The sequence below is a fragment of the Eschrichtius robustus genome, chromosome 20, assembly GCF_028021215.1.
Source record: "Eschrichtius robustus isolate mEscRob2 chromosome 20, mEscRob2.pri, whole genome shotgun sequence".
Classification (NCBI taxonomy): Eukaryota; Metazoa; Chordata; class Mammalia; order Artiodactyla; family Eschrichtiidae; genus Eschrichtius; species Eschrichtius robustus.
In genome coordinates this window covers 63,883,749-63,949,176 of record NC_090843.1, presented here as the reverse complement: position 1 = coordinate 63,949,176, position 65,428 = coordinate 63,883,749, and the positions used below count along the sequence as shown (strand labels likewise).

The window sequence follows — 65,428 nt, the reverse complement described above, 5'->3', positions numbered from 1 at the left end:
TTGGGTGGTGCTTGGGATCGAAGCCAAGGCAGGAACAGCTGTCCCCGGGTTTGGGTTTTTAATTTCTGACGTTGGAGCCTCAAGGGCTAGTATTCCCTCTCTTGAGCCCTGCCCCCTCCATAGGACAGAAAGCCACGTCTGCCTCAGGCTTCTCCATTTCCAATAAGTTCACGAGTGCCAGGGGCTCACGTTTTCAAACTTTGTACTCGGCTTTGCAAGAAAGGGAGCTCTGTTTCTTATAATCATGATATTAACATTATTAGCATCCTTAGGTTCTCTGTTCTGAGGTTCAATTCCACCTGAGAGTAGGAAACACAGCTTGGCTGATTCAGAGGCCAGTCAGGAACTTTCTGTGTTTTCCGCTTAAATTCAGATCTAGGGTTCTCACACCGCCTTTGTTTTTCCAGAAAGGTGTCTGAGTTCAGACACAGGCGGGGGCAGTGGAGAGGCCTCAGTCCCAGGGAGGCTGTATCAGCACTGCACCCACTGATGTATCCTTATCCTTACCCGGTTTCAAGTCGCTTGGTCCCTACCGCATGTGTGTCCTGGCCCTCGGACATCAGGTGCGCTAGCTCTCAGGTCCCTGTCTGCTCCCGTCCAAGCAGTGGCCGCTCCCCTGACCCCGGGGTGTGCAGGACTCTCTGAGGAGCTTAGCCATCTGGACTGCCCCCCTGGAGGGGTCTCTGTCCCACTCTCCTGGGGCCACCTTCCCCTGGGGGATGGAAACACTCTCGCCTGAGAGCAGCTTAGACACTCCCTTTGGTCTGGAGGAGAGACAGGTGAAGGAGAAGGACAGACTTAAGTTCCCTTAGAAGGTCCCTCCCCCCGCCCCCCTCCCAGTTACCTCCAAAGCGGGGGTGGGGCCGATGGGAGAGCCCCAGGCGGGTTTTGGAAACCCTGCAAGAGGGCCATGAGGGCAGCTCGCTCCATTCCCTCCTGTGCAAAGGCAGTTTTTGCCTTGAAAATTCATCCTCAAGACAGCAGTGAGATACACCTCCCTCGTGAGCTACCTGGAATCCTGAAAATGGCCTTTCCTGACATAATTTTCATCCAGGAAGTTTTAACTCAAGTACTCCTTTCAAAACCTCAAGAATGTACTTCCTCCCTGAGTCCCTGCGTCCTGCAGGGTGGAAAAGGAGGACCTTGAACTTGGGCTCATTTCCTCACAAGATGAGCTGGAAAGGTGAGCTCGCAGTGACCACAAGTTGACCGCATTCACAGTTTTCATGATTTACCTCACCGCTGAGTCGTGGATGGGAGGGCGCCGGTCGGCTCATCAGGCAGAGAGGCTGCACCTGCAGCTGAGCATTGTGGCCCAGAACAGAATGGTCATCTTTTTTTTTTTTTTTTTTTTTTAATTATTAGCACCTTTAATTATTATTTATTTATTTTTTGGCTGTGTTGGGTCTTCGTTTCTGTGCCAGGGCTTCCTCTAGTTGCGGCAAGCGGGGGCCACTCTTCATCGCGGTGCGCGGGCCTCTCGCTATCGCGGCCTCTCTTGTTGCGGAGCACAGGCTCCAGACGCGCAGGCTCAGCAGTTGTGGCTCACGGGCCCAGTTGCTCCGCGGCATGTGGGATCTTCCCAGACCAGGGCTCGAACCCGTGTCCCCTGCATTAGCAGGCAGATTCTCAACCACTGCGCCACCAGGGAAGCCCCAGAATGGTCATCTTAACCAGTCCTCTTCTTCTCGGGCGTGGGTTTCCAAGAAAAGACAGAACCAAGAACCTTTGTGCCCTTCCTCCCCCCATCATCTCCTCTCTCCTCCTCTCTCTCCATCTACCCACATAGCCGGCCCGTATTCTGCACATTAGTGGTTTGGACCAGAGCTTCTCAACTTTGGCACTACTGACCTTTGGGCAGATAGTTCTTTGTTGTGGGGACCGTCTTTGCATTGTAGGATTTTAGCAGCATCCCTGGTTTCTACACACAGACACCGGTAGCACTCCCCCTCCCCCCGCCCCCCAGCTATAACAACCAAAAATATTTCTAGATATTGCCACATGTCTCTTGGGGAGGGGGAGGCATGCAAAACTGACCCCCAGTTGAGAACCACCACTTTAGACAAATTACAGATGAAAGTATCTGCTGTCACACTCAGCAGTAATCGTTCTTACACATAATCACTGACATTATGGTGTCCAGTAGGATCATGTGATAAAGGAATTTATTGATAAAATAAAAGCATTCTTTTATTCTAAGCCCAACATTTGTCATATCTTTTAGTCTTTTTCCCCCCAGCATCTTTGAAATAGTGTGAACTGTCTTTGCTACTCTAGTTTCACTCAGAATAATGTCTTTGTGTTTTGGTCTCTACCATTAGTGACAAAATAAGTTTATTTTCCTTGGGAAACATGATTTTGCATTTTTCTTCTACAAAAAATTAATCGATTTACCTGGAAGTGATTTTTAAAAAAATTAACTAATTAATTTTTGCCTGTGTTGGGTCTCTGTTGCTGCACGCAGGCTTTCTCTAGTTGCAGCGAGCAGGGACTACTCTTCATTGTGATGCGCAGGCTTCTCATTGCGGTGGCTTCTCTTGTTGCGGAGCACGGGCTCTAGGCGTGCGGGCTTCAGTAGTTGTGGCTTGCGGGCCCTAGAGCGCAGTGCCTTCCGGGCCCGGGGAGCAGGGCACAGGGGCCAGAGCCTGCCCTGGGTGCTGGCCAGTGATAATGCCACCCTGCTCTCCCGACAAGTGCGACATGCAGTGAAGGATGCTTTCATCACAGTCTGCCCAGAATAGCACCATCGGCACTGCCGCCTTCAGGTTCCTGTCAGGCCTCCAGGAGGACAGGTGGTGTTCAGCCCCTTTTAGGAAAGGCGGAGCTTGAGTCAGCAGTGTTCCTTCAGAGGAGGACACCAGAGCCGAGAAAGACAGCACTTTGTTCCTGTGACTCCAGACGCCCAGGGGTCCTTCTCCCAGCAGGACAGCAGGACCCTGCGGGCAGGGGCAGGAGTCCGGTTCCGGGAGTGCCCCCGCTGCCCCGGGTCACACAAAGCTCTCAGCAGAAAGGGTGAGGCTGCTGTTTCCGCTCTGGATGTGTTGTGACTGAGGGGTCAGTTTCACCAGAGGGTGAAGCCCGGAACTGAAACGCAGACGGATGGCTCCACAAAGCCGGGCCCCGGGGGTTTGCACCGCACAAATCCCTTCTTTTGACAAAGACTGGCGCCCTGGGGCGCAGGGCAGCTCAGCAGTGGACGCCGGCCCCAGCAGTGGCTCTGGCCGCCACCCAGGGCGGGCTCTGGTCCCCGTGCCCTGCTCCCCGGGCCCGGGAGGCACCGGGCTGTCTTCCCCGCCAGCAGCCCTCAGCCTTCGTGCCAGGACCAGGCTTGGGTTGGGGAGCCCGCTCCCTCCCGTGCAAGGTCTCCGAGAACACAAGCTCGCCTCCGGTTCCCTCAGCCTGGTAGCAGTGTGATTGCACCTCCACGCCCGTTTCTCTCCGGGAGTTTGGGGTCACTGGTGGAGGTGGGAGGTAGGGGGGCCTCCAGCAGCGCCGTGCCTTTGACCCCAGAGTGACCCCCACGGGGGCAAGATGGTGATGGCTGGTTTTGCCTCTTTAACGCAGGGAGGTCTGGGGAAATGGGGATGTGAAAAACTGAAGTTAGGTTCCTTTAAGAACAATTTTGTGTTGCCTCCATTTAAAAAAAGTCTCACCAAAGGGTCAAGAGTGCTGGTTAGGAGGATGGTTAGCTGTGGTTGTCGGGGGAGAACTTGTCGGAGAGCCAGGTGGCTTATCCACTATTATTACTGTTCTTGCTATTATTACCCTTCTAACATTTACCGCCTGCGACCACTGGCCAGATGTAATGGGTAGCGTCTCATTTGTTCCTCATAATCCTGCATCCCCATTTGACAGTTGAGGAAACTGAGACCCGACAGATTGTGTGTTTGCCCAGAGTGGTGAGTTGCTGAGTGGAGGTTCCAGGCACCCTTCCTGGCTTTGGGAACTTTCCTAAGACTGACATAATGGTCTCCCTACTTGGAAAATCCAGGGTGGGTTAGTCGACCTTCAATGACTTCTTTGGTCTCACACGTATTCCCTTGCGTCCTAATTTCTGAAAGTCCCTTCACTTGGGCCACAACCTAAGAAATGCGTGAAGTGGAATCTTCTATCCGTGCTTCCTTCCTTCCCCAATCTTCACCAGGGCTTCCTGCACCCCCGCAGGGAACCAGTGCCTTTGTGGAATTTACCGTTGTTTCTGCTTCCATCAGAAATCATGAATGAGAACAGCTTGAAGTACTTCCTTTCCATCCAACGATGGAATGGCAGGTGTCGGCCAGCAGGTAGCAAATCATACCTGCCGGAGGCACAGGGTGCTAGTATCACCCTACTTCTAAAAGTCTGCTTTCCCCAAATTGTTCCGTCCTGCCTCTCACCCTCGATTAGGTAAGTGAGGAAATTAAGGCTTAGAGGGGGCCTTGACTGTGACTGCCAGTCTCTGTAGACCTGGACCAGAATTCAGCTCTCTGGACCCTCATCGGGAAACCCCAGGAGGAATGAGTGCCTTGAAGCCTCTCCCGCTCTGGAATGTTGAGATTCACGGCACAGGGCGCTACAGGGGGCCTGGAACATTCCAGAGGAAACAAACGCAAGATGAGCAGAGAGACAAAGACCTCGGAGCAGCAAGCTCACAGTGCCTGGGTGAGGGTGGCCGGAAACTTCCCAGGGGTGGTGGCCACCCAGGTCAGGGGACACCAACAGGAAATGCTGCCTCCCAGGGCCCGCAGGCCGGGAGGAAGCCTGGCCTTGCCTCTGGGCTGCACTGCTTGGCCGTCTCCCTGCTTCCAAAGACGGTCGGCCCTCGGTGACTCAGGCTTCCCGAGCAGCCTCTTATCTCAGCCAGCACGGACATGTGTGCCTTCCTCGCCAGAGACGCCACCCACGCGGTATCACCGCGTCCCCCAGGCAGATCAATGGCCCTTCCCCGCTGCGCAGGGAGGGTCCCGGGATCGGCCCCACGGCAAGGCTCGGTGACTGTCCCTCCAGGACTTCTGTTTGTTTCTGCTCCCCTGTCCTCCCCCCTCTGCTCGGAGGCTGCTGGAAGTCCGGGAGGAGCTGACTCATTCTCCCATGAGCTCCTCGCCTGCAGGAGGGCCAGAGCCATCGCTCTAGCAACCATTTGCTTCCAGACTAGATCAGGACAAGAGGCCTGGATGGAGAGAGGGTGCTGATGGCGCGTGAGGAGCACGTGTTGTGAACCGGCCTCATGACGGGTTCTCTGGACATGATTTGCCCAGCGGGAGGCAGCGTAGGGTGAGTGCCAGGCACAGCCAAGCTCTCTCCGACCTGACCACCCATGTTCTACCAGATAGAAGATGACCACACACCTCCTCAAAGACCATCTAGGAAGGGGCTAGCAAGGGGGGCGAAAATCCCATCTGATTTTTCTTGTTGATGGTGGTGGAGACCACGGAGCTTTCCTGCACGAGAGGCTTCTGTACAGTCATCAGACTGTCTCAAGGGAAAGTTCTCAGCAAGTGTGTTCCCTGAGGGCTATTCCTTTTCGGCTGCGCTTTAGTCTTGGAGCCAAGTTAAGAGTTAAGGATCTCTGAGCTCCTTTCATTTTAGAACTGAGGAAATAAGAGTCTCAGAAGAGCTAAGTGACTGACCCGGACCCTTACGATATTAGCGGTGTTGCTCAGACTCGAATGTAAGCTTCCTGACTCCCAGTCCCGCGCGGTTTCTAGCAGATCCGCCCTCCTTCCGCAGAGTGGGCAGTTTTTATTTTCTAAACAGCTCCTTTGCCAACTAATACGTTGGTAGAAGATGTCAGGCTCAGTATGACAGGCTCAGTATGACAGAACCCAGATCCTCTGATTTAAAAACAGCTCTTTTATACCAGTGGCCAACAGGTACATGAAAAAGTATTCAACATCACTAACCATCAGGGAAATGCAGTGCAAAATCACAAGGAGAGATCATCTCGCGCCTGTTAGGATGGCTGTCATCAAAAAAACAAGAGGTATGTGATGGCGAGGATGTAGAGAACAGGGGACCCTTGTCCACTGTGGGCGGGAATGGAAATTGCAACCACCATGGAAAATAGCTTGGAGGCTGCTCAAAAAATTAAAAGTAGAACTATACCATACGAACCAGCAATTCCTCTCCTGGGTATTTATCTGAAGAAAACGAAAACAGTAACAGGAAAAGATATATGCACTCCCATGTTCTCTGTAGCATTATTCACAATAGCCAAGCTATGGAAACAACCTAGGTGCCCATAGATGGATGAATGAATAAAGAAATCGTGGTATATGTGTACAATGGAATATTATTCAGCCATAAAATAGAAGGAAATCCTGCCATTTGTGACAACGTGGCTGGACATTCAGGACATTATGCTAAGTGAAGTAAGTCAGGCAGAGAGACAGATACTGTATGATGTCACTTATACATGGAATCTAGAAGAGCTGAACTCATAAATACAGAAAGCAGTTTGGTGGTTGCCAGAGACGGGGGACAGAGGGTGAGGGAAATGAGTAAAGGTGGACAAAACATACACACTTCCAGTTCTAAGATAAGTCCTGGGGATGTGATGTACGGCGTGGCGATGATAGTTAACAATACTGCATACACTTATATATTTGAAAGTTGCTTAGAGAGTAGATCTTAATCCTCATCACGAGAAAAAAATTATAACTGTGCAAGGTGATGGAGGTTAACTAGACTTATTGTGATCACTAGACTTAATATGGACATAATATCAAATCATTATGTTGCACACCTGCAGTGAGTAGCTTGCTATATTGTCAGTTATATCACAGTAAAACTGGAGAAAATCCCCCAGCCTTTTAGAGAAGTTGCAAAGATGCAGAAAGAGAACAGCTAAGAAAAAGATATCTGGACGCTTGCTCACCCCTAAGGTGCCAGAGACCTGGAGAAGGGCGAGTGGAAAGAATGCGAACGTGGGATTCTCTCCAGCCTGCTTCCGGCTGCCGGCCACATGGGTTGGGGGGCCCACCTGCCCCCAGGGAGTTGGTCCAGGAGCACAAACACTCCTCGCTGGGGCCCTGGTACCCAAGAGCGGAGGCACCACTGCTGCCCTCTGGGGGCTCACGGTCTGGCGCTGGAGACACATTCAAACAGTCGCTTAGCGCTCAAGCAACGATTATGACCCAAGCTCAAATCCTATGAACAGAGTCCTGTAGGAATGCAAGGGAGCGAGGCATTGGCTTGGATTAGGAGGTGGGGGAAGTCTTCCCAGGTGGGGCCCTGTTGGACTGGGTTCTGAAGCAAGAGGAGCGTCTCTGCGGGGAAGAGGGTTGAGGATTCCAGCCGCGTCTCTTGAGAGCCCATGAAGTGCTTCTGGATTGCCGGGAGCCCTGCTTGCCTGGGGTGGTGCTCCTAGGCTTGTTCCGTGGAACTCTCCTCCTTGGACACCAGCCACCTGCCCCGAAGGGGCTCCCGGGTCGAGTAAGTCAGGCAGCGTTGCCTGTATGGAAAGCCCTTAGCAAAACAAACAAAACGAGACACAACCTGTTTAACTTTTTAAGCAAAGGAGCCCCCCTTTCTGTTTCAGAAAACATCTACTTTTAACTCGGGGAACCAGAACCACGTAGGACGCATCCCATCCTTGGGCAGGGAGGGGTTGGGGAGCTTGTCTTTTGTTTTTTATCTATTTATTTTTTATTGGGGTAGAGTTGTTTTACAATGTTGTGTTAGTTTCTACTGCACAGCGAAGTGAAGTAGAGCTCCCTGTGCTATACAGCAGGTTCTTACTAGTTACATACGTACTAGTTATGTACATATTAGTGTGTACATGTCAATCCTAATCTCCCAATTCATCCCAGCACCCCCCCTCCCTTTGGTGTCCATACGTTTGTTCTCTACATCTGTGTCTCCATTTCTGCCTGGCAGGCCGGTTCATCTGTACCACTTTGGGGAGCTTGTCTTTTAGAAAAGCCGGGATCTGCTAAGGAGTTTAAGATTTCATCCTGTGGGCAGTGGTGAGCAGCGTCAGGATTTTTTTTTCCTTATATGACATTTTCCCTCTGACTGTATAAGTAATGCATGTTCATTCTAGAAATCTTACAGGAAAAAAAAAAACTACGTCAGAAAAGAAATCTGAAGGTACGTACGAGGTAGCCCACAGAGATAACCATTTATTCGTGAAGACGTGTTTATTTATTCACTGCCTCTGGGTGCCAAGCTCTGTTCTAAGTCCTGCGGGTTCAACAGTGGACGCAACCCATGCCAACTCCCCGCCTCCCGGGAGCATCCCTTCCATCTGGGACACAGGCAGTAAAGCCCATGGGTGAGTCCGCGGTGGGCTGGGTGGTGAGAAGCGGATGAAGTGAGAAAATGGTAAGGGGAGTCACAGCCACCACAGGCACGTGTGGGATGCCAAGGTGACCAGGTGACATTGGAATGAGGACCCGAGGTGGTGAACTAGGAAGGAAAAGCAAGCGTGCATGTTTGCGGGACAGCAAGCCTGGGGCAGGAGGATGGGGGAGGGGAGAGGAGTAGAGATCAGACCCCAGACAAACAGTGTGAGCTGGTGGGGGCCTGAGTGACTAGGCCCCTGTCTGCACTCGATGGGGGTCCTGCAGGCGTTTTCAGTAGCTGTGCGGAGATGTAATTTACATACCATGCAATTCACCAATTTAAATTGTACCATTCTGGATAAAGAAGATGTGGTACATATATACAATGGAATACTACTCAGCCATAAAAAAGAATGAAATAATGCTATTTGCAGCAACATGGATGGACCTAGAGGTTATCATACTAAGTGAAGTAAGTCTGACAGAGAAAGACAAACACCATATGATATCACTTACCTGTGGAATCTAAAATATGACACAAATGAACCTATCTATGAAACAGAAACAGAATCATGGACATAGAGAACAGATCTGTGGTTGCCAAGGGGAAGGGGATTGGGGGAGGGATGGAGTGGGAGTTTGGGATTAGCAGATGCAAACTAGTCTATATAGAATGGATACACGACAAGGTCCTACTGTAGAGCACAGGGAACTATATTCAATATCCTGTGATAAACCATAGTGGAAAAGAATACTTTAAAATGTATATACATGTATAACTGATGCACTTTGCTGTACAGCAGAAATTAGCACTGCATTTTAGATCAACTATACTTCAATAAAAAAATAAGTTAACAAAATAAATTGTGCCATTCAATGGTTTTTAGCGCATTCCGAGTTATGCACCATCACCACTATGTAAGTTTTGAGCCCCCTTCCCTGTCGGCAGTCACTCCCCTTCCCTCCCTCCCTCCAACCCGTGGCCACCATCAGTCTACTTTCTGTCTCTATGGCTTTGTCTGTTCGGGCCGTATCATGTAGATGGGCCGTGTAATATGGGATCTTTGTGACTGGCTTTCTTCACTAAGCGTAAGGTTATCTAGTTTCGTCCACATTGTAGCGTGTATCCACACTTCAGTCTTTATGTTTCTGATGCTATTCCGTTGTCTGGATGCACCACGTTTGTTTTATCTGTTCATCCGCCGACAGACATCCTGGTTGTCTAACGCGGCAGGGTCTGAGCGTTAACGGGCCCACCCTGGCCGCGGCGTGGAGCGTGGGCTGAAGGTGGGCAGGTGTGGAACCAGGGGGGCCGGCTGGAGGCTGTGAGATGCAGGTGATGCTGGGTTTTGGACCAGGGGGTAGCGGGGAGGTGGTGAGGAGAGCTGCGCTGGAGAACCAGGGCTCCGTGTGGGCTGTCCTCTCCGTCTGTCCTCACTGGGTGACCTCACTTGGTGTCACGGTGTTAAGTGTCTTCTACGCGCCCTCCAACTCCCGTATCCAGCACAGGCTCCCCCCAGCTGCCCACCCGACACCTCTACTCCTTAGCCCTCCTCCAGGCACCTGCCGCCGGGCGCCTCCAGACCGAGCTCCTGGTCACCTGCCCCAGGTCTGCTCCCGCTTCATATTTCAGTTGCTGGCAGGTCCATCCTTCCAGTTGCTCAGGTCAAAGCCCTTGACGTCATCCTGGTTTCCGCTCTCTCGTCATCCCATGTCCAGTCTGTCGGGAAAACCTGTCCTCAGCATTGATCTAGAGTGAAGCCGCTCTCAACCTCCTGCTCCAATCACTGCGGTCATGAGCTGGTTGGCCTCCCACCCTCCTCCACAGACGGGGGGACACTGTATAAATGCAGCCCAGATCACATCACTCCTCTATGCAAAACCCCGCAACAGTGCCCCGTTTCACGCAAAGAAAGCCTGGGTTCACACACAGGACCCTACGGGGCCTGCCTCCTGCCACCCGGGACCTCGGCTCTTACCCCACCCCCTGTGGTGTCCACACAGCTATTCCCTCCCCCTCAAACCTTTGTTTAAAGGTCACGTGTCAGTGAAGCATGCCATGGCCTTCCATTGGATGGCACAAACTGGGCACTTCCTTTATCTTGCTTTACATTTGCTTTTCTCCCAGAGCTTGGTAATCCCTTCCATGTCCGATTTAATTTACTTGCTATGTTTGTATTTTATTCACCATTTCCTCCTGCTAGGATGTAAGCTCCAGGGGTGCAGTGATCTTAGTCTGTTTGGTTCACAGCAACTAGTATAATGCCTGGCATGTGTTAGTCACCCATGAAATATATTTTGAATGAATGAAATAATTTATCATGTGGATATTTATATAAACGCCACCATACAACATAATCAGACATTTAATTCATTTACTCAACAAATATTGATTCAACACATATGCAACCCAAGGCACTGCATTAAACCCTGAGGTGTGATTTCCCACTGCCTTTGAGAAGGGAATTTGGCTATGATGTTAACTCTATCAGAATAACATGAAAGGCTTGGCTTCAGAGGTGACTCATCAGCATTTCGGGAATTAACACTTCAATGGGATGAAGACCAAACTCCTCTCCCAAACCCACAGGGCTTGTTGGCCCTGCTCAGCACACTCCCTTCTTTGGGTTCCTGGAACTCCCCATGCTCTCTCCTGTCCCAGGGCTTTTGCCCTGCTTACTTGGCATTTCCACCTTGACCCCACAAAGGCTCTTCAGGGTTATCAAGTTCAAAGTCGACTCACCAACCTCTGTTCTGCAAGAGACTCTGTTAAGAGAAAGAAAAGACAAACCACAGACAAGTCATGTCTGATAAAGCATTTGTATCCAAAATATACGAAGACCTCTTAAAACTCAACAATAAGAAAACAAGCCAGTTAAAAAGTGGGCAAAAGATTCGAATGGACACTTCACCGAAGATGATATCCAGGTGGCAAATATGCACGTGGAGAGACACTCAACATCGTATGTCATCAGGGAAGGGGAAGTTAAAACAAGGAGTCAGGGCTTCCCTGGTGGCGCAGTGGTTGAGAATCTGCCTGCTAATGCAGGGGACACGGGTTCGAGCCCTGGTCTGGGAAGATCCCACATGCCGCAGAGCAGCTAGGCCCGTGAGCCACAATTACTGAGCCTGCGCGTCTGGAGCCTGTGCTCCGCAACAAGAGAGGCCACAATAGTGAGATGCCCGCGCACCGCGATGAAGAGTGGCCCCGCTTGCCACAACTAGAGAAAGCCCTCGCACAGAAACGAAGACCCAACACAGCCATAAATAAATAAATAAATTTAAAAAAACAAAAAAAAAAACAAGGAGTCACCACTACGCTCCCATTAGGATGGCTAAAATCCAAAACACTGACAACACCAAGTGGTGACAAGGATATGGAGCAACAGGAACTCTCGTTCAGTGCTGGTGGGAATGCAAAACGGTGCAGCCACTTTGGAGGACAGTTTGGCAGTTTCTTACACAACTAATCATACTCTTACCATATGAATCAGGAATTGGGCTTCTTGATATTTATCCAAATGAGTTTAAAACTTATGTCACACAAAATCCTACATCAGAATGTTCATAGCAGCTCCATTCATAATTGCCAAAACTTGGAAGCAACCAACATACCCTTCAGTAGGTGAATGGATAAATAAACTCTGGTACATCCACACATTGGAATATTATTCACTGTGAAAAAGAAATAAGCTATCAAGCCAGGAAAAGACAAGTAGGAAGTTTAAATGCATATTGATAATCTGAAAAGGTTATATTCTGTATGATTCCAATTGTACAATATTCTAGCAAAGACAAAACTATGGAGACAGTAAAAAAAATCATTGGTTGCCAGGAGTTTGGGTGGGAGGAGAGAGGGATGGATGAATAGATGAAGCACAGGGGAATTTTAGGGCAGCGAAGCTATTCTGTGTGGTATTGCCGTGGTGGATACATGACATCACACGTTTGTCAAAACCCACAGAACTATACAACACAAAGAGTGAGCCCGAATGTAAACTACGGACCTTAGTTAATAATCATGTTTCAATACTGATTCATCAGTTGTAACAAATGCGTCATACTAGTGCAGGGTGTTGGTAATGGGAAAGTGGGTGAGGGACTGTATGGGAACTCTGTACTTCTCAATTTTTCTGTAAAACTAAAACTACTGTAAAAAGTAAAGTCTATTAATTAAAACAACAACAACAATAACAACAAACTCGGCAACTAACTTCTTCAACCCCGCTCCTCTTCCAGCCCTATCTCAATGAATGGCTCCACCAACCGTCCAATTATGTGAGCCAGAAATCCAGGAGTTGACCTTGACGCCTTCTCACACTCAATTCTGCATCCAGTCTAATCAGCAAGATCTGCTGCTTTGAGCTCATAAACAATTCCGAATTCGTCCTCTTCCCTTCCTCTCCTCCCACCGCCATCCGAGCTCATCAGCCTCGCCTGGGTGACTCCAGGATCCTCTGCAAGCTCTACCTGCTTCCACCCTGACCCATCCGTTCTTTCCCATGTTGTGTCCACCACAGCTTCAAAACACAAATCTGAGCGTATCACTCGCTCCTGGATGCCTTCCCGTCACTCTCAGGATGAAGACAAAGCTTCTTCGTGTGGCTTCTCTTCAACATCTGCTCCCCCCAGCTTTTCCAGGCTCATTTCCCACCGCACCCCCATGTGTATTTCAGGCAGATTGAGGGTCCCTCATTTTCACTACTAACCTTTGTACGTTTTGTTCCTTTTTCTGGAATGATGGCTCCTCCTTTCTCGTCATCACGTATCTTCTGCTCCATCCTTTAAATTTCAGTTGAGTTATCACTTCCTCAGAGAAGTCTCCTCTGACCCCTTTGATTGGGTCAAATCTCCACATTTGTGCTCCCTGCAACTTGACATTGTATGTTTACTTGTGATGGATCGATGGGAGCCTGTAGGCTCGTACAACGTGTAAGTCAGGAGAGGCCCTAAGCTCCATCGGGGCAGCACTGAGTCCGGATTTGCTGATCGTGCTTGAGTACAGTGCTCAGAAAAATCTCTTGATGAGCAAATACAGAAATGAGTAAAACGCCACCGATGACTTGCAAGGTGGTGAATTTCCACTAAAGCCTTTGCCAGTGGCACCACCTCTGCCCTTGGTTTAAAGCAAACAAAGAGACTGTGTCCTTCGCTCGGAGAGCAGAACCTGTTTGAATGATTCAGAATTTCAGAGGGAGCTGCGTGTGTTGGGGCCGTCATTTTAGAATTCTGCTTTTTCTGAAAGCTCACCGACTGAGCTGCAAGTTCTCGCTCCGTCTGTGACCTCATTCGGGAGGGAGCGTTTTGGATTTAAACATGTTTGGATGTTGAAGAATCCTGATTGCCAAATAGGGTGACTTCATGCTCTTCTTTTTTCCCCTTAGAAGAAGCACAGTTCTCTTCACCCTGGGCCGGCCTGGCAAACGTTCCTCCCTGAAAGAACAGAAAAACAGTGTTACGGTGACATCCGGTTTTCACTCCATAAAAGGACCATTGTAACAGGCTTTTCTGTGTGTGTGTCCACTTTTATCACGTTTCCGTGTGTCTGCCACAGAATGTCACATCACCGGGCATTGGGTTCTCCAGTTTGGGTGAAGTTATTTATTATCACCTCCCTGGGGCTCAGAGGTCCACCCGTCTCTCTCTGTACTGAAGTCCCATCCCACGTGGCATGTGGGAATCCCATAACCCGTCTCTATGGGCTTCAGACGCAGCGGGCATTCACTAGGCAGAGTCACTTGTTCTCACTGCTGTTCATTTATTCGTTCAGTAAACACTCAGAGCCCACAGGATGACCAGCACCGAATCTGCCACAGTGATTTCCTTGGCCTTCAGCGACTTACTCTTCCTCCTACGAGACTGTAAGCTCCAGGAGGGCCGGGGTCTTTGTCCACTTTGCCCACTGATGTAGGACCAGTGACCTACAATAATGCCGTGCACTCAAGAAAGACTTGCTGACTGAATATGGATGCATGAATCCTTTGTGTTCAAATATGTTCCAGAGACCTTCCTATGTTTTACCTGCCTAACATTCAGCATCTTTTTCCCCCACTCTTGGGATGAGAACCCTGGTTTTCCATGAAGAAAAATCCTCCTCCCACTCTCAGACCTTGGGGTGTGAGAGCAGGCTAATCTCACCCTCAAGATTCAAGTCACTAAGACTGGATCCCAGGTCTTCTGTTGCATTTCCTGGGCAGAGAAGCTCTCCCCGCAGAGGACTGGAAGACGGAAGGCTGTATATCTGTTGCTCTTGGGGCCCATCATGTCGTCACAGCTTGCCTGGGAGTGGAGCCCAGACTGAGGAAAGCAGAGCTTAGAGAAACTGAGAAACACCAAGTTCTGATGACATTGCTTTTTCTGCTTCAGCTAGTGTCCATCTTTATAAGTTTCCTAGAGCTGTCTTAACAAAGTACCTCAAACTGGATGGCTTAGAAATCCAGGCATTTTGGATTAGGGCCCACCCTAATGACCTAATTTTAACTTGATTACCTCTATACAGACCTTATTTGCAAATAAAGTCACACATACAGGTCCTAGGGATTAGAACTTCAACATCTTTTTGGGGGGACGCAATTCAGCCCAGAGCGCATCTCCTGCAGCTGAGAGCCTTACACACTTAATGTTTCAGTTTCGTGAAGCAAATCAAGTTCCATAAAGCAAATCGAGAAGTATCACGTTTGTCTTCCTATGGAAAAACTACCGTCTCTGGCTTTGGTCCATCTCAAAGGAAGTTTGCGATAAAGTAGCAATTGATCAGCAGTTATCTCCTGAATACCTTCTGTATGGACTTTGATGTATGCACAGGGTCTCTTGGAGGTCAAGAGAGCCACAGGCCGCTTCAGAGTTCCTGGACTTGTAAAAAGCAGAAATGAGAAAACAAGTTTCCAGATTCACTGTGATATTTTTGATGCTTAATTTGAAAAAGTAATAATTTTATGCTCCACATCGTATGTCATCAGGGAATTGCAAATGAACACAACAATGAGATACCGCGACACACCTATTAGAATGGCCAAAATCCAGAACGCAGATGACATCAAATGCTGGAGAGGACGTGGAGCAACAGGAACTCTCCTTCGCTGCTGGTGGGAACGCAAAACGGTGCAGGCTCTTTGGAAGACATTTTGGCAGTTTCTTACAGAATGAAACATACTTTCACTATATGATCCAGCAACTGTGCTCCTTGGTATTTATCCAGATGAACTGAAACTATGTCCACACAAAAACCTGCACACAGGTGTTTACAACACCTTTATTCATAATTGCTAAAACTTGGAAGCTACCAAGATGTTCTTCAGTAGGTGAACGGATAAACTGTGGTCCATCCAGACAATAGAATACTATTCAGTGCTAAAAAGAAATGAGCTATGAAGTCATGAAAATACATGGAGGAACTTTAAAAGCATATGACTAAGTGAAAGAAGCCAATCTGAGAAAGCTTCATACTGTGTGATTCCAACTACATGACATTCTGGAAAAGGCAAAATTATGGCGACAATAAAAAGATCAATGGTTGCCAGGGGCTTGGAGAGTGAGATGAATATGCAGAGCACAGAGGATTTTTAGGGCAGTGAAAATGCTCTGGATGGTACTATAATGATGGACATAGGTCATTTATACACTTGTCCAAACCCATGGAATGCACATCATCAAGAGTGAGCCTTAAGGTAAACTCTGGACTTTGGGGGATTATGCTGTGTCAGTGTAGATTCATCCTCGGCAGAAAATGTAGCACTCTGGAGAGTGATACTGATAATAGGGGAGCTATGCACGTGTGGAGGCAGGGGGAAATGGGAAATCTGTACCACCCTCTCAGGTTTGTTTAAACTGGAAACTGCTCTAAAAAAATAACGTCTTAAAAAAGATAATGCTTTTCAATAGACTGAAAGCCCAGTGCAGTACAGTTGTAGTATCTTAAATTAATCATGGGATTTCTAAAAAACAGTAGCTCAATAATGTACGGCAGGAGGTGTGCCAGGCACATCGCCAGCCCTTTATGCCTCGGATGGAATGGTAACTAAAAACACGATTGCTACCCTTAAGAAGCCATTGATAATTTCTGCTGGAGAGCAAAGTGAATCAGCTATATGTATACGTATATCCCCTCTTTTTTGGATTTCCTTCCCATTTAGGTCACCACAGAGTATTGAATAGAGATCCCTGTGCAACATTGTAAAGCAGCTATACTCCAATAAAAGTTAATTAAAAAAACCTAAAGACAAAATTAAGCTCTATAATATATATTATTGTGTTGTAAGCACTTTGACACTAATTACAATATTGTTCTCATGCCTTTAGATTTTTTTGTTTTTGTGTAATTTATTTTTATTTACACACTTCTGAAACTATTAGGAGGGAATTGCTAAGACCAAATATACCAATGAATACCTTATGGCCAAAACAAAAACAAAAAAAGAAGCCATTGACCCACCGGGGTAAACACACATGTGAAGAAGCAATGCTGTTACAGTGAGACACATATGAGTGGCGTGTTGGGGGAGCTCCAGGTGGGAGTGAGGGGCTTTGACTGGTGGGATCAGAGGCCTCACAGAGGTGAAGTGAGCCTTGAAGGGTGAACAGAGTTGTGCAAAGTTGAGAAGAAGAGGGCTTTCCAGGTGGAGGGCACAGTGTGAACATGCCTGATGGAGCTGGGAATGTGGAGCATTCCGGAGCTTCACGCTGGCCCCACTGACTTGGCTCAGAGGGAAATAAGTCCCCCAGAGGTTCTCTTTGGTTCCTATGGGGCAAGATTTTGCTTTCGTGGGACTTCCCTGGTGGCGCAGTGGTTAAGAATCCGCCTGCCAATGCAGGGGACACAGGTTCGAGCCCTGGTCCGGGAAGATCCCAGATGCCGCGGAGAAACTAAGCCCGTGCGCCACAACTGCTGAGCCCACGTGCCACAACTACTGAAGCCTGAGCGCCCAGAGCCCATGTTCTGCAACAAGAGAAGCCACCGCAATGAGAAGCCCGTGCACCGTTAATGAAGAGTAGCCCCTGCTTGCCGCAACTAGAGAAAGCCCACGTGCAGCAATGAAGACCCAACGCAGCCAAATAAATAAATAAATAAATAAATAAATAAATAAATAAATTTATTTATTTATTTTAAAAATTAAAAAAAAAGATTTCGGTTTCGTGCCCCCAACCCCTTATGAGGCGTTTGAATCCCTCCTCCTGCTTGGTTCTGGGGGCTGTTGGATGGTAGGTGTCTGTGTTTGATGGGTCAGTCAGGGTCCACAGCTGAGGTCAGGTTGGCCAGAGTCCATTCCTCTCAGGGCTGCCGGGCTCCTGCTGCGGACTCTGCTCTCTCCCCGTCTCTCCTCCCGCCCCCTCCACCAGCACCCCCTGTAGCTCCAGAGTGTCATCTGGGAGCAGCGTGGACTCCTATTAATAGTCGCCAATGAAAGATGGAATTAGGTGTCTGGATGTCTTGAGAAATAAATTACATAAAGTGTCCCAGAGATAAAAGAAATTCCTGCGGGCTTGCCTGGGTCTGGATCACTGTATCGCAGCATTCTTTCTTGAGTTGAAAGGTGAAGGCTGACTGGGTAGAATACGTCTTGTGCTCTGACATGATAACACATTCCAAGCTGGGAGTTGTGATGCACAGAGTAACAGTCAACCCAGATGACGTGGGGCATCAGAAGTGGTCAGAATGTGCTGTGTATACACGGCTAGGTGTCTAAGGCTCTCTCTCTGCTGTTTGCTGTCTTTTTTGTTTTTTTAATTTTTATTGAAGTACAGTTGATTTAAATTTATTTATTTATTTATTTTTGGCTGTGTTGGGTCTTCGTTGCTGCGCTTGGGCTTTCTCTAGTTGTGGCGAGCGGGGGCTACTCTTCGTTGCAGTTCGAGGGCTTCTCATGGCGGTGGCTTCTCATTGCAGAGCATGGGCTCTAGGTGCGCGGGCTTCGGTAGTTGTGGCACACGGGCTCAGTAGTTGTGGCTCGCAGGCTCAGTAGTTGTGGCGCGTGGGCTTAGTTGCTGTGCGGCATGTGGGATCTTCCCGGACCAGGGCTCAAACCCGTGTCCCCTGCATTGGCAGGCGGATTCTTAACCACTGCGCCACCAGGGAAGCCCCGCTGTTGTGTTTTAACGATTTCCAAATTCAACATCTTTAGGCAGGCCGTCATCCCCATCACTCCTTAGTGAACTAAGCTCATTTTTGGGGGGCATTTCTGTTTCCAGCCTGTTCATCAAGGCCCCTAGGTTCTGGTCCCCACCGTGGGAGATGGCCTTTGACCTGGAACTTAAAGGTTGTTTCTGAATTAGCCAGACAGGGAGCAAAAGGGGGCCGGTGGAGAGATGGGGATTTCTTATGTCCTTGCCTCCAGGCCTACAACCCTACCGGTGATTAGTGACGCTCTTCCCCATGCTTCCTTTTACAATGAGTTTGTCTACAGTGACAGAGCTGCGCAGGCGAATGGTGAAACAAACGACAGAATGAAGAGTAAGTTTCCCATCTCCCATCTTCCCCTCCTCAGTTGCAGCTGGAGTTTCGGAGTTTTGTGGCATGCCAGAGACAAATCTTCTGTGCATATTCAAGCATATACTTAAATGTATATTCATCCCCCTTCTCCCCTTTAGTTTTTCACAAGGGCAGCCTTTTGAAAATATTTTTAATCAGTTGTGAAAACAAAAACAAGGCTCAGAACCACATGGTTTTGTTTCTGTTTTCACTTTTATTGCAGGATTTTCTCAAATGTACACTTCAGTTAGAGAGGCAAATGCAGTGACCCCTCACATACCCATCACCCAGCTTCAGCGGTTATCCACTTTTGCCCACCTTTTTCATTTTTAACCTACTTTCTTTGGTTTCCCTTAGGGTGATAGTGTTTGCCATTTTTACTTAAATACTTACTGTGATCATTGTACATATAGATTTACCTCATTCATTTAAATAGAGACATAGAATTTCCATTATGGGGATGTTCCATATTTTAATCCACGCCCCCTCAATCAGTATTTAGGTTGTTTCCAGACTCTTGACATTATAAACAATGTCCCCAGATGCATTGTTGTAGGCCATTTTGTTACTATTTGAGGTACTCGTTCTCCTGCCTGGGCTGTTAGTAGAATTAGTATTTGAGGTACTCGTTCTCCTGCCTGGGCTGTTAGTAGAATTAGTATTTCCCACCAATAGCTGCAAGTTCTGTCTGTGTCTGTTAGAAGCTCATATAATTCATTTCTATGTGTCTTGATATGTTAAAGCGTTGTATGCTTGTCTTTAATTTAGAAAATGTTTATCAAGCACCTACTATACACCCATGTGGGCTCTGGAGACGTGAGCGCGACAGGGACACAAACCCTGAATTCAAGGAGCACGTAGTTCAGTGAAGAAGGCATCACATGACATTTTTGCCTTTTTCCCCCACTTGAGATGTGTCATATCAGCTAGGATCAGGTTCAACTGTGAGTGGCAGAAAATCCCAATAGTGGCTTAAACCAGATAGTAGTTCATTTCAGTCTCATGTAAAAACCTGGGTGTAGGAAGTCCAGCGTGGGAGTGGCCCTCCACAGTGTCAAGAACTTGAGCTCTTTATCTTGTTCTGTTGTATGTGACTTCTGTTCCCAAAGTCATCATATGGTATAAAATGGTTGCTGTAGCTCCAGCCATCAGGACTGCATTCCAGGCGGCAGGAAGACGGAAAAGAAAGGATAAAGGTACAGTCCCTCTCTTTAGGGACCTCTCTGGAAAGCTGCACATACCACTTCCACTTACATTTTTCGGGCCAGAACGTAGTCTTATGGCCATCTAGTTGCAGAAGTGGTTGGGAAATGTGGTCTTTATTTGTGGTGGATGTGAACTCAGATACAGATCAGCTATAAGCATTGCACTGGTTTGTGAACAGGGTGCTTGAGGGCTAACAGTATGCCTGAAGGGAGATCAAGGAAGGCTTCCTAGAGGAGGTGACAGTGGAGCTGGCCCAAGATAGGCAAGGTTTTCTTTTTATGAGATTTAAGAGAAAAAAGCTGGGACTTAACGGGGAAAGTCAATTTAAAAAATTGAAATTGTTTCCGAACCTTTTTCATTTTCTCAGAAATTCTGTATAAAGTCCTTAGCAAGAGTTATTGGCCTCACTCAGAGATTATTTCTTGGGTGGATGCGTGAATGAGTCAAGGGAACGTGTGCGTGATCCCCAGGGTTGTGAAGTAGTTACTCTGGCAGACTTTATTTTCTGAAGATGGTCACCCCTACCTCACATGCTCTTCTGCAACTTGTTCTTGTCACTCCATCGGAAGATGTGGTTTGTTTTGGCCCCCCCGCTGAGTCTGGCTAAGTGCTGTGACCCCCTTGACCAATAGAATATGCAAGAAATGATGCCTTGCTGGTTCCAGTAGCAGCCCTTAACTGGCCTTGAGGTTTCCACTTCTTTCCTCCACGTGAGAGGTGTGGCCACCCTGCGGCCACCCTGCTGCTGAGGGGCCCAGACCACATGGAGAGGCCTGGAGGATGGGGCACCATGGGGCGGGGAGAGAGAGAGACCAAGGAGCATCAGATGCCAGCGTGTGATAAAGAAGTCGTCTTGGAAATGGACTCTCCAGTCCAGCTGCCCTGGCTGATGCCACGTGGATCAGAGATGGACTGCCCAGCCAAGTCCTTCCTGAATTCCAGACCCATAAGAGCTTAAAGTGAAATAAGCATGGTTTTTAGCACAGCACTGGATCTCTGGAAATCTACCTTGGGGTGCTATGTTATGGGGTCTGCAGGTCTCGGGGCTTTGCGGGAAGGTCCTGCATAGAACATCTGGAGGGGTGAGGAGTGGGAGTGATTCTCCATGCAGCCTCTGACAACCAATCCCCATCAGAGGAAGAGGGCTCCTTAGGGAAATTGCTTATCTCATGTTGTAGGTGAGCCTGGAGCAGCTTGTTGTAAAAATAGCAAGGAAGCTATCAAAGACCTCGAGGGTCACGTCAAAAGGACTCAGGAACCAGCGTGAAAAGGTTCTGACTGGCTAGAGGAGGGATACTTGAACATCCCTAAGAATAAGAGCTGTAATGGATTGCAACAATTCGAATATATTTAAACCCATGAATTCATTACAAAACCCAGTAACTCTAGTCACTTTGGGGGCATGCAAAGCACCCAGGTTATTATTTTGAAAACTGATAGGGACTTCCCTGGCAGGCCCAGTGGTTAGGACTCGGTGCTTTCATTGCAGGGGGCATGGGTTCGATCCCTGGTCAGGGAACTAAGGTCCCACAAGCCTCGTGGCATGGCCAAAAAAGAAAAGAGAACTGATAAGGGGAAACAATCCAGGATTTGTCCTGCTTTTCCCCTGCGCCTCAGTGTAGCCAAGGAGTTGGCGAGAAGTGTCTCCTTATAGTAGAGTCCTGGATGAAAAATGAAGAAGGAATGATGGAATTAGAACATTACCCATTGAAACTGCCCATGAAGGAACTTCGCTAGTCATGGATAATCCACAGCTGCTAACATCACAAAAGGAGACACAACCGAGCAGACCGCTGATATTTACAACACCGATTCTGGAAAAGCAACACTGGACCCGGTCAAGGCTCTCGATCTTACAGCCAGTTCATAGGGGACAGAGGAACATATAGTCCAAGGACACCACGGGGATGGAATCAGCACAATCCAGACCGAGGGAAACTCAGTTCCTTCTACACACAAGGAACCAAAGTTTTTATTGTACAAACCTGTACAGTAGAAGAGACTTAAGGGGTGGATGGCCCGATCGCAGCCCACAGGCCTTGTTTGGCTTTGCCGTGACCCCTCATGGCCTCGTGCTCCTCAGGGCGTCCTTTCAGCTGGGCTCCAGCTGTTAGTGCCAGGCCTTTCTTTCCCTCCTCTTGGCGTTCCCGAGACAACTGGGTTGGCCCAGGTCCTCTCTTTGTTCCAGGCCAGGCCACAGGTCAGAGGCCAGGCAGTGGACCACCTGCTGGGATCGTATGTCCATCTTTGACTTGAACTCAAGTGGAGGTGCAGGGCCATGGGGGACCCTCGTAGGGAGGGGTGACGTGTGCCGGTGTTCAGCACCTGGAAGGCAACTTGAGGACCCAGAGAGAGGTTTGATCAACTTCTGACCCAAAGCACTGATTTTCTTCTCATTTTTCATAGAAAGTCAAGTGTCAAAGAGACACGCCTGAGTCTGTTTAGCCAGTGATTTGGGAAGGGGGAGGGGAAAGAGGCGGGCCTGCAGGAGAGGTGGGAGCTAGGGGTCCGGGCAGTCCCCCCATGGATTTCGAGTGGGGCCTCGCGATGAATTGATGCAGGTAGTTGCCTGGGCTTCCCCTTCTCGGTGGCGTGTGTTCTGGAATCTGTTCTCATACTTACAGAGTGTGTGTCCACGGAAAACTCACTCACTGTCTCTGTGGCTCAGTGTCTTCACTTGTCAAGTTAAGGTAGTGGAACCTACCTGTGAGGCCGTGGAGGAGATTTTGAATGTCAGATCGGTGAGTGTGTGGGAAGTTGAGGACAGTCCCTGGCACGGGGGGCGTGCACGGGTGACCCGAAGCCAGCTCCTGACCCCCGGGTGCCCTAACTCATTGTGCCCTCAGTGAAGGGAAGGGCTGGGCTCAGCGCCTGCTGAGGCCGGTCGGGTTCACCAGGGACCCTGGAAGCCCTGGGGCTTCTGGGCTGGTTGGCACCGGGAGGCCCAGGGCTCGCCCAGCACGCTGCCTCGGCTGGTCCCTCTGCGGTGACTGCAGTGGGGGGATAAGCCCAGAGGCACAGCGTGCTGACTCTCGGGGAATTTGCTGCCCACAGAGGAGGGAAAAATGCACCTCTCCAAAGCCGACAATCAAAGGGCCGGCAGGCCCTGTAGGAGGAAAATAACTCGGGCCGTGGATTTTCTTTGTGAGGCTTGGAGCCTCGCCATGAACGACATAGACGCGGGTGTGGTTAGCCTCATGGCCTCCCCTGTGTGCTGGCAGGTGGCGGGGCTGATGTCACTCCCCAAAGGCTCTTCAACTGGTCGGTCCAGGGGCCTGGCTCCCAGCTGGGCCCTGGTCCCTGTCACCTGCAGCGCTAGGCCTGTGAGGAGCTCAGAGAGCCACTTCAAGCTGTGGAAGCCTTTATGGGTTGCATCTTTGGAGGTTCTCGTGAAACGGTGGTCACCTGCCACCCCCAACACTGCAAACCTACCGCTGCCCCTGGCCTTTGCACACGAAGGTGTCCACAGTCTCCCTAGACCTGCCGGGAGAGAGGGTGGAGCTTCTCAGAGCTCATCTCCTTCCTCGCCCGTGCAGACCCTGCAGTGTGCCGGCACAGCCGGGCCCTGCAGGCTCCATCTCTTATTAATGCCCTTCATGGTGCCCGAGGAGAGGTGACAGGCAGGCCCCACTGACTCGGGGTCCTCGCGGGGGGAAGGATGCCCAGGGAGAGGGACGGGACGTGACGAACTAGAATCTGGAGAGAGGACGGATAGAGGAAGGCTTTTGGAGAAGGAGAGCAACCAGGCTTTGGCTCGTGGGCAGGAGGAAACGTGGGTCTGTGCCCCAGAACACTTGGCTGTGCGTTTTCCTGCCACTAAGCGATGATGCGGTGACACAGAGGGACACGTCTGCCGCCTGGTCCTGGGCCTTCCCCAGCACGCGCCAGAGAACCCTGGAGACAACGGGACATTGCTGACCATCGTGAGGGGGATGAAGCGCTTGCTTGGGTGCAGAGAGGCCAGAGGACGCTGGATTCCTGGCTGGGCAGGTTGCAGGCAGGGACAGAGCCGTGGGGGGATGGAGAAGAGTGGACACTGGGAGAGGCATTTGGGAGGGACTACCTGGGGCGTGGTGACTCTGCAGCAGAGAAATCCAGCCCGGCTCTCGGATGGGTCCCAAGCTGACACCCACAGTTACACTGCTCTGTGCCGGGTCCTCCTGGAATCGTGGGGAATTTTCCAGAGTTGGGGTCTCAGGTGAGGTTGGAATTTACAAGTTGAACATTGCTTACAGAAACATGGACATGTCACTGGAGTGGAGGAGACGGGCTGATTCCCATCAGCTTCTGGTGGCAGCAATTCTCTGCTGTTCATCCAAAGAGCATCTTATTTCCAAAGAAATAGGCTTATTTCCACTGAAAGGAGCTTGTTGGAGAGGCGAATTCTTGGGCCTCACCCCAGATCTACTGAATCAGAAACTCTGGGGTGGGACCCGGCAAGCCGAGTCTCAGTAGACCTTCCAGGTGACCACACGGAGGCAGGCGACCACTGCTCTCCATCTGGCTGGGCCTGGCGCAGAGTAAGGGTTTGTATTTGCTCCTCTGGGGGCAGAGACCCAAGTGAGGTCGTGCACACGGTACCTGGGCTAACCCTGGAGCCGGCTGAGCTCCCTGGGGAAGAAGAGAAGAGGGCAGAAGACTTCAGGGCGGGGAGCATGGCAAGTGCTGATGTCACAATGCCCCATTTACTCTGATTCCAGGCCCCTGGACCACCTGGGGGCAGCAGAGAGACGATGGCTGGCGGCAGCAAATAGAGGACCGAGGCGGGAAGTGGGATCCAGGACTGGGGGACGCTTGCGGGGGAGAAATAAGCCCTGGGCAGGAGAACCACCAGGATCCTGAAGGAAGTATGGGGAACCACAGAAGCCTCTCAGGTAACAGTCGGGTGTGTGGGGGGGTCCTATCTCACACCTTGGAACACCAGTTGTCCCGGAGAGGAGAGTCAGGGATGAACATGAAAAAAGCACAGACCCAACCTGCCCGAGGCCGAGCCCTTCACAGCAGGAGCCTTCCTGGAGCCTCCGCGTTCCTTCCCGGTTGTCTGGTCGCACTCTGCCCACCACCCCCGGACTCTGTAACCCTACTGAGGTCCAGGAGAGTCTGATTAACTTTGCAGAGGACTCGGGCATGCTTTTAAAAATGGTCAGGTGACTCCACAGTGCAGTTAAGGCGACAAGTCTACTCGAACAGCAAAACAAACCAAAACAAACACACAAAACATACCCACGTTTCCTCGCTGGCGGTGTGGGGCGGGGCTCCTATCACGTTCCCTCCAGAGCTCAGGACCCAGGAGATGCTCGGCCAGGACTGGGAAAGCATCTCCTTAACTCTCTCAGTTAAGAACCTGTAGGAACCCATAGGGAAGGAGTTGTTACAGCCACACGGACAGTAGGTTTTTAAAAAATGATGATGAATATTCCAGTTGCTTATTTAAAAATAATTAAGAACCTGAGGAAGAAGCGTCAGTAAATAAGCACAACAATCTGTAAACCTTGTGATCAGTGAGGCCACAGTGTAGACGGGCGAGGGGAAGGGGAGAGAGGACTCCTTTCCACTGGAGAGGGGGGGCTGGGCCACTGTCTCTATGCCGGCAGCTCTGGTTCTGCTCTTCTTGAGCTGCGTGGAGTTGGTGAGAGAGAAGCAGGAAGGTGAGGGGCAAGAACGCAGGGAGCCAGAGCCCGGGGTTCAGTTCAGATTCTGCCCCGTGTCTGGGAGATGGTCACTGACCAGCCTGGGGTCAGGGAGCTGGTCCTGCACGCTTGACCCTCTGGGTCCCAAGGTCACGGTCTTCCTCCAGGCCTCCACCAGCACTTCGCTCCCTCCTTTTCAGCTGACATTATTTCAGGGGTGTCTTCTGAGTGCTCACAGCTGGGACTTGTGCAAGGTATAAAGATGCTTCCTCCCCAGTTGTGGACAGTCAGGCCCATATGGCCTGGGTCTGCCCGCAGGGCAGTGATTCCAGCGGCCTCTCTTTGCCCTCTTGGTGCTTCCATGAGGGGTCTGGAGCCTTCAGGCTGAGCGAGAGACGGCCCCGGGGGTCCCTCCTCCTCTCTCTGGCCAGAGTGCGGGCCCTCGGCTGTCGTACTGGAATGGGTTAGTGTGTGTGTGACTGTGAGTATATGTGTCTGTGTATGTGCCTGTGTGTTTATGTGTTTGTGTGTGTGTTTCTTTGTGTTTGTGTATGTGTGTGTCTTTGTGCCTGTGTATATGTATTTGTGTCTGTGTGTGTATTTCTGTGTGCCTCTATGCGCTTGTGTGTGTATGTGTATGTCTCTGTGTGTATATGTGTGTCTCTGTGTATGTGTATGCGTGTGTGTGTACGTCTGTATTTCTGTGTGCGTGCCTGTGTGTGCATTTGTGTCTGTGTGTGCATGTGTATGTGTGTGTGCCTGTGTGTGCATCCCTGTATGGGTGTGTGCCCACCCTCCCACTTTCGAGCCCCTCTGAGGCTGTGACTTCTGTCCTTCCCGCCCGGAGGCTGTCAGTGGGCGCCAGGCTGCTGGGCCTTGGGGAGTGAGGGAGGCGTGGCAGCTGGTACAGCCTGCTCCCTGGGGAGTTTTGGCAGAGAAAAGGAGGAAAATAGAAGTCAGGGAAGCTTGGGGTCAAGAGAAGAATTTTCTAGGGGAGGGGAGACTTGGGGATGTTTGAAAGCAGAAAGGGAGGGACATTTGGAAAATGCTGGTGATGAGAGCAAGGAGTGGGGCCAATGGGCGGGGCGTGCGGAGGGGACGGAACGTGGAAAGTGGACGTCAGCACAGCTGCTCTCCGTCCCGGGCTGGTCACCAAGCACCCAGATTGCTCACACACCCAGCAGCTATGCTGGTGCTGTCGGGAATGAGCTCTGACCAGCAAAAGGGGCAGGTAGAAGGTGCCAGACACCAAGCCCAGGCCAGGAGCTGCTCCCTGCCTTTAACACGCTCAGCATCCATGCGACAAAGATGTATCAGCCTCTCACACCTGAAGGCTTGCCTGGCATGTGGATCTTCACCCCTCCCCCCACCTCCCCACCCCTCCCCCTCCCCCACCTCCATCCCCACCCCTCCCCCTCCCCACCTCCATCCCCACCCCATCCTCACCTCTGCCCCCCTCCTCCACACCCACCCCATCCTCACCTCTGTCCCCCTCCCCCACGCCACCCCATCCCCGCCTCCATCCCCACCCCCATGCCCATCCCTGTCTCCATCCCCATCCACATCCCCATCCCCATGTCCATCCACATCCTCACTTCACTAGAGAAAAATGAGGCCAAGAGAGGTCGGTAAATTGCCCAAAGTTACACAGCTGGTAAATGACAGAACCAGGACTGGAGCCCAGCGCCATCTGACTCCAGTGTTCAAGCTCTGGACACCTCTGTAGCATTGGGTTCCTGGTCCCTGGTCCCCCTCTGACCTCTGGCTCTGTTGCCTGCTTGATCTTCTAATATCGCTTTGCCTGCTCCTGAGTTGGTCCTTCGCTGTTCAAACCTCAGCCAGCCTGTGTGCCAGTTCAGATTTTCCCACCAGCTACTGGCCCCTGTTTCTTCCCCAGGACCTCAGGCGACGTCCCCAGTCCCTGTTTTCCTCAGGACACCACATTTCTGGTGACAGGGCAGACAGACGTGCGGGGAGACAGGAGGGTGCTGATGACACGGCATTTCCAGTTGGATCGGGCCACTGTCGTGCCTCGTGGCCCCTGGTAAAGGCGTGGTGGGGAGTGGGCTGCAGAGAGAGAAAATGGGGAGCCGAACCCAGAGCTCACAGGGCTTGGCGCTGTGGGGAGTGTGCCGGGAAATCAAGGAGAAAGAAAGGACGGGTTGCCAAGTTGCGGGGAGCACGTGGTAGAAACCAGACATCAGGAATGTGTAGCAGGTCAGGCCGGCTGCCTGGCAAATACTTGGCCCACTTTGATTTTCAGTTTTCATTGTTTATTTCTAGCATAAATGTTTATTTCACCTTTGTAATTCTCAAGGTTTTTAGGAGCATGGGAAAGAATGACTTTGTTCTGGTTTTGGACAGTTAGTTTTGGCTGTGGAGAGACAAGACCCAATTAGCTAATTGCAGCCTAAAAGTCACTGGCTGGTGGCCAGGGCTTCTCTGAGGGGGAGGCTCCCTACAGGACGTCTCCAGGCTCTGTGTTTTCTTCTCCAGCCACCCCGGCTCACCGAGACGCTGACCCTCCCCGACCCCATGGCCCTCTGGCTTTTCCACCACACCTGATCCTTTTTTTCTTCTTCCCACGTCTCCTCTCTGATGCTAAAGAGACTCCCTCCCCCACATCCAGACCCACCCCAGACTGGTGGCGCTACCACCAGTGGCGGGGTTGTGGGTGACACCCACTTAGTCTCCACAATCCTCCGCTTCCCCTTTCCCTTCCAACTTTTGCTCCAGTCCTGCCCCCACTCCCTACTCCCATTTTCTAGCCCTGCCATCCTTATATCTTTAAAGCATTTTTAAAAAATTGAGATATATCAATACATCAAGTGCACTGAGGCATACATTTTATATCTTTGTGATTTTTCAAAAGTGGACGCCTGGCAACAGCCATCCACGTCAGGAAGTAGGACAGTGCTACCCCCAGGAGCTCCCCTCCAGCCCCCTCCCATCACTTCCCTCTTCTTTAATCCTTAGAGGTAACTGCTCTCTTGAATTTATGCTAATCAATTATACACGTGCTTTACGCTGAGGAAATGTATTCCTAAACATTATTTTGCCTGCTTTTTTTTTTTAATTGAAGTATAGTTCATTTACAATGTTGTGTTAATTCTGCTGTACAGCAAAGTGATTCAGTTATACACATGTAGACATTCTTTTTCATATTCTTCTCTTTTTTCTTTTTTTTTTTTTTTTTGCATGTACAAAGCTGTTGGTTTATTCAGCTGGGAAGCTGGGGAAAGGCTTCCTTTGGGAATGAACAGCAAAAATGTGTTCATGAAGAAGGCACTTTGACACACACACACACACACACACACACACACAAAGGAACATATTATGGTTACATAACCATCAACATATTTTAATTTTTAGACCCCTCTACCTCTTCCCACCTTCCCATAAAAAAAAGAAAGAAAGAAAGAAAAGAAAGAAAGAAAGAAAGAAAGAAACAGCTTTTTGTAACATTTAAAAATTTCCTCAAGAGGAGACCACTAAGGTTCAGCAGAAACTACTCATTAGGTTATAAACATTCTTCTTTCTCCTTAAAGTTGCTATACATTTATAGAATTTGTGATTCCATTAATGCTTCAATTTTTTGATGCCACAGTGTATACAGCACTTAATTATGGAGAATAGGAAAAAGCAAAACTAAAATAAGGAAGGATATATGATATATCTTTAACAATCTGTTTTCTGATTCCCTTTAGATGCCCAGTTAACCAGGATCACACAAAGGTTTCACTCTTTATTGTAGGTGTGTGAAAAGACTTACTGGTCTCATGCATTTTATGTATGTTGATCTCTTATGTTTTGACTCATCCAAATAAACACAGCAAGACTCATTTACAAGGATACATATGCTTTCTGTTCAGCCAGAAAAAAAAAATCTACAGCTAGATGTAGAAAAACAATGATGCTAAAAAAAACTCTTCAACTTCAGACTGTATTAGGCTGAGATTTTCTGTAGTAAGTTTCTTTAAAGTTAGAAGTGTTCCTGAAAAGTTTGCAATGGACGTGGAAAGTGCATGAAGTACTGCTCCAGGAAACATCATACAGATGAAATACTTTAATCCACTAGCATAAATGCTCTCTTAGTTTTTTCCCATTGGTCTTTGGAATGGGTTTTATTTGCTCTTGACTATGGTCTGGATGCTGAGATGCAGGAAATATATTCCCTACAGAACAGGTGTCTGTTTAATCCCTAGGTATGATCTTATAAGCCAGGTTAGCTAGAGACAGCCCGGTGGGAGCCTATAAAATGTTTATGCTATAACTGCAGGTCCCATAATAGGTCTGGGGTAGTGTAGGCTACTACTGCACTACTGCACTCCCTCCCTCCAACATAGGAACTCCTAAAAGGTGCCTGCCATATGTAGGTCTACCAATATAAAAACTGAGAGATAAATCCATACTCCCACCATTTTTTTAATCTAGTTATTCAATTTAATTCAACTACCTCCCTAGAAATGAATATCAGAGAAAAGTATGCTCAGAAAGGTGTTACTGGGAGTAGCTAACTTATCACTTTCCACAATGGCTGTTCTGAAGGTTGGGTAACAAATAGGGTAGTGGCCTCCTTTTCCTTCCCATTAATAATTAGGTATCTAGTTAAGTCCATTAGATAGGCAGAGTAAATTGGGGGGAGAACTGAGTGTGGAGAATAGTCAACTTATCTCTTGTAATAAGGTCCCTTTTGACTAATTCTCTACTGAAGTTCTCATTTTAGGTCTTTCAAAGGGAATGCTCACAGTGAACAGCTCCTGTAGTTGAGTTGCAGGACTCTTGGGTATTATATTCAGTACTTGATCGTATTTTGGCGTATCAGGACAGGGCATAGTTTGGTTGAGAAGACGTTAGTTTCTCAACTGTGGGCTGTGGAACCGTATTCCTTTCTCAACTGGCAACACGAGAGCTATGGGAAGGAACGGTGGATCTTTATAGTGATGCAGTTAGGAGTTTGTTAACTGCCTTTTGGAAGTCAGTGTAGGAGGAAGTAGTGTTGATGGGTTCAGTGCGGGTTGTTTCCTTAACTGTTTTAGTTAACCAGCCACAGCAACAACCAGAAACACGTGAATTAGGAATTTGTTTTAGGTACTGAGGTATGGGAGTGGCTCTCTCTACTCAATGTTCGGCTTAACTGTTTGGTGGCAAAGTGCAGTGCTCCATTTAGAGTGGCATGACCTCTAGAAAGCCGGCTGGGACTCATAAGGGGCTTTTGAAAAGGTGGCACTCCACAAGAGCCTAGAGGAGGCCATTCAGGAATTGGTTCCAGTTTGGGTACACGATGGGAGCAATGGGAGAGTCTTAGTCCTGTCTCTCGAAGTATATGGACGGGTGCGCTAGAATCCAAGAGTTTAGCATGATACAACCAGGAACTAGGATTTAAAGGTTTCCAAGTTGTAGAATATTTTAAAAGGCACTTAACCTGCCAGGCAAGACTCTCAAGAGGTGTTAGGTTGGGCACCACAGGGTCCTCTTCTTCAGAGGAATCCCACTCTTCCCCAGAACTCTCATTTAGGTAGTTAGCGTTTTCTTCTTCCTCACTTTCTGATTCTGTTAAGGGGTCAGGAGAGGGATTTCTAGGACCCATTAGAATGGAACAATGGTATAGAAAAAAAGGTACCAGAAAAAGGTAACCATATAAGCCAGTAAAACACTAACACTGGCAAACAGAAGCAGAAGATGAGAAATCCTTTCAATAGGATTCATTTGTCTGTTTCTCAGTCTGTTACACACACACACAGTATGCCTCTGGCTCTCACCACTGTGCAGTTCTTCAAGATTATGTTGTATATTCTTCACTCACAAAGAAGACAGCTCAGTTCTCAGGACCAGTTCAGTGTGTAAAAGTTAGTCTCTTACCAGTGGCACAGGTCAGAGTCTCTCCTTCAAATCCTGGCTACCCAAGAAGAGAAGGGGTCCTCATCTAGGCAAGCTGATTTTCTTAGCATGGTCTCAATTGGTTGTGAAATTATGAAGAGACACTGTGTACTCTTTTTTGTTGGCAGGGATATTATATCTATTTGGTAATGAAAAGAAACTCAGTGGTCGCCTTCTTTGTCTGCTGGTGCAGCAAATTTTGTGCAAGGGGATGGTGGGACGAGTTGTCAAGGATCTGTCTGGTGTGCACAGATCCAGTGTTTTCCATAGGTAGTGCAAATGCCCTTGGAAACTGGTGACTTAATTGTTGGACTATCTGGAAAGGTAGGCTTAACCTGTGAATGAGAAGACCAAGGAGGATCCTTTCTTCTTCCTTGCCTCACTCCCAGCCGCAAGACCTGGCTAAGCCTAGCGCCACCAGCTCTGTTCCAACAGTCACTCCTCCGCAAGGCTCGCGTTCCCCATATTCTTTTCCATTGTAGTTTATCACAGGATATTGAATATAGTTCCCTGTGCTATACAGTAGGACCTCGTTATTTATCCATTCTATATATAGTAGTTTGCATCTGCTAATCCCAACCTCCCACTCTATCCCTCCCCACCCCGTCCTCCCCCTTGGCAACCACAGGTCTGTTCTCTATGTCTGTGAGTCTGTTTCTGTTCTATAGATAAGTTCATTTGTGTCATATTTTAGATTCCACATATAAGTGATGTCATATGGTATTTGTCTTTCTCTTTCTGACTTACTTCGCTTTGTATGATAATCTGGGTCCATCCATGTTGCTGCAAAGGACGTTATTTCATTCTTTTTTATGGCTGAGTAGTATTCCATTATATATATATATATATATATATATATATATATATATATATATATATATATACATACACACACCACATAGTCTTTATCCATTCTTCTGTCGATGCACATTTAGGTCGCTTCCATGTCTTGGCTATTGTAAAATAGTGCTGCAATAAACATTGGGGTGCATGTATCTTTTTGAATTAGAGTCTTCTCCAGGTTTATGCCCAGGAGTGGGATTGCTGGATCATATGTATTTTGCCTGCTTTTTGAACTTGATGTAAATGGACTTATACTACTTATACTACTTATACTTATACTACTCATTGGTGCCTGGCTTCTTTCAGTATTTTGGTTGTGAGATTCTGGCGTGTGGTTGCACACAGGTGTAGCTTATTTATTTCCATTGCTATGCAGTGTTCCATTGAATGAATGCACTGCTGTGTATTTTATCCATTTCACCCTAGATGGATATTTGGTTTATTTCCAGTTTTTGGGTATATTATAAGTAATGCAGTTATAAATCTTCTTGACTGTGTGTTTTCATGTTACATGGTTCTGAACTTGGGTGTGGAATTGCCGGGTCAAAGAGTGGGTGTATGTTTGTGTTCAGTAGATGAGGTCCAACTGTTTTCAAATTCATTCCCACTGGCAGTTATGAGCTTTCTCGTTGCGCTACGTCTTCTTTCTACTTGTCAGCTTAAAAAGTTTTAGCCATTCATATGGTGGGGTATAGTGCTATCTCATTGTGGTTTTAATGTGAATTTACCAGAGGTTGAGTACCTTTTCCTTTGTTTATTCTGCCATTTGGAATATCATCTTTTGTGATATACCTAAAGTCTCTTGACCAATTTTCTATTTTTTTGTTTTTTGTTTTTGTTGTTGATTATAGGGATTTTTTAAATTTTAAAATATACTCTGTGTATAAACCCTATTCTGTCATATGGACTACAAAAGTCTTCTTCCACACCGAGGTTTACCTTTTTATTCTCTTAATGGTATCTTTCAGTGAACAGAAATTCTTAACTTTAAGAAATCTTTTCCTACATTGAGGGCATGAAGATAGTTTCCCATTTTACCTTCTAGAAGTTTTATTGTCCTACTTCTAACATACAGAAGGACAACCCACCCGGAACTGATTTTTGGGTACTGTGAGAGGGTAAGAGTTAAATGTAATGATTTTTCCACATGATTATTCAAGTGATCTAGCAGCATTTTTGAAAATAATATTCTTCACTCACTGCTCTGCAGAGCCATAGAGAAGTGGGTCTTTTCTGAGCTTTCTATTCTATGCCATTTGTCTATTTATCAATTGTGTACCAGTTCTACACTGTCCTAATTATTCTGGCTTTATAAGTTTTGAAACTCAAGCATAATGCATTCTTCAGGTTTGTCCACCTTTAAGATTACCTTCTCTATTCTTAGCTTGCCCTATGTCCATATATTCAACACATTTTAGAATCAGCTTGTGAGTTTCTGCAGACACTCTTAGATGGGTTGAGATGACATCAAATCTACAGCCCAATTTAGGAGAACTGACATTTTTACAGTGAACATGGCATATCCCTCCATTTATTTAGATTTCTAAACATGTTTTTTCAATAATATATAATTTTCTACAGAGAGGACTTGCACATCTTTTGTTGGATTTATTCCTGGCTTTGGCATTTCTGAAGCAATTGTAAACAGTATCTTTTTAGTCATTTGTTTCTGGCTGGTATATAGAAATGCAGGTGATTTTGGTTGTCCTTGCCTCCAACAAGCTTGCTAAACTCACTAATTCTAATAGTTTATTTGTAGATTCACCTGGGTATCTACACATGCAGTCAGAGTCTTCCCTCCGTGTGTGCAGGGGATTGTTCTAGGACCCCTCGTGGTTATCAAAATCCATGGATGCTCAAGTTCCTTACGGTTGGCCCCGGTATCTACGGGTTCGGCATCCGTGGATAGTGGGTGGGAGGCAGCTGTTCACTAGTTAAGAGCGCTGGCTTTAGAATCAGATTGACTTGGTTTTGAATCCTAACCTCAGCATTTGACAAATGTAGGGCTTTGAGAGGGTTGCTTGATGTTTCTGAGGCTCATTTCTCCGTCTACAGAACAGGGACACTATGTCATAGGTGTACAGCGATGAGGCGTGAATGACACGGAGCATGTCCTTCTGGTGGCAGTGCTGGCACTCACGGGCCTCCCTTTACATCTGTTACTTCAGTCCTTTCCTCACGCCCACCTTTCCCATGAGCTCCACAGCTCTCCAAATTCTGGCTTTCACCCTGTCCTCTTATGGAATCGCCCTCAAACTTGCTCCTAGGGTCAACGTCAACAGGCTTCTTTTGGTCCTTGAGTTTCTTGACGTTTCTGTGGCTTCGGCATGTCCATCTCTGTGGTGTCTTTTTTCTGACACCAAGTGTATGAGGTTTTGCACACCAAACAATTCTTCCATCCTCCACCCCCAGCTGGGTGTCCTACAAATGAACTTAATTCAGATGCTGTCTACCTGGAGAGCATCACATCCCACAGATGGAGGGCTCAGCCCCACAAGACTGCCCCCACTTCAGTTCAAGGGGCTGCCTCTACTTCTGACTAACTGGCTATAAATTTGGGGGTTCCCATCACCTCTTCCTTAGGTTTGCTCACAGAACTCAGGAGATGCTTTACTGATGTTCACCAGTTTATTGTAAAGCAGAGGTCCCCAACCCCTGGGCTGTGGACCAGTACCGGTCGGTGGCTTGTTCGGAACTGGCCCGCACATCAGGAGGTGAGTGGCGGGCGAGCGAGCGAAGCTTCATCTGCCGCTCCCCATCGCTCCCCACCGCTCCCCATCGCTTACTGTCGCTTGCATTACTGCCTGAACCTTCCACACACCCCCCGCCTCCGGTGGAAAAATGACCTTCCACGAAACCGGTCCCCGGTGCCAAAAAGGTTGGGGACCGCTGTTGTAAAGGATACAGGTCAGATACAGGCAAATGGAAGAGATGGGGGTGACACAGGGTTTCCATGCCCTCTCCAGGGGTGCCACCCCCAGCACATGGATTGTTCACAAACCTGGACGCTCCCTGAACCCCATCGTTGAGGGATTTTTATGGGTTTCTTTATGTAGCCACCATCAATTAGCTCATTGGCCATTGGTGATTGAACTCAATCTCTAGCCCCTCTCCCTGCTCCAGGGGCTGGGTGGGGGGACCAAAAGTCCTAACCTTCTAATGACCACCTTTCTTGCCACCAGCCCCCATCCTGAAGCTGTCAAGGGCTCCCCCACTGGCAATCGTATTAGCACACAAAAGGCAATAAGCTCCAAAGGTTTTAGGAGCTCTGTGCCAGGAACAGGGGACAAAGACCACATATTTTTTTATCTTACCACAGTCTCCTTGGCAGGTAATTTCTCTTGACTTCCTGAGACAGCTCCTCCAGTTCTTCTGCCGGGTCCCCTCTCAGGCTCCTCTTCATCTCTCATGACTTAAATGCTGATTTTTTTCATGGTTCCGTTCTCATCCCTCTTCTCAACTCACCCTATGAAAATGAGACATATGACAATCTTTGGCCTCATCTTTTACCAAATCTCTGTGCCTATAACCATGGCTGCCATCTTGGATTCCAGGGTCATCTGGGCAACCGTCCAGTGGGCACGACTGCCTGCTTTTTCTATGATGCCCCCAATAAAGATAAGCACCCTTTCCCCAAACCTGCTGTCTTTCTCTTTTGCTTGTCTCCATCACCCAAGTCAGAGACCCGAGCATCTTCCTAGACTCCACTCTCTCCTTCATCCTTATAGTTAGTTGTGGTCCCCTTCTGTCCCCTTCTGTTCATTCTCACTGCCACTAACTTGCTTCAGTTTCTCACAATTTTTCCCCCAGTTGCTAAACAGCTTATTTACTGATCTCCCTCTGCCAGTCGTGTTGGCCTCCAGTTCATTATCATAGCAAAGCCACAGGAATCTATTATGACATCCCGAGATGTTATATGTGTATAACTCTCCACGTATCAGGGACTTAACACAATAGATGTTCATTTCTCATTCCTGTAGAGTTCAGTTGGGTGTTTTGTGGTCAACTGCCATGTGGTGGTCCAAGGAGTCCTTCTATCTTGTGGCTCTGCATCTCCTGGGACCTTGGATTCCTTTGCTTCTTAGCCTATGAACGGGGAAAGAAAGAGAATGAAGGGTTACATTGGTGCTTTCATGGGCCAGGTCTTCACATAGCCAGAACTCAGACATAAGGCTCTACCTTATGATGGATACAAGGTGGGGGAAATAGAGTTCTTGGCTGGACAACTGATTCCTAGCGTCAGGCTGACACTAAGGACAGGAAGTACAAACCCTTGGTGGATGGCCGTAGGTCTCTGCCTCAGGGATCTTTCCAAGCTGGTAATGCTTCTCTCTCCTTAAAGTCATTCAACAGATACCATGGTGCCTGCACGGTGAAGATCTAACTTTGCAGCATGAATGTTTTAGGCAGAGGAAACAGGTAGCACAAAGCCCCAGGGTGGGACTCTTCATGGCTTGGCTTCTACCTGTTTACAAACTCACTTCTCCCTACGACCCTCTCCATCCACCTGTGCGCACCCTATGTGTTGGCCAAAGTTTTTGAAGTTCTCTGAATATGTCAGGCTCACCTGCTCTCATTCAGCCTGGCTTCCTGCTACTCATCTTTCAAGAGACCGGTATCTGGTGCTGGCTTCAGTCTTACCTTCAGCTAATCTTGGTTTTATACTTTACACTTCAGCAATATTGAAATAGATTTTAACTTTTAGAATCATGTCATGCTACTTCCTGCTTTTACTCATGTTTCCTATTTTTCTTCCCTTGTCTCTGTAATGCCTACACGTTATTCAGAACTAAACTCAGGTGCCATTTCCTCCTAGAAGTCCCTCTGATTCTTTCTTCTCCCAGGTGAGCTGGGTGGTCCTCTCTCACAGCATCAGCCACATCTCTACCAGAGTGAGTGGCACACAGCTTCCCACAGAGTACATCCGTGGTCGCCTGGGGCCAGGAAATGATCCAAGCTAGTGATTCTCAAAGAGAGAGGTGGGGGAGAGAGACAGAAAGATAGAGAGGGAGAGAGACAGAGATCTGAGAGGCAGAGGCAGAGGCAGTCCTGGTCGGAGTTTGGGCTTCACTGCCAGGACTCTGTGGAATCCTGGGGGAAGCATGTCTAGGTTGGGGGGCGACATGGGTCCTGGTGCATGTTTGGGGAGACCACTCAGGCTGCTGGGTGTATAAAGTAAATCGTATGGAGACTAGGGTAGGAGCGGGGAGGCCAGTCAGAGGTCATGAGAGCATCCTGTGGCAGCTGGGAGCCCGGTGCCGGCTCCCCAGCGCCCAGGTCCTAGCTCCCCCTTGGAGGATGGACGGCTTTGATCAAGTCCCTGAGCTCCTCTGCCTCAACTGCACCTCCGTGAGAGGGGAGAGGAGTAGCACTTAAGTCCTGCACCTGTTGGGAGGGCTCAGTGAGTTAATACGTGTAGAACACGGGCATCCACGCTGTGAGCTGTTGTTGTTATTATTATTATTATTACTGTCACTGGGAGAAGCAGTAGTAGCAGCGGCTGCGGCAGTACTTACCATCATAGTAGAATGGAGAGAAAATGAGGGATTCAGGATACTTCTACAGGCTGAGTTAACGTGACTTGATAAATTGAATCTTGAGGATGAAGGAAAGAAAAAAAAGACTCATTTTTTGTGAAAATGGTTTGTGGGTGGTGCCCTTAAGTGAAATGGGGAAGACCAATGAAGGAGCAGGTTTTGGGGTGTGTGTGTGTGTATCAGAGCAGGGTAGTTCTGAGCAGTTTTGAACGGGGTAGTTGTGAGGCACCTATAAAACATCTGGGGAGGGTGGGGTAGGACGTCTGAGCCTGGCGTTCAGGGAAGAGCCCAGGGCTGGGGACACACAGGTGGCAGCCACGGCACCATGATGGGGCCCCCCTGGGAGAGGGTGCCGATGGGGAAAGGAAGGGGAGCCCAGGACAGAGCCCGGGCCTCTTGCTTTAAAGGTGGAGCACGGGGGCGGGATCTGACGAGGAGCCGGAAAGAGCAGGTCATGAGGTGGTGAAACTGGGAGAGAGTGGAGGGATGGGGCTGAGGGAAGGGGGAGTTTCAAGAGAGACCGCGGGTTCCATTGCTGCCAACAGACAAGCCAAGTTCCAAATTACAACGTAGGTGATGGAGTTTGGCCACATGGGGGTCATTTGCCAGCGGGACGAATGAAATTTTACTTTATCCGTTGGTAATTCAATTTACAGATCAGCTCAGTTAGAGAATCTGGTTGTATCGTCTCCTTGCTGCCCGTCAAGCATTAGGTGAGGCGGGAGCCCCGGGGGCAGCAGAGCCTCCAGCCCCTCAAAGTGGCCTCCGGAGGGAGCTGCTATGGCCCAGGGCTGGTGGTGCTCCAAGCGAGAAGAAATCCCACTGTTTTCTTGCCCCTGCCTCGGCTTCGGAGTAAAGTTTTAGAAACCACCCGTAAAGGGGGATCGAACTGAAGTGGAAAGAGTGTTTCTAAAACCGGAATCAAAATTTCCACTGACACCAGAGTTTGGTGCAGCAGTTTTGAGTCTAGACACACATTCACACACCATTTCTCCGACTTCCCGGGAGCAAATATCAACCTTTCAGTCTTTCTCTGTTACCCAGCGGGCGGGAGGCAGCAGATGAGCACTTTCTTGGGCGCCAGCATCACCTGGCAGGCTTGTTGAACTACAGGTCCCCGGGCCCCACGCCGGAGTTTCCAATGCACTAGGCCAGGGTGGACCAGGGAAAAAGCATTTCTAACAAGCTTCCGGGTGATGCAGCTGCTGGCCCTTGGACCACCCTTGGTGACCTCTGGGCTGGGTCATACGCTCACTGAGAGCAGGGAAGGCATCAGTGGGAGGCATCAGTAGGTACATTTAAATATGCCTTCTGTGGATCCCTCGGGGCCGAAGAGTGGGGTGAGGGCTGTGGTGAGGCTCAGGGACACGCAGGGCGGCCGTCGCCAGCTTTGCTGCTGCCCCCGAGCTCCCTGGCAGCCCCACCAGAGTTTCCTGCGACAAAGCAGCCGTCCTCGGACTCTGCACCTTCTTGAAGCCTTCCCGACTCGCAGGTTTCCTCCTTCACCTTGACTGTCAGAAACGTTAGCAGTTCAGGTGAGGCCTGCATGTTCGCGGGTGGACTTTAGGCAGAATTTTAGGCAGAGGGACGTGGTGACACAGTGCCCTCTTCCTGGGACCCCCATGTAGCCCTGGGGAAAGCCAGTCCCTCGTCTCCCCGCTCCAGGGCCAGAGGAAATGGGGTGGGACCCGGCCTGTGGCTTTTGAGAGATGGAGTCCGTCAAGGCTCCATCAAAGCCAGGTGGATGCCGGCGTCCACAGCCCACCCGGCACACGCGGCTCCAGGTTGCGGGCATTGCGCCCTCGCCGTGCACACAGAGCCTCCTTTCTTCCTCGAGGAAAAGTGACTCTTTCACGGCCTGCGCAGCTGAAGGAAGTGGAAAGTCCCAGAGCATCCTGAGCCCCTCTGGGTTCCATCAGGTCCCCCCTTTGCCTCTTCCAGCCCCTCCCAAGTTCACAGACATGCAGGCCTCTGCAGGCGGGCAGGGTCCTGCCGGCCAACGGGAGTTCTGGAGCCGAGGCCCAGGTTTGAGGCAGGGAAGGGAGAAGCCCCCCGGCCCGGGCTCCAGGCTGGACCACAGCCCCTCCTGGCCCTCCCCCGCTGTGGCAGCCCTAGCAGAGCCGCGCTGAGAAGCTGCTGATTCCTCCCCGCTGGCTCTACATTCCTGGGTGATGAGGGAGGGATTCCAGTGTTGACTCTGAACAATGTTTTCCTCTGTCTGAACCGACTGGGTGTTAAATTCTTCCAGATTTCTGGCTTCATGTCGCAACTCCAATGGGACAGAAGCAGGTTTACGGCAGTTGGCAAGGGCGTGAAAGCAGGCTCGTCCGGGCACCTTCTGTGTCTAGAATTTCCATGGGCGGATGGAAAGACCGCCAGCCACCCTGTGGGCGCTGCGCCTGCCCGCGAAGGGCTGGTGGCGGCCTCGCCCCAGCTGTGCGCCCTGCCTTTCGCATTTCCCGCCCTAGAGGGCAAAGTGAGCTTTCTCTTCTGAAACGCGGCGGGAAGGGAGAACCAGCTGAGTATTGGAGGCCAGGGCTTGCTGTGTCTTCTCAGCTAAGATAAACCCAGAAGTTGGGCTCATAAGGAATTCATTTGGTGGGATGTTGGGAAACTGGCATGCTGTGTGGGGAAGAGGTCAGCACTGGGGGTTGTGGGGGGGGGGAGGCGGGGAACCCTTATTTTCATAGAGAAATCTAGTGAGATGAGGCCTAGAGAGCTGGGCTGGAAAGACCCCAACACAGCTGGTTGGGTCTCAGAACCGAGCTGGTAGGTGCCTGTGATAACCTGTGACTATTACGGTCGTTTATTACTGAGCAGGACGACCACACACCTACACAGGGCCGTGGAGACTCTCTTCTCTTTAGTAAAGATACAGAGACTTTCGGGAAACCAACGGGATCAATTCAAAGATAAAGGCGCTCTTCCCTTCGAGCACAATAACCCGTTCCTTCATTCTTTATCGACGATGACTCGCTCTCTGTGGGGTCCTGGGTGAAGCCCCAGCCTCGGGGCAGCTGCCCTTCAGCCTCTTGAACTGGAAGAGCCCAAATCCACGTCGGGCAGGGGGCAGGTGGTGGCCTTGAAACCCCCGGCCTTCTCAACCTGTGCTCTCAAACCCTGGAATCCTACTCTTGAATCCCTTTTATGGTGTGCGTACGTGTGTGTGTGTGTGTGTGAGTGGGTGGGTGCGTGCGTACACGTGCGCTCATGCACGCACAAGTAGGAGAGAAAGATGGGTGGCCATCCACCCAGGTCCAGAGCCCAAACAGTATTTATGTAGGGGGGTGGATAAAACAGTTGCTTGATAGAACTTGACTTTATAATCTGGCTGCTTTCACAAAGCCATTTTGATGCCACAGTCATTTTTCCTTGGTCTTAAAAACAAACCACTAAAAGCTCTGCTTCCCGAACCTCTCAAGAATGTGCGGGAAAAGCACCCTGGCACCATCTCTGAGCCCCCGCTTTCCACCCTGCCCCGTCCCTCACTCTGACCCTGATCCCTCCGGCCACAGCAGTGTGTCCACAGTGTTGAGATGGCCTTGTTGAAACTGGCTTTGTTGGAGGATGGCTTCATTTCCATGGTGTTTGATAGCCATGAATCCTTTACGTGCATGTGTTCCCTTGTAGCAGGAATTGCACTGTCCCCCCCGAGATGGGGGCAGAGCGGAAGGGGGAACCATGCAGAGGAATTGCTCCCATGGCTGGCAGATTCCACGTCTCTGTTCAGTCTCAGGACTAGGATCCTTCCTGGAAAGTCTGATAAGGGCCTTGTACTGGTTATCTCTTGCTGTGTAACAAATTACCCCCAAACTTAGTTCCTTAAAACAGACGTGTGTTTCTCACAGTGTCTGTGGGTCGAGAATCTGAGTGAGACTTAACTGTGCCTGTATCTCCAGGTCTCTCCATGGGAGTGGGCACAGTCGTGGTTTTGGCCAGGGCTGTGGTCCCATCCAAAGGGCTAACTTGGGAGGGTCCCCACCCAAGCTCACTCGTGTGGTTATTGACGATATTAAGTTCCTCACAGGTTGTTGAACTAAGGGCCTCAGTTCTTTGCTGGCTGTTGGCTGGAAACGCCCCTCACTTCCTTGCCTCTGGCGTCTCTGTAGGGCAGCTCATAATAGGGCAGCTGGCTTCCCTCAGATGAACAGAGACAGAGAAACAGAGACAGAGACACAGAGAGAGAGACAGAGAGAGAGAGAGAGACAGAGAGCAAGCTCAAGATGGAAGCCAAGGTTTTTGTATAACCTAATCTGCGATGTGGTGTCCCATCACTTGACCACATTCTATTTGTTAGAAGTGAGTCGCTAGATGCAGGGGGAGGGGGTTTCAGAGGATGTGAGTTCCAGGAGGGGGGATCCTTGGGGGCCATCTGGGAGGCTGCCTACCGAGGCCTGTGGGCCCAGTTGCGGTTGAGTCTGTTCAGCCCATGGGCTCTGCCACCCCACACTTATTCTGATAAGCCCGTGGCTGTGAGGGGCAGAGGGAAACGAGTTCCACGGTCACCCTTGCTCCTCCTGGGGGTAAGACACAGCATTCTAAAGACTTCTCAGGGGCCAGTGATTCTGAGCTTCTAAACTGGCTACACTTACACTCCACTCTCCCCTCCCGTCCCACCTCCACCCCAAGGAAAGCGAATGAGCCTCAGGCAGCATCCATACCAGCCACCCCCGCTGTGGTCTCTGCCACTCTCTGGATAGAGCTCTGCGACACTGCTACTCTCTCTGGAACTTACCTAGTTCTTGCTTTGGGTGCAAATGTTACTTCGTATTCTTGTTACCAACCCGAGACCCGGTCATACACCCGAGAGGGAAGTTTATACCATTAGTTCAGGATTCCTGGTCTTCTCTACAAAAGCAGATGGTTAGAAAGAGCTTACTAGCCATGAAATCCTTCTACCTGAATTAATTGGATCTGAGTAACATCCCCTGAGGCAGGGTGTTTCTCACAGAGAAACGGAAGAATCAAGTAACCTGCTCAAGGTTGGACAGAAGAAGTGAAGTTGGTATTTGTTGTTCTCTTTCTTGCTTACTTTGCTTAGTATGATAATCTCTAGGTCCATTCAGTATTCTGTGAATGGACAACCAAAATGGAAAAGAATATGAAAAAGAACATATATGTATAACTGAGTCACTTTTCTGTACAGAAGAAATTAACACAACACTGTAAATCAACTATACTCCAGTAAAATTAAAACAAACACTCCGCGTCCCCTTTAAGCTGCTCGCATACCCGGTTCTCTAGATTCTTCCCAGCAGGAATCTGGCGAGACTCCTTGGCCCTGGCTTGCTCATTAAGTCATTCTAGGCCGGAGCTGCGGTGGCCCGAGAAGAGAAACAGGGCTCCGCTGAGACCAGGGGTGTCGAAGCTGAGGGTCACCCGGCGGGCATGCCCAGGGATGTCACAGACTTAACATGGGGCGTGTGTTCACGTGCGCATGTGCACGTGTGTGTGTGTGTGTGTAGGTCATAGACCCCTCCTCACCCCCGGGGCTCAGGTCCGTGCACCTGTCTGTGCATCTGAACACATGTGGCTGCAGGTGGACCCCCGATGCCTCAGAGCTGCTGGCCTCGGGGGTCACCTCCAGAGGGCGTCCTTTCCGTCAGCAGATGGTGTAAGCGGAGCTGTTGGGAGTGGGGCGGATGTGGGGGATGAGTGAGACTTTGGGACAGGAGTGTGGCAGCAGCTGTTTGGGGGGGCCCCCCACCCTGAGCCCATTCTGCCCCCTCCCCCCGCTCCAGCCTCTTCGCGGGTGTCGCAGTCCTGCGTGTTAACGAGGGTGAGGACAGTCCAACCGGTCACCCTCACGTGCGCCCGGGCCCCGTGCGCCGTGCTTTACACGACACACCTCATGACAGCGTCCTCGTGGCAGGGGAGTTCCTGTCATTGACCCTATCTTACGGAGGAGATCGTTGAGACTCAGGAGGCTTAGGTACCCCGTCTCGGGTCACACAGCTGAGCAGCAGCTGCCTGTCCTGCACTCATGGTCTTAATTCTATGCTTTACTCCAAACAGCGATTTCAGAGGCAGCCTCGTCCCATTAGGAACTTCGGCTAATTCTTGTTATGTCCCCTTCCGGAGATGTTGAAATACACACGCAATAAGATCACAGAAAGGCGAAAGCAGCAAGGGGAGAGCTGGTTTTCCGGCAAGGCTGCACGAGGGCGGGTCGGCAGGGCCGGGCCTTCGCTGGGAGAGAGCGTCCACGCAGCACACGCCGTGGAGGGCCCGTTCCCGGCTTGCAAAAGTATTCCATGCATCCCTCCACTGTGCCAAAGACACACATTAAAGCCCTTGTTCAACTGGATTTCTGACTCAACAAAAACTCCTTTTGTCAGTACCTCAGAATTTCCTGGCATGTTACCCACACATATTTTCTGTGTGGATGGCAGTTACGGGTCGCTGTGCACTATTTGTGTATATTTGTGCCTAGAAAGATTCATTTGAAACGAGTAGCACAATATTTCTCCCTGATTTCAAAAGACCTCTTTCTTGATCTCTGGGGAACTGATCATTGCTTTTTTTTTTTTTTTTTTTTTTAAACGTCTTTATTGGAGTATAATTGCTTTACAATGGTGTGTTAGTTTCTGCTTTATAACAAAGTGAATCAGTTATACATATACATATATCCCCATATCTCCTCCCTCTTGCGTCTCCCTCCCTCCCACCCTCCCTATCCCACCCCTCTAGGTGGTCACAAACCATCGAGCTGATCTCCCTGTGTTCTCTTTTAACCATAGGCAACAGTTTCCTGTATATTCAACTGTTCATTTTCCCTCAAACCATCCATGGTAGTTACATGATAGTATATTTTGCCAGTTTGCCTTCCTCAAACTGTTTTTTCAGAAACCCTGTGAAATGAGCCACGCCAGGGACTTTCAGAAGCTTCCATGCGGGAGAAGTGGGGACCAGAGGCGGTCAGAACGAGGTGAGCAAGCCCAGGGAGAGAGACCCCTATACCAAGTCATCACAATGGGATAAAAGGCTCTGGTAGATGAGGCACAGATAGGACACTTGGGAGGACAGAGGAGGGGCAGGCATAAGCCCACCTAGGGGGCTGGTCGGCCTCCCAGAAGAAGTGTCGTTGGAACAGTCCTGGAAGGAGAGACAAAGGGACCAGAGAGGGGGGCCACATGTCTAAATGTATAATCATTCTGAGGGAAGAAAAGGCCATTTCATCCACTAAGAGCAGATAGCCGACCCCCCAGTTGCCGCGTCTGGCGGTGGTGACATCTGCCATGTCTGGTAGGTGCACAGGGGACGGAGCACGTGTTGGACCAGGTGGGAAAGGAAATGGAGGTTCTGAGGAAAATGGGAGTAGAGCTTGAGTTGGAATTTGGTCCGTTCACGCCCCTTGGACTTTCCGTGTTAGACAGGGTTTCAGTGAAGCCTGAACCCTGGACTTGGTGGCCCCAAGCTACTGCCTTGTTGCTCTTTTCTGGGCACTTCCCATGCGGTGTCTCATTCAGTCTTCACAATAATCCTACAAAGGAGAGGGGTGTCATTCGCACTTTGCCTATGGAAAAACCTAAAGCTCCGAGAGAGGGGGGAAGTGAGTTGCCCAGTTAAAGGCAGTAAGTGACAGCGCTGGGAAGTAAGCCGAGGCCTTTCCATGCACCATGTCTGTTCCTCCTATTTATTAGGTCATGTTCCATGTTTTGCCATCTGACCTCTCGTCGTGGCTGTTATCAAGTCAGCCAGCTCATGGTTTCCTCTGGGTCCTGTACAAGGGGAGCTGCCTGGTGTTTGGATTCCTAATAATCCTTAGAGATTCTGGGGAAATTGCTGTGGCAACTGCAGTGACATCCTTTAATCTAACGATCCAAGTGCCTGGGGACAGAGCAGTGGATACGATGGGTGAAATCCCTGTTCTGTGGAAATTGCCTTCTAGTTGGTTCAGAGAAAATAAACAAATGAGTAAATCATGAGACGTGTCAGTCAGGGATAGTGCTACACAGAGGATGAGAACGGGAGCCAGAGTAGTGACTGCGGGCTGTTTCAGGCTGTCCTGAGGTCGTCACTGAAGAATGCACACTTAGCTGCGTCCTGACTCCTAGGAAGGAAAAACCGTGCGAAAATCAGGGAAAGTGCATCCCAGGCAGGGTGAGCAGCTGGAGAAGGACCCCGACGTGGGAAGCTTGGTGTGTTTGAGGCGAGAAGGAGACCCCTGTGGTCGGGGGCAGTGAAGGCTGTCAGGGTGGTGGTGGGGGGGGGGCTAGACCAAGGGGAGCTTTGTAGGTCAAGGGAAGGGGATTTGCCTTGTGTCCTAAGTGGGACGGGAAGCCATTGGAGTGTTGGCAGCGGGATAATCTCATCTGATTTATGTTTACAAATGATCACTCTGGGTCCCCTGGGGAGAAGGCCTAGCAGGGAACAAGAGTAGAAGAGAAGCAGGGAGACCAGTCAGCCGGTAGGCAGCTGTTGATTCTTGACTAAGGATGGAGAGGTCGGGAAGTCAGGTAATGCGAGAGGGTGATGGTGGGGGCAGTGGGTAGGGGGCAGTGTGATAGATCGCATGTATTCAGCGAGGCAGCAAGAGGAATCAGGCAACCCTGATTTTTTTTTTTTTTTTTGGCCGCACCCTGCGGCACGTGGGATCTTAGTTCCCCGACCAGAGATCGAACCCGCGCCCCCTGCGTTGGAAGCGCGGAATCTTACCACTGGACCCCAGGGGAGTCCCAACCCCAGTTTTTGAACTGGGCAATTCGGTGAATGGTGGTGCCTCTCTCTGAGATGGAAAAGACTAGAGAGGAACGTTTTAGGGAGTAAGGCCAAGAGTTCTTTTGAGCCGTGAAAACGTTGAGATTCTATTAGACACACCAGTGAAGGTGTAGGTGTGGCAGCTAGGACGTCTAGATGTGGACTTTGGGGAGGGGGTCAGGCTGGAGTGAAGACTCGGCAGATAGATGAGGTGCCAAGCCACAGAAGCGATGGACGTCACCTTGGCACCTGAATTTGGGGTGAAAGAAGGAAGGAGGAGTTGAGTTTCTACTTTGAGCATCGGGAAGGATGCTGATGCCGTTGACAGAAACAGGGTGTGGAGACAGAGGAGGCGTCTGTGGACCTGTGGGGTGGCAACCGCTACTGACTTCGGTCTTGAACAAGTTTGAATTTGATGGAAATACAAGTGCTTAGAGGAAGTTGTTTAATAAGCAGTTAGAAACAAGGGTCTAGTCTCAGGGGAGAGATGGGTCTCAGGAGCATGTTTTGGTTCATTGTCAAGGTCCCCGTGGAAGTGAGGATACAGAGTGATAAGGTGGAAAGATTAATTTTGACCAAATTCAAAAGAAAGTGAATCATCATTCAGGATGCCAGCATCTTAATTTATAATGGGACCTGTACCTATGAGTTACTTGGGTTATTGATGTTTAGAAGATTGCTGAGAGCACAGGAGCAAAAGGGGACCCCTTTAATCAACTCAGATAGCCAATGAGCCCCCCTTCTTTTCGGTCACTTCTCAGAGAACCAGCTCTGCCCTTCCCAAGTCCCTGCTCCCTCGCACAGTGTGGAGGAAACGTGCAAAGTGTGGAAGGATCTTTCCCACACGTCCTTGCTTTCTTAGTAGAAAATATGGGACACAATTTGACAACTTCTTGATGGCTCAGGGACCTCACTGAGGGCCTCTGTGCTTTTTATTGGCTGTGGTCGTGCTGGGACAGCCTCGTCACGGCAGGGGGCTGGGGCGGGGAGTTGAGGCCGGTGGCCCTTCACCAAGTGGCCTGCGCTCCTTGTGCTTTTATAGGAACTTGGTTTCCTTTTCAAAGTTCTTTCATTCCCTCCACGGTCGCACGGTGTCTGGACCATCGGCTGGAGTATTTCATCCCTCCTGGCTGGGAGAGGGTTGTTGTGTGGCCTTCGCTTGGCTCCTATGCCTGGGGCCCTAGGGACCCACCCCTTGAAAGTTTAGAGAGTATTTTTCATTGATCCCATTGCTGTTTCCCTGCTAGCACATCCAATCTTAACAAAGCATCACACAGCACAGGAATTCAGTATTTTGTAATAACATATATGTGTGTGCGTGTGTATATGTGTATGTATATGTATCTGTGTATATATATGCGTGTACATACACACATACACATATATACACATATACATGAGTATATACATACACATGCACACACATATACACATACATGTATACACACATATATACATACATACACGAGTATATACATACACGTGCATACACACATACATATACATACACATACATGTATATACACACATACACATAGACATATATACATGTATGTATGCACACACGTATACATATTTACACACACATATACATACACATACATATATGTATATGCACGTACATATATACACATACATCATATATATTCTGTTATATATATAAAACTGTTATATTCAGTTGAATGTATATATACATATATATAAAACAGAATCACTGTATACCTGAAACTAGCACAACATTGTAAATCAACTGTACTCCAATTAAAGGAAAAACCTAAATATCTGTGCAAAAATAAAAAAACCCCAAAACAAAGCCTCACAGAGCATAGCGTGCTTTTTGGGCAGTTTCCCTGTGCACAGCTGGTCTTGGCCTCAGGGAGCTGATTCTCTCTAACTTCTTCCCTGACCTTCTATGACGGTGGCATCTGGGGCTTTAGCTGTGGTTCTCCTGCCTGAAGTCGGCTTCACTTTGCCAGTCGCGCACAGACTCTGTTTTAGCTTCTGGCCTCATCAGTGTGGAATGTGCTGCAGTAAACGATGGCCCTTGGAGCTGGTAGGAACCCTAGAGACCGTGGTGGCAAATATCCTGCTGCTCAGGGAGGATAGGGGATCAGGGAGGACACTACCCACCTCCCAGGACTGAGAGGGGAGGGGCTTTGGTGGTACCGAGAACTTTGGGGGACCAGAAACCTTCAGTGGCCAACATTTTCCGAGCACCTTGCGATGCACAGGTTTATAAAAGCAGGAGGGCACCAAGGAGCTCTTCATCTTTCACAGTCACTGCTCATCACTCATAGTGGCTAAAGTTAAAAATACGAAAAAAAAAAAAAAAAACGAACGGAGGAATGATTAATAATATGATTAATAATGGTTCATTCATTTGATGGATGACTAAGCAGAGGAATCTCTAAGACCACAAGGGTGGATTCAAAGACGAAAGTATGTTTTGTGCCCATAACCATGTTAGAACTAGGTGAGAGCACATAGGTCAGAGTCGTGTGATGGTAATGGGATTGTGAGATTAAAACATAGCATTTCCAAACTTTCTCTAATGCTGATTTATAATTCCCGTTATGGGAAGACATACAAATAGGGACTTCCTTAGTGGGCCAGTGATTAGGACTTTGTGCTTCCACTGCAGGGGCCTGGGTTCGATCCCTGGTTGGGGAGCTAAGATCCCGAAAACCTCTTGGCCAAAAAAAAAAAAAAGAAAAGAATAAGAAAAAGAAATACAGCAAAATGCAGCTGACCATCATTGACATGACATATGCCTTGAGTTGCTTTTCTGGGAAAGGGGATGATTTGCTCTATTTCCTGCTCACAATCTGCTAGTGAACGTGGGGCTGGTGATGTGGGAAGGAGTGTGGGACTCCAGTTATTGAACAGGGTCGTCTTTGCACGGCTTTGATTTCAGCCTCCTTCACTCCATCTTCTAACTTTACCGGTGCCAAGTATCCATCTACGCAGCTTTCCTTCCTTTGCTTCATCCCCAAACGTCGCATCTTCCTTTTGTTTCATTTCCATTTTGTAAGCTGTTTTAGGACTGAAATTATTGCTGAGTATGAATGAAGAGATTCAGGACAAGGTACAGCCAAAGTGAAACCCTTAATTTTCACAAGGGTGGTTTATCTAGATTGTGGTTCAGCTGCGGACAACTCACCCCAGACAGTTGGGGGTTTGATTTCATTGCAATTTGTGTTTACGGGTGACCCAAGAGTTGGGTGCAAAGTGTGATGCCTGGATTTTCTCACATCCTGGCATGAACTGGGATAAAGCCTGACACTGAGGCCAAGCTGTCAATGTATTGATGGGATAATTGAACCCTGCAGAAGGCAGCCACAGCCACTTTAGTTCTTTGCTACTAGGCAGAGTCTCAAATGCAAGTCACTTCTTTTTTTTAAACAAGATGAAGGATTTTAATATGTTTAAAGCAAAGTTTAAGAAAATAATCAGGTGGAACAAGGCCTTATGAAAAATTCCCCAATTAAGAAAAATATATACAGGTAAACAGGCAGAAAAATCAAATTAATACAAGGATAAAAAAATAAAATTTTGCTCCTAATTATTACCTACAATATTGTTTTGTAAAAGAAAGCATTGTTTCTAGGATTTGCTTGAGATTTCTTTTGTATTTTTTCTTAAAGATATTTTAACAAATTTTTTTTTGGAACTTAGTTTTTAGTCTGAGTGCAAGGAGAACCATTTGGAGACTTTTTTTTTTTTAATTAATTATTTATTTATTTATTTTTTATTTATTTATGGCTGTGTTGGGTCTTCGTTTCTGTGCGAGGGCTTTCTCTAGTTGTGGCAAGTGGGGACCACTCTTCATCGCGGTGCGCAGGCCTCTCACTATCGCGGCCTCTCTTGTTGCGGAGCACAGGCTCCAGACGCGCAGGCTCAGTAATTGTGGCTCACGGGCCTAGTTGCTCTGCGGCATGTGGGATCTTCCCAGACCAGGGCTCGAACCCGTGTCCCCTGCATTGGCAGGCAGATTCTCAACCACTGCGCCACCAGGGAAGCCCCAAGATATTTTAAATGTAAGTAGTATATGCCATGTTAAAAATTCACACTTTTCATTAAGGGGTGAAATGAAACTTGAATTCCCTCCTTCGCTCTCTGGTCCCCTGGTCCCTGACCTGAAGGTAACCAATGTTAGCAGTTAGCAAGTCACCTTCTTCAAAGCAAACACTGGCCCGGGTTGCTAGTGCTTTGAGCGTCGTAAAAGGGGGTGGCCGGGCCCACTGACTGCGGCCAGCCCTGGGAGATGCCTGTCTGTTTCCCTCATTGTTCCCGAGGAGCAGGACTTCCTCTTTCTGACTGATTACACATTGTGAATCCACACATTTTCATGGTCCCTTTACTCCTGAGCCAGCTGTCAGGCAGAGACAGGGTCTCCGAGCACAAACTGCTTGAAGCCTTTCATGTCTGGTTTCCTGAGGACGAAAAGGCAGGGCTAGTTCTTGCTGCCTGTTTTTTCATCTCTTTCCTAGCGGTCTAGCCTATCAGTGTACCCGGCTGCCCCAAAACGGCCACGGAAGGAAAAGGCTGAAAAGCTCTCCTCTGATCAGGCCTGTTGGACTTGTTTTGGAAATTACAGTAAAAAATTTGAAACTTGATCTCTAGACACTTACGGCCATGGGTGCTTTTAGCCTAACGGGTCTTTGTATTACATCTTAAAGTGGGAATTTTAGTATTTATAATTGAACATTCCTCAGATAAATATAAAATTCAGATTCGTAGTTTTACCCAGTGCCCAATGCTTCTTCCTGTAACGCGTTTGTCAGGTGTTTATTCAGCCAACTCAGCATCGCGGTTCCTATGCAGAATCCATGCCGCGTGGAAACAGCCTGTGTGATCCGCACACAGAGGAGAATGTGGGCTCCGAGCAGAGATGCAGTTCACTCGGGATTTGAGACCCTCGAGGCCTGCCGTCCACCACCCCCGGTCCTTCAGGACTCAGCACAATCATCTTCTCTTCCTGAACCTGTTTCTTGCCATCCCTCCCCACCCAGGCTGAGTTAGGAAGCCTGTGGTCTGTCTCCTCACTGGGCAGGGAGCCCCTTGAACCAAGGCTCGGTCTCATTCTGCTTTGGGCCTGGTACGTGCAGGCACTGGACACCCGTCTGCAGAGTGGCCGAGGGGACTTGTTCTGGTCTCTACAGGAATTTCTCTGCTTTTGTTTCTGATGACTCAGATGGCATGGATTAGTCTTGTTTGATCTGTTGTCAGCATGGGAAACGAACGTGCCTTGTGGACCCTTGGCACTGAGAAGGGTAGACCCCCCGAGGCAAGAGGTGAGCGTGGAGCACCCCCAGCGGGTTCTGCGTGAGCGCGGGACCCGCACCTCTTCGAGGTGCAGTGTTTGGAGCTTGGCGTAGGTTTGCGGGATGCCTGCGTGCATGAGTGAACTGATGTCGTGCGGCCGTGGGTACTTGAACTCTGTTTCCACTTTTGTGTCCCTCAAAGTCCGTGCATAATCACTAGAGAATATGGAGGGTACAGAAGGGTTCTCAAGAAGCGGCGTGTCCCCTCCCTCCCGCCACAACGGTGAATCGGTGATGCCAGGTCTGTGTTAGAAGACCGTCCCTTCTCATGAGACTCCCATCTCCCACCCCCCCCATGGTGTGCTTGGAGATCGTTGCCCCGCCCAGAAAGAGGCGTAGTGTGTATCAGCTACCAAAACTGCCCGTCATGTGCAACTTGGCTTTTTAACAGAGCTCAGTAATGGGCTTGTTCCTCCTCTCCCTGGAGTGTGTGTGTTTGCGGAAGAGAAGGTGGCCAGCACGTTGTCCCATAGTGAGGGGCGAGGGGACACCGACTTGCCCCTCCCCACCCCGCTCCCCTCTGCGTCAACAGCTCTGGAATTCTCAGGGCTCCCTAGCGTCAAATCGTGATCTCGTGGAGGCCCCCTGGAGCCCATCAGTTCCGTGGTCTCCGGGGACGGGGCAGGGTGAAGAGGTGGAGAGAGTCGTGATGGGGGCTGGCGCTCGTGGCGGCCCCCTGGAGCCCATCAGTTCCATGGTCTCCGGGGACGGGGCAGGGTGAAGAGGTGGAGAGAGTCGTGATGGGGGCTGGCGCTCGTGGAGGCCCCCTGGAGCCCATCAGTTCCATGGTCTCCGGGGACGGGGCAGGGTGAAGAGGTGGAGAGAGTCGTGATGGGGGTGGCGCTCACGGGAGGTCTGTCGGGGGCACTGGGCTTCCCCAGGTCTGAAGTGCGGGGAGGGGGTCGAAGCGTACCCTCGGCCTGTAAGATGGGGGCGCCGCTCAGGATGAAGATCGGCATAGACACCCCACGTGGCACCAGGTTGATTCATGCCCAGCTCCTAGAGATAAGCCTCCCAAGGCCCTTCTGGCCTAAGTGGAAGCTTCCTCTTCACCCCAAATAAATGAGTAGTAGCCAGAGGGCAGATAAGGAAAGAGCGGGCAGGGGAGGAAACAGGAGGTTGAGGAGGGTAACACGCAGAGGTGAAAAGAAGCTCTGCGTCAGCTTCCTGTTGGGGAAAATGTGGTTCTCCCTCGGGGGCCAGACAAGCTCCCCGGATGGTTCAGGGAGAAAAGTGAGAGGAGACGCAAGCAAGACAAGATGCCTGCAGGTTAGAGCAGAGCAGAGAGGACGGAGGGAAGTGGGTCTGCTTTCCAGGCAGTGCTGGGCCCTCGCATTGGCTTGGCTCTTCTGGGTATGGGCACCTTCGTGAGGCCAACCTTCCGAGGCTGATTCTGGAGGAAGTGAGTCATTGAAGACCCAGCTATACCCTGAGCAAGTTTGTCCCTCTGTCCACTTATGGCAGAACATTCTCTGATGCTCAGGGTTCCAAAACAAGGGCTGGCGAGGACATCGTTTCAGAGTTCTCCCAACCGTTTCCCTGGTTACTAGTTCCCTGAGATGCCCTTCCCAGTGAATGAATGAATGAATGAATGAATGATTCCCTGTCATATGAGGTTAGGGGATGCTGCGTCCCAGTCTCCCTTTGGAGAGTTACAGAACAAGTCAGCCTATCACAGGCTCTGAAATTCCTGCACTAAAGGAACTTAACACGTCATCTTTCAACCCAACTGGACTGCGGACAGGCTTGCTGTATTTCTATTGCAAAACCACACAGACTATGTGGATGGGGCCCCCTGGATTAAACAATATATGCAACCTTAGAGGGTGGTCTTTGCCATGGACTTTTTCCCTCCTTTAAGTAACACCTCTTATCATCTTGAGAGATTCCTGCATTCTCTGGGGGCACAGCTCAGGAGATACTGGAGTAAGATACTGTCTTGCCCATCAGGGGTGTGCAAACAGCACTACTTTCACAGCATTTGTGGGGCAAACAGTCTGAGTGGGGTGGACTCGTGCCCACTCATCCAATCAGTCCTGCCTGGAACCCACAAAATCCTTTTGCAGGATGGTTTTCCGAGATAAGGATGCAGCTTGTGGCCAGAGATAGAGCGTGAATTAGTTCTGCACCAAAGCACCATCCTCAGCCCCAGTGTTCTTAGCTCAGCACTTTAAGACACTGGTTCTTTGGTCTCAGTGATTCCCGTATAGGCAGGTGGTGGTGGGAATGCTCCAGGGTCCTTTAAAATGCTTAAAGCCCACTGATATGCAGTCCTGAACATACATAACAAAGAATCCTTGAATATAGTCTGAATTGAATGTGTAAATTCTTAAATCTGTGCCTTAAAACTTTAAAAGGACTGAAGTGACCTCCTGGACCTGTTTCCTATCTCTGAAATAGTTAAAACTCTATAAATCTTCAGTGTTTTTTTTTTTTGGTTTAGATTCTACGATAGCTGTTCCCAAACCTTGCTGCACGTTAGAATCGAGCTTTTAATTCCGCTGCCTGTGTTGTATCCTATTCCAATTAGATCACAATGTGGTGGGGTGGAGGCAGGGCGGAGCCAGGTATTTGAATTTTTTTAAAGATCCCCAGTAATCCCCACATGCAGCGAAACTGGGGGCACTGATGTAGAAGCACTTTATTTTTATTATAACGACCACGCCTCTGTGAGAGAAGCAGGACAGGAACTCGTCCTCATCTCGTAAGTGAGGTAACAAAGGTCGTACAGAGTGAAGAGACATGATCCAGGTCACAGATCAGGTTCCAGACAAGTGTCATTCCTTACTTGGGCCAAACCCGGCCAATCAGACTAGGTTCTGAGGATGTTGGGATATGAGACTGGGGGGTGGGTGGGAGGAACTGGGCTTGAAAACCCAGAGGATTGAACACGGGCCTTCGTGCCTGAAGGAGAAACAAGAAAACCCCTTCAGTGTCATGCCTCCTGCCCCGGCAATGCTACCTCTGTCTGGGGACCGCTGGTCTGCGTTTCATTTCTAGGGACACAGAATGGACCCTGCGTGCCAGAGTTGGAGGAAATTATCAGAGCCCACAGCTTGTCTTCAGACTTAACGTCGACTATTTCTCTCCTTTGATTTTCTATTTTTTTTATAGTTATTTATTTTATGTATTTACTCTTGGCTGCTTTAGGTCTTCGTTGCTGCGCGTGGGCTTTCTCTAGTTGCGGCGAGCGGGGGCTGCTCTTCATTGCGGTGCACAGGCTTCTCACTGTGGTGGCTTCTCTTGTTGCAGAGCACAGGCTCTAGGCGTGCGGGCTTCAGTAGTTGTGGCACGTGGGCTCAGTAGTTGTGGCTCATGGGCTCTAGAGTGCAGGCTCAGTGGTTGTGGCGCATGGGCTTAGTGGCTCCGTGACATGTGGGATCTTCCCGGACCAGGGCTCGAACCCGTGTCCCCGGCATTGGCAGGCAGGTTCTTAACCCCTGCACCACCAGGGAAGTCCCTTTCCTTTGATTTTTAAACAAGTCCTCCCCGTGAGTTTTGAGGCTGTCTCGGACATTCCCGCCCTTGATTTTACAGTATCCTAGTCTCTGCATCGGCAGGTGTGAGAAAACCTACCACTCTGTGGAATTGTCCTATCACCATGGAGGCTGTTATGGGGGCAGCGGGATGGGGCAAGGGGCTCTGAGGGGGATGCTGTTGAAACAAACGATTCACTAGTAACTGGGCTTCTTTGCAGCTTCAGGGCTCATAAACTAGAGGCTTAGAAGCAAGGATGAATGATCCCACATCCCCCAAATATTGCTGGCTCAGAGCATTTTTCCACCGTCTGACATGATTGATTAATCCTATTGTATGTATGGGGAGAAGTACTCACATTTCTTTCTTTCTTAAAAAAAATACACTTATTTTTATTGTATAATTCAATGTTTTTTTGTTTGTTTGTTTTTGCCGCACCACATGACTTGTGGGATCTCAGTTCTCTGACCAGGGATTGAACCCCGGGCCACGGCAGTGAAAGCGCCGAATCCTAACCACTAGGCCTCCAGGGGACTCCTGGTACTCACGTTTCTAATAGCCCTACAAATATGGAGGATAAGCCAGGAATTCCCTTTGGTTGGAAGTGGGCAAGCAAGGACGGTGACCCCTTGGATGACATACTCTGTGTTGCTGGGGACTTGGAATGGATGGCCTGATATTCTGAGATTCTAGGTCTTAGAAGGAGACATAAGATGCTTCAACTTCCATTGTATCGTTATTATTATTACATGAAACTCGCTCTAGCTTAGAGGACTATTTGAGCATTATTTCTTCCCTAGCTTCAGAAAAATGATGTTGTGAATTCTTCTAGAAACGTATTGTCATGAAAGATTGCCACCAAGACTTAGCAGTAAGGAGTCCGTGAGGCCTGGATCTGACTAGGTTTGACAGAAACTCGCTTTTTTTTTTTTTTAAGAGTTTGAATGAATTTTTAGGATGCTATGCTTCGTCAGGTATATTATAATAAAACACTGACATTGGGAGTGATTTACTTATAAATGCAGTGGCGTTGAAGGTGACCCCTGTCAAGAGCTCGCTCCCTTGCCTTCCACAGTGGTTCCTCGACGAGGAGGGAAAAGGGGTGGAAAGTCTGGCAGTCGCTCACCTGAGGGCCGTGTTTCCCACCTGCACAAGCCGGTCCTCGTGTATGTTGCAGCCAAAAGAAAGATTTAGAGCTTATTCAGCCTCAAGCAGGGCCACGCACAGTAGGTGCTCAAACCAGCAGCGGCGCCCGGGAGTGACTTAGAAATGCAAGTTCTCCGGTCCCCAGAGCTGCTGTGAGGAGTCTGCATCCCTGGGGCGGGACCCCGCGGCCGTGTTTTCCCAGGCTCTCCCGGGGTTCAGTGCTCACAAAGGTGGAGTGGCGTGGCCCTGGACCGATGGTTCTCAAAGTGGGGTCTCCCGGCCACCGCTCCCCACCTCACCCGTGACCTCGTCAGAAGCCACCCGGTCTCTTAGTCCTTGGACGTTGGCAGGAGGCAGTGGACACACTCCCTGGCACTTGCCAATGTTCGCGGATGAACCTGTAGAGTAATCCATTCTCCGATAAGCACAGAGTCTTAACCACTGGACTGCCAGGAAAGTCCATGTCTCCCAACTTCGGATTTGATGTTATTCCCACTGAATACAGGGGATGGAAGGGCTATCACGCATGACGGGGAGAAATCCAACATGTAGTTCCAATACCCTCCGACCCTTAAAGAATGGAATCATTGGCCGCGAGTGCCTCTAAATTGCCCGTGTTTCTCTTTGCCGGTAGAACTGACAGAAAACATCGGGCTTCCGGTGAATCTGCTTGAGAAACATGACCTGTGGCCCGCCTATGTCACGTACACATCCCCGCTGGTGGAAAGACTGATTGAGAAAAGCAAAGCCAGAGACCTGGAACGCTTGCAAACGGCCGAGGAGAGCCGGCCGACATGCAGGCAGAGCAAGCCTCCCAGCGTCACCCAGCTGAAAAGGAGAAAGTCCTCCAAGCCCTCAGGCAACATGACGTTCAAGGACGTGAGGTCAGAGACCATGCTCTCGGGGTGGGGCCCTTTCCCCATGTCGGCCACGGGTCCCCCCGTGGTTCCAGAGCGCACCCGCTTCCACGCGGATGCCAGGGCAAGTCCCACCGCCGACTACAACAAGATCATCTTCTCCCGGAAGCCGAGGACGAGGATGCTTCCATACCGCCCACTGCTGGCCGGCGAGGAGAAACACCCCGACGTTTAACGGGGAGTCCCTGCAGCCGCCCCCCAAGCTTGTACAGCAGTTAAGGGCCATTTGCCACACATTTCATGACGGCCTTTGCGTTGGGCTGAGATCAACCAGATGGAATGTGGGCCATGGAGGGGGTGAGGGCACCCCGTCTGGCAGTGCAGTCATGCGCGGGCGGGAAGCCTCAGGCTCTAGATCCTGCCATAGATGCTTAGGACCCAGCTGGGGGTGAATCAGTCCTGGTCCAGGCAGGAGACAGCAATCACACCAGAGATCCTTTGATAGAAAGAATTTCTAGCCAGGTAGCTGCAAAGGCAGGAAGAGGGCACAGAGATGTGGATGGAGGGGGCGCCCGCAGGAAGCAGGCTGGGGGGACGAAGAGAAGACGTGAGCTCGTTAAGAGTTAGACGCTCGGAGAAGGGGCAGGTGGGCTGCATCTCAGATCCCGGACGCTGGTGTCCTGAGCTCGCAGGAGACCCCTTTGGGGGTGGCAGCCCCGCCTCTGAGGAGGGGGAGCTGTTTGGCTGACGGACACCCCGAAGCTCGTTCTGAGATTGTTGGGAAAACCAAAATGGGACTCAAATATTTGTTTCTGGGAGGAGTTGACACCGTCCGAGTGAACGAGAATTGCTGGGGGAAACAGAAAGCGACAGGAAGCCAACAGAGGTAAACAGGAAGCAAATCAGGAGCGAGTTCCTTCTTCTTCCTCCAGCCTCCAGACTCCCTCTGGCTCTTCTGATGGGCAGAGCCTCACCGGGAGGGGAACAGAAATGTGATTTGCAGGATCCCAAACCCTGCATCTCAAAGCAGAGTGCAGAAGGATGGGCTTGGAGCCAAGGGAAGATGAGCTCATTACCTGCCCGGTGGGGTTCTGGGCGATCCCACCTTGCTGCCCCACTTGGCACCTGGACCTGGTATTGGAATGTTTGTTCCTTGGAGGGTTTACAAAGTGGCAGTGGCGACCCGGGCGTCCCCTGCTGAGAAGTGGAGGATTTTTCTCCCCTGTAGTTCTTTAAGGCTTGTGGAGCTTAGTTGGCTGGGGGAGAGGTTCCCGGCTGGACCCCAGCTATGCTTTGTCAGACGCAGCTGGCGTTGGTCCACCCATGCTCTGAGCTGTTCCCACTTGGCCTCAAAGCAAACGATGCCGTACTCAGTCTGGACGCAGAAGACTTTGTCTTTAGACACAAAGAGGATCGAGTTATGACAGGCAGACCACACGGCCTCAGGCTTGGGGCTTGTCTGCTGAGCATGGCCTCATTGGTAGGATCTCTCTTCTTTGCCCTCACCTGAGTTTCTCTGCTTATATTTGTGAAGCAGTTAATACTCACCCTGTTTCCCTCACGGAGACCTAGAGGATGCAATGTGCCAGTTGCTGGAAGAGGCTGAATTTGCCCTACGAACGCGTTCGCTGCATCCAGGAGTCTTGCAGAAACGTTTGGGCTCCACGCTGGCTGCTGTGAGCTGTGTAAAAGCTGCACGAATTAGGAGCTCCAGACCCATTCCTGAGTTCCCAGCTCTTGGCCAGAATGAATTTTTGCAAAAAGAATAGGTGGTTTCCAGTAAATCTGAATGACTGTATTTGGGTCCACGGAACATTTACAGACATGGAGGCTGGTGATAAATTCCCAACGAGAATTTTTCTCTCTTGTATCCTTTTATGGGGGTTTATAGCCAGAGTATGTTTGGGAAGCTATGGATTATAGATCCTCATTGTGTTCGTGTTTGCAGGGATTTGGGGTGATTTCTTTCAATTCCTTTGAAGGCAGAGTAGTTACATGGTTTTTTGGGTTTTTTGTTGTTTCTGTTTTTTTAAATCTCTAGGTGTTTGATAGTTTTTACACGCATATACTCTCTAAGTAAAAATGGTTGTTTTATAGATAGTATTGTCTAGATTAGTTTAATTCTCAGCCTGTTACAACCACACAAGCAGGAGCCAAGGACATCCGCACTCTATGCTGTGATGCAAATGGCTTGTGTCTGTGACCGCGGTCCAGACGCGTGGTCTCCTGAGGCCGTTTCTGAGAGAGAAACAGTCTAATTCCTTGGAAAGGAGGGAGTCCCTTCAAGGCCAAGCTGGGTTCGCAGGTCCCTGGGGCGGTGACTGTGTAAACAAGGCTGCAGTGCTGGTGGGTGCGGGCCGGGTGCTTGGCGGTGGCCTGGGAGCCCTCCACCTGGCAAGGGAGGCGGCTGGGGGGCGGCGGGGGGAAGGCCTAAACCCAGGGGCCTGGGGGACCCATGGACTTGACTGACAGCAACTCCTCCTCTTCCTTTCGTGGGCCGGAGGACCTTACTGTAGGAGGCGCGACTGCCCCACAGTCCCCTTCATCTTTTCTTAGGACATGGATAAAAGCTGGGTACCCCGAGGTAGGGGTTTTGACCCCTGGGATTTGGTGGGGGTCCCGGGAGGTGGAGGAGAAGTCACACGTAGCCCAGGGACCCCAACCAGGGACTGGCTCCGTGTCCCTGGAGACGGAGACCTGCAGCAAAGTCCCAGCCCCGTAGCCTCGCTCCACGTGTCAGCAGAGGTGGTAAAAAAGATCGTAAAAGTGCTTTGTGAGATGTGGGCTGGCCAGGGTGCCCGTCAGGACCGAGCGGCTCTTTTCAGCTTTAGCTGAGTCATTCGTTCCTAGAAGCTTCTTGGAAGCCCCTCCCTTCTGGAGTGACGGGCAGGGGCGGCAGGTTATCGGGGCCACAGATAAGACAGGATGCGAGCCGGAGGGGGAAGTAAACAGGGGCCTGGGGTTTACTGTGAGCTGATGTCGTCAGAGCCCGGACTGAAGCTCAGGCCTGGGTTTGTGTTTGTCAAATAATCAGGAAACCCTCCCTCTTCCTCCTTCACTACCCCCTCCCCACCCGCATCTCTTACCAGGGACCCAGCGCCTCAGCCAGCCACCTGGGCACTTGAAAATCACACTGCAGTGCCCTAAACCAGCGGGGCGGGGCGGGGCCGTGTGCATGAGGGATCCTCTGGGGCAGTAGGGGTGGGGGTGAGGGCAGGCAGGGCCGGCAGGGGATGCGGGAACACCCCAGCTTTAGGTGGAGCCCCCTGCCACCCCATATTCTGTGCCTTGGTCCTGACCATGATCCGATATCCACATGGGACAGGGCGGGATAAACAGTGTCGTGAAAATGACCTTGGGCTTAGTGCCGAGACCCCCATCTCTTCTCCCAGGCTCTCTATTCCATGGCAAATAAAAATTCCCACCCCACCTGAGGCCTTTCTGGGAAGCTTCTACAGCTGGGGGCCCGGCAGAGCTCGTGGTACCAATCCACTTCCTCTGCAGATCTAACTATTCAGCCACCCAGGACCCTCCAATGCTTTTGGTAGACAAGGCAGGTGAGAAGCACAGCGCTTCGGGCAAGTCGGCCTGGCTTCTGCGGGCCCGCCAGTCGGGAGGGGTTTGTGCAGAGAGGAATTGGTTCCAGAGGCAGTGACGGCTGGAAGGAAGCCCGCCCCGAGCGCCGCGCGTGCGCCAGCACCTGTGCGCACACTTTGGTGTGTTGCGGCGCGTCTACGTCCGTTCACTGTCTAGAGGCTTCTGTCTGCTCTCCTAGCTGACCCTGAAGGAAGTGAGCCCCTCTGGGACTGGAACCCAGGCCCTCAAGCCCACGTCCAGGCTGCCTCCCCTGTACCCGGCTCCCCTCCCCCACTCCCCCTCTGTCCCCTCCGCCTCCTCCTCCTCGGTTTCGTCACTGGCAGTCCTGCTGGCGCGTCCTCGAGAGGGCAGGTGTGTCCGGCCTGTGGCTGCTGGCCCTCAGGTTCAGCAATGAATCTGTCAGGCAGTGGCTTCACTAGAAGCCCGTCGTGTGTGACCCATCCACCAGAGCCAACTCACCGTCTGCCGCTGGACCAGCAGAGCTGGGAAGGAGGGTCTGGAGGTGCCGTGAGAGCTGGACAAGGTCAGTCCTGCTCACGGTCACCTTCCCAGAGCTCGGCCCACAGCCTGGCACACGGCTGGGGCTCAATTACTTACTGAGTGGATGATTTACAACACCAGGTCCTGACACCTGAAACAGAATGCATGGCGAAGCGGTGGTTTCTTTTGTAATATCCAGAGGCTGGAGAAACCACTCGGCCGGGGTGTGTAGAAACTTTGAGGCAAGCAGCAGCACCTTTGCTGTAAAGTTCCTTCTGGTCCTGATAGTGTGATTCGAACAAAGAACCCAGTTGGCACCTTGGACGTGCCCTTCCTTGTAGGACATGGGAGGGATAGAGGAGCTGGAGACACAGTCTCCTAAAATGTAACATCTAGTCAGTCTGTCCTTTTAAACGACCAATCCATGCCTACCTGATGGAATTCCAAGTTAATTATACATATTTCCTCCGGGCTTTATCAGAAGGGACAAAATTTCATAGACCTAACAGTTTCTCCCTTTCCCACATTTGCAGCCGTGCCGATTGAGGGCACCCGACACATATGCGCTGGGTGCTGGCTTGTGCCAGGTACCCTGCTGGGGGCCCAGCCGTGAGCAGGGCAGACACTCAGGCTTCCGTCTGGCGGTGCAGACACTGGACAATCACTTTATCGCATCGCAGTTGCGAGGGGTGTTACAGAGAAGCACAGGACTCTGTGAGAGCGTTCTTGCTTTGAGCTCCTGCTGTGCCCTCCCCAGGCTCATGAGGTAGGGGTTAGAGAAGGAAGCAGGATTAGTATCAGGGCAGCTGCTCATGAAAAGCGGTGAGGTCATGGCGAAATTTTGGCCAAACTGAAGTTTAGTGGCCTGCTGAATTTTTTGAACTTTGCAGAGCTGCCTTCAGTGTATGCTTGTCTGGCTGTCTTGTTTGTTTCTGTAGCACCATGGAGCTGTCCCCGGGCTGGGCCGAGGTTCAGGCCACAGCCTCTCCCTCCCGGCCCCACGAAGCAACACAGAGGCAGCGCCCACATCTGCACGCTGCTCACCCAGGCCACTCACTTCCTGCCTTTTTGGCTGGAGGGCTGGCGAGGCAGCTTCAAGGCAGGCCCCTAGCCCCTGTGTTTCCCCCACCAGACCCCGGGCAGGGACCAGGCCCAATCCCTCAGCATCTGGCCTCTGGCCCACTGAGCCTTACCTCAACTTCCCCAGGTCTCGGAGCAAAGAGACCAGTTCTGGCTTTCCATGCTTTCTACCAGATTTTCCGGGTTCGTGGAGGTCCCTCTGTAGACCGGGGCAGGGGGTGTGTTTCAACCCAGGGAAAGGCAGGGTCCCTGCTCCACGCCCTTCCTCTTTCTGCCCTTGTCTGCAGAGCCTCTCCCTCCTTTTTTTTTTCCCCTCCTTCCTTTCCATTTGAATTTCATTGTTATTTATTTTTTTTGCCATTGCAAAATTAAATGACGCTTGTTTTAAGTGACTCAGGCTCCTTGCGGTAGAAGTGAACCGAGATGGCCCAGGCTCCACAAACTTTAGGAGAAGCAGGTCCCTTTAATGCTCGGATCCTGGGTCTGAGCCTCCCTCCTGAGGCCCATGGGGAGTGCCCAGATGCTCTCTGGGAAGCTCTGAGGAATGCTTGCGTAGCTCACAAAACCGCCCCTCGGGGCCCCTGTCACCCTGACCATCGTCTCACTCCAGAGCAGTTGCCCCACGGTCCCAGGTCACTGCTGTCCCACTTCTCCCCAGCGCAGCCATTGGGTCCCCCTGTGGTTTCTCAAAGCACGGCTCTCCCAGGTTGTCGCATCAGCAAGTCTACCCTGAAGGCCTGGGGGTGGCAGAAGCACAACAGAGTAAATTACAATTCTATTGGAAGTCTGTATTTTGGGAGGCCCACAGCCTAAATCTGAACGCTGTTCCCTGGTGAGGGCCAGCTCCATCTCCAACATGGATCTCAGCACATGCCCGTTAACTCAGAATCCAGGGCCAGTTCCCCCTTAATCCTGGAGGCACTGGAGCCACCTCCACCTTCCCTTCCCATGTCAATAACCTCCCTCTTGGTCCCAGAATTGCCACTGGGATACCAAGTGGCCTATTTCTAAGAGGTGGTTTAGTTCTCCTGGCCTGGAGAAGACAATCACAATATTCAACAGAACACAGTGCAGTTGGGGCTTCAGAACAGTTAGTAGAGGGCTTTTGTCTTGTCCTCTCGGGGTCCTGCTGGCAGAATGTGGGGAAGTTATGCCTTCTGATGTCCAAGGGTGGGGAGCTCCTGGCAGGATACACACAACAGCACCACCACCGTCTCCATCAGCAGCTCCATCACCATGACCACCACCACCACCACCTCCACCTTCACCTCCATCTACAGCTATTACTAGTATCTTCACCATCATCATCACCTTCACCACCACTACCACCACCATCACCACCACCACCTCCACCTTCACCTCCATCTACAGCTATTACTAGTATCATCACCATGACCATGACCACACCACCACCACCATCACCATCACCATCACCATCACCACCATCACCATCACCACCTCCACCTTCACCTCCATCTACAGCTATTACTAGTATCATCACCACCACCGTGACCATGACCACCGCTTTCACCTTCACCTCCCCCATCTGCACCTCCATCCCCACTACCATCACCACCACATCACCTCTGAACAAATTTATGAAAGTGCAGCCCTTATTTGTTTATTGAAAAATTATTAAACCAGCAAAGACACAATCTCAATAAAAGGCCTATTTTATAAGTTAGACAGAGGAAGACAAATACTTTAGGATATCACTTATAGGTAGAATCTAAGAAAGCTGAACTCAGAGAAACAGAGAATAGAGTGGTGGTTACAGGAGCTGGGGGTGGGGGGAGTGGGGAGATATTGGTCAAAGGGTACAAGCTTCCCATTATAAGATGAATGGGATCTAATGTACAGCGTGCTGATTATAGCTAATAATACCATATTATATATTTGAAGGAGGCCTGAAGAGCACACTCTGAGAAGCCCCAGTGTCTGGGGGGTGGTGTGGGCTGAGGGACCCAAGTAGAGGCTGGGGAGGCAGGGGGTGAGAGTGGGTCACCTCAAGACACAAAAACGAAAGACAGACTTTTTCCTAAGAATGACCGACAGCCACTGCGGGGTTTTAGGCAGGGAAATAGCAAGATCTGTTAGTGGAGACTAAACCCTGTTTGGATTCCTCTCTCCCTGGCCCAGCACTGTGGACATTATAGCTCACCCTTAAATATGGGGGGTGAGGAAAAGCGGGATGTAAGGCCCGCCTCTGAGGAGCTCACAAGAGATCTTAAAAGTGTATACCGGCATCGCCTCCTCAAGTGGGAGGGGTCCCCTTCCAAGTCATCCACTGACTCCATGTTGTCAGCCTGAGAAGTCGTGCCTTGTTCCAGCAACGCTGGGCCTGCTCGGAGCCTTCTGAGCTCTATTTTTTGGTCATGATAGTTTCTGAGTCAGTTCATGGGCTGTACCAAAACCCAGATGCTTTAGAACCACAGAATGAGGGAGGACGTGGAAGGGTGGCTCCTTTAATCTCACCCATTCGTTCTGAAGACAAGGAAACAGAGGGTCAGAGAGGTCCAGTGATTTGGTTGAGGATTTGAATGCAGTCCCTCCAGGTCTTCCCGATCCTCTGCTGACGCCTGTCATGGACCAGGGAAGGGGGCCTGGAGGCCCGAGTGTGGGGCCTCTCCCGGTAGCCCAGAGCAGGCAGCTGGAATTCCTTCAGGAGGGTTCCTGCAAGAGCTGGGCTTGGAGCAGGAGAGTGACATGAACAGGGTAGATGAGAGGGTGGGGCATCCCGGGTACGTCCAAACATGGACCGCCATCTACAATTCCTTTTCTTAAAAAAAAAATGGCAAACTAAAGATTTTGTTGGAACTCTTTTTCCCAGCAGAGCGCCACAGGCAGGTGGTGTTTGCATCCACACCCTCGTTCTGGGACGATCCCAGTCTCTCGTGCTCCAGGAGACTTGGGTTTTCGGAACATCTCCAAGCCCACCCTGT

At 50.0% G+C, this 65,428-nt stretch overlaps 1 protein-coding gene and 1 pseudogene across 2 annotated transcripts; one reads left to right on the top strand and one right to left on the bottom strand.

Annotated features, from left to right (window-relative positions):
- Positions 1 to 24,694: 24,694 nt before the first annotated feature.
- On the top strand, positions 24,695 to 58,512 carry CDRT4 (CMT1A duplicated region transcript 4). Of its 2 annotated transcripts, XM_068530980.1 has the most exons (3): positions 24,695 to 24,809; positions 44,672 to 44,753; positions 57,107 to 58,512. In XM_068530980.1, the coding sequence occupies exons 2-3, from the start codon at positions 44,684 to 44,686 to the stop codon at positions 57,562 to 57,564; spliced, it is 528 nt and encodes a 175-aa protein (XP_068387081.1). In that variant the 5' UTR covers positions 24,695 to 24,809; positions 44,672 to 44,683; the 3' UTR covers positions 57,565 to 58,512. The 2 variants fall into 2 exon arrangements, with proteins under 2 accessions (XP_068387081.1, XP_068387082.1); XM_068530981.1 differs by lacking the exon at positions 44,672 to 44,753.
- LOC137754083 (DDB1- and CUL4-associated factor 16-like) lies at positions 30,501 to 31,155 on the bottom strand (annotated as a pseudogene).
- Positions 58,513 to 65,428: the final 6,916 nt, after the last annotated feature.

Bases quoted from the DNA above. Each gene is read 5' to 3' on its own strand.
- CDRT4 (XM_068530980.1), top strand. From the start codon at position 44,684: ATGAGCCACGCCAGGGACTTTCAGAAGCTTCCATGCGGGAGAAGTGGG. The intron at 44,754-57,106 runs GTGAGCAAGCCC...CTTTGCCGGTAG, and splicing joins CCAGAGGCGGTCAGAACGAG to AACTGACAGAAAACATCGGG.